The following is a 72,089-nucleotide window of genomic DNA, read 5'->3' as shown; positions in this document are numbered from 1 at the left end:
AGAACAAACATAGGGTTTTAAACATATACAACAATAGTAAATATGTAAATATTATTTATAAAATTACGCATGCATTAAGAAGTTACACGATATGCACACAAGAAATAAATACTGCTTTGGTCTGAATGTTGATGTGCCCCCAAAATTCATATGTTGAAACTTAATATCCTATGTAATAGCATTAAGAGGTGGGGTCTTGAAGAAGTAATTAAGTCACGAGAGCTCTGCCCTCAGGAATGGGATTAGTACTCTTACAAACGGGTCTGCAGACAGCAAGTCCTTTGCCTCTTCTACCATGTGAGGATACATAGAAGCCACCATCTGTAAGGATCTGGTCCTCACCAGACACCAAATGTGCTGGAGCCTTGATTTTGAACTTCCCAGTCTCTAGAACTATAAGAAATAATTTTCTGTTGTTTATAAAATTACCCAATTTAAGGTATTTTCTAATAGCAGCTGCTGGAACAGAATAAGAGAAAATCCAACTCAAGGAGATGGTTCTATCTAGGGAGGGACAGATATGAATGAAATTTGACTTGGGATAATTCAGGGTTCTTATTAAATTTATAATATTTTATTTTTTTAAACAAAGATTGGAAGCAAACAAAAAACTTAAGATTTGGCAATGCTAGGTATCTCACTTTTTTCTGAAATATTTTCTTATAAAGAAAAATCTAGGTATCAATTTGGAGGCAAGGATTTGAAATGACTACACTTGAAAACATAGGGCATAAAACTGATTGAATCCCTTCAGTGTGGCAAGATGTGGTAGACAGAGCAGATGAGACACGCTCTGCACATGGAGCTGATTCCATTCCTGTCTTGGAAAGTTAAAATTGCTTGGTTCTTGTTGCAATAGACTTGCTATGCCGAGCCACCTGAGGACAAGATCCTGACCTAATGGCTATCATCTAAAAACTGCAGTGCTAATCCAGAGTAAAGGTTCTGAGACTATTCACCTAAATTTTATACCCCAATTTTCCTTCTCATAGTGCTCTATTTCTAGGCAAGTTACTTAGCTGTTTTATGTCCCAGCTCACTTAATTCTAAAATGGTCATAGTGATAAAAGCATCTTTCTTTGTTGGACAACCTCCTGGTCAACCTCCATCCACAACGTTACCCACTTTCTTCATTCTCCAATTTTGTTCAAGAATTTACCCACTTCAAAAATCACTCAGAGAAAGGTGCCCCTCATCCTCATCTCCTGGTATGAATCCTGGTTATTCTAACTCAGTTAATGTCATTAGTGTATGTCCTGTCATTCATTCATGATTGAGTATGTGACATAAACAGACCAAACAGCACCAAAGAAAAGCCTTGTATTATATGCTTGATTTTCTCCTTTTTCCTTTTAAATGGAATTTTAAAAGAGTCATTTTTGCCTTCAGTTTCCATTGGTGACAACCTTGTACCCTGACATGAGCTAGACCGAAGCAAGACGAAGGGTTAACTAGGCAGAATAAAAGGATCAAGAAATAACATGAGTTTTTGATGACAAGACGGAGCCACAGACAACTGTACCTAAAGCCTGCCTTATCTCTAAAATTCCAATTATTGTGAGATATTACATTTCTTTAATATTTAAACCAATTTAACTTAGTGTTTTTGTTACTTGCAAAAGAACACAATAACTGATATATTATCTCATATATTAAACTGTAAAAATAAATGAGAAAGAATTTGTAATGCACCTAACACAGGGCTCAGGATATGGCTATTTTTAGCTACAACACATTGGGCCTTATGCCTCCTCTGTCAACACATTCCTTCAGCATTTTAGGTAAGTAGCTTCTGCCAATTAGCTTAATCTTCATACAATTCTTGACTTATTCCTTAGTTCTAACTTTCATTATGTGTATTGTTTTATAAACATTATCTTTATAGCCCATGAGTTCATATTTTATAAGGCAGTGGCTAAAGTAGTACTGGGTATTATGGTATTATTTATGTTATGTATTGTAAAACATAGTATACATTTTTAGAAGACTGTACTTACTTTTCTGAATCCTACAATACCCGATAATGATTCTTATTTGTACATCTGGCTTATTAAGCCTCTGACAAAGAAATGTTTCATTTGTACACATTATCCTGCATAAGAAATAAAAGGTATAGAAAGTGAATCATATATTGAAAGGTACAAAAGCTTTTGTATGCTATCATCAAATCTATCATACAAACTTTGAAACCTTGTAAGATTTGTTAGATCCTTGTGTAGTCACACACTAAAACTTACCCTCCAAAGCCATAGCTTAATGGGAAGTTTTTCTCCCATTCTTAGTACTTTTTCCCTAACATAAAAATTATAAGGTAAACAAGATAATTAGAGCCTCAGAAATGTCTAATCTCCAAGGAGAACAATCCACTTAGGAAGAAGGATGTTCTGAAACAAACAAAACCAAAAACCCACTTCACTTTAAATAAGCATAAAGTAACGCTTGGGAGAGTGAATGATAAAACGTTCATTTTACCAGACTTTAATGCCAACTCCTAGAAAGAGTTACAAGACATCATTTTAGAAAGAAGAAAAAATATAGTATATGCATCTAAAATAAACCATTGAAAATACTATTTTAATGATAGCAAGCGCAAAAACACTTAGCTTGTTCACTCAAACACGAATGTTTAATCCCCCTGAATTCTTTAAATCTCTGATCTCCTTTGGGAATGAAATAACTTCAGGGCTCAATTTGTACTGGTAGCTTAATGATTAAAGATGAAAAAGTCTTTGCCTATGCATCTGATTTTTATATGCCTTGTTTTACTGAAAATCCTATTAAAATAAACTCTGCTTTTAGTTGCTGTGAGTAATTGGATCCAGTACTTCACAGTTGAAAAATGTTGGCTTCAAATTTTAATCTTTGTTACTGAGAGGGTGTCACTAGAAAACAAGAGGGTTGTAAGTACTCTATAAGATACAATTGTTGAGATAAAACATAAAAAAAATAGTGTACTAAGTTTGTAAGTTTTATGTATCTATGTGTTAGGTACAATTAAAACCATTTACAATAGCATTTTTTTTGTTACTAATAGACCAGAAATAAGGAATAGAATGCTGTATGTTTTATAACCAAACAAGCAGGCTGATTTAAGAATAAGTTTGCAAGATTTGCATGTGAATGTTTGTGTGGGAGCGGGGAAGGGGAGGAATGCGGACATATCCTAAGAGGAAGAAAACCTTTTACATGAGTTTGCTCACTGCAGGATTTGACATTTATAATGATTTTTTCCCCAGAATCTTTGTGAAGATGACAAAAAAAAAAAATTTTTAAAGATGACTGAGCCTATGAGCTGTAAGGAGACGTATCTACAAGTTAGTATGCACCAAGCAATAGTTGATATACAGTCGGTTCAGAGTTCTAGCTCCTTCTCAGTAAGAAACTCGAAACTGTCCCTGGTGTGGACAAAAATATCCTTTAGGTTCTCTCTCATTTAGTATTTGTGTGTGTGTGTATTCGTTTTTTGTCCCATTTAGCCTTCTCTTTTCTGAAGTAATCATTTCCTGCTGCCTCACTTTTATTACTTTATCTTTGTTTTTATTGTTTGCCCTTATTTTAGGTTGATTTTAATCACTGTATCTCTCATGATTTCTCTTTATTTTTAAGAATATGACATCTTTTTATTAAAATAATACATATAACTAAAGCCATATAGCGAAGTGCAAAAAAGCACACCTCAGATCCCCCCAACCAGAAATAACCATTATAAAAGTTATAAGAATGTAATTTTGGTTATGTTAATGCCTAATCGATTGATGAAGGCTAAATGAAAGATATCAACAGTTCTTAAAGTTCAGCCTGCAATGCCCTGGGTATCCATCCCTGAGATTCTCTTAAGGAATGTGCAAAGTGAAAACTATTTTCATAATACTGAGACAATATTTGCTTTTTTAACTGTATGGGAATTGCACTGATTATGCTAAAGTAAGAGTCAGTAAAATTGCTACTTCCTTAGTACAAATTAAAGCAGTATCAGCCAACAGTATTTGCAATCATTGTATTCTTCACCACAATGCACTAGCAGTTAAAAAAAAAAAAGAGCCAGCTTCACTTAAGTATGTTCTTGAGACAATATTAAAAATCATCAGTTTTGTTAAATCCTTCTTGAATATATTTCATTGTAATAGTCTCAGAGAAAAAAAAAAACAGGACATACGCATAAAGCACTTCTGAGGCATGATCTGGTTATCTTGAAAATAAGCTTTTGTGTACTTGCTTCAGTTGTTTGCTAAACTAGCCATATTTTTTGTAGAATAATATTTTTATCCAAAGAATGACTAAAAGACAAACTATGGGTGTTCACTTGAGTATCTGAGAATTTGCCACCCAAGGAAAACAATAAAACAAACTATTTACTATCATTGACAAAATTGCAGCTTTCAAGTAACAATTAGAATTGTGGAAACATTGTATCTGTCCCTGTGAAACTGACAGCATTTTAGTGCTGGACAATCCCTCTAGAAAAAAATCAAAGGAAAAATAAATCTGGTTATCTTTATATTGTGTAGTATAATGCCAAGATTTTGTAAAACCTGTATAAATCTGTGAACCCAATATTAACCAAAATGACCAGTGAATGCATGGTATTACAAAATCATGCATGGCTAAACAGCTATTCAAAGTGCAAAATAGGCCAGTAGATTTTAATGTAACAGTATGAAAAGTTCATTGATAAAATTCCACATTGCAACTAGACTTAAGAAACTCCCTCTCATTGAGTTATAGTTTAGTATGAGACATATTTATTTTCTTCTCTTTTCCAACTGCAAATGTGTAGGAGGCTGGATTTTCTTCAGCTATTTCACATGCAGATACAGATTGCAATAGATGGATGGCAGAAGCTGTTATTATTAATTCAGACATTCCAGAGAATAATAAAAATGTAAATCAATGCCACTCTTCTAACTTAATATTTATATTGGAAAATACAGTTTTTTTAAAAAAAATATGATGGGTTGATCTATAATGGGTTTTAATTTTACATAGATAAGATAGAGTCAATATAATTCTAAAACTCTGTGTTTAAATTTCTAATATGATAAAAATCTATAGTTATAAACCATGTAAACAAAAGCTCTGGAGCACTTGATAATTTTTAAAAGTAGAAAGAGTTCCTGAAACCAATGTGTTTGAGAACTATTGAAATAGATAAATAGGCATGCAAAGATGTTTAAAAATGCGGAGGAGTTCCTCCTTTGCAATTGTTTGGATTAGTTTCAGAAGGAATGGTACCTGTTCCTCTTTGTACCTCTGGTAGAATTCATCTGTGAATCCATCAGGTTCTGGGCGTTTCTTTTGGTTGGTAGGCTATTAATTGCTGCCTGAATTTCAGAACTGGTTATTGGTCTGTTCAGGGATTCGAATTCTTCCTGGTTTAGTCTTGGGAGGGTATCTGTGTCCAGGAATTTATCCATTTCTTCTAGATTTTCTAGTTTATTTGTGTAGAGGTGTTCATAGTATTCTCTAATGATAGTTTGTATTTCTGTGGGGTCAGTGGTGATATCCCCTTTATCATTTTTTATTGTGTCTATTTGATTCATCTCTGTTTTCTTCATAATTAGTCTAGCTAGTGGTCTATTTATTTTGTTATTTTTTCCAAAAAAACAGCTCCTGGATTCACTGAGTATTTTGGAGGGTTTTTGTGTGTGTGTGTCTGTATCTCTTTCATTTCTGCTCTGATCTTAGTTATTTCTTGCCTCCTGCTAGCTTTTGGATTAGTTTGCTCTTGCCTCTCTAGCTCTTTAATTGTGATGTTAGGGTGTGGATTTGAGATCTTTCTAGCTTTCTGATTTGGGCATTTAGTGCTATAAATTTCCCTGTAAACACTGCTTTAGCTGTGTCCCAGAGATTCTGATATGTTGTCTCTTTGTTCTCATTGGTTTCAAAGAAATTCTTTATTTCTGCCTTAATTTCATTATTTACCAAGGAGTCATTCAGGAACAGATTGTTCCATTTCCAAGTAATTGTGTGGTTTTGAGTTAGTTTCTTAATCATGAGTTCTAATTTGATTGAACTGTGATCTGAGAGACTGTTTGTTATGATTTCAGTTCTTTTGCATTTGCTAAGGAGTGTTTTGTTTCCAATTATGTGGTCGATTTGAGAATAAGTGCCATGGGACACTGAGAAGAATGTATATTCTGTTGATTTGGGGTGGAGAGTTCTGTAGATGTCTATTTGGTCCACTTGGTCCAGAGAATTGTTGATGCAGCCAGAGGCAGCATCAAAGTCATGAAATTGTTGGGTCTCAGAGTACCCAAGACTGCTGGGAAGGCTTTCATTGTTGCCTTGTTTCTCTATCTATACAGTAGATACTTTTTTTTGCCTCTATGATTTGCATTTTTCTGATGATTAGTGATGTTGAGCATTTTTTCATGTTTGTTGGCCCTTTGTAAATCTTTTGGGAAGTGTTTGTTCATGTTCTTTGCCCATTTCTTAATAGGGTTATTTGATTTTTACTTGTTGATTTGTTTTACTTCCTTATAGAGTCTATAATTTCTAGATAACTGAAACAAGACAAGGATGCCCATGCTCATGACTCCTACTCAACATAGTACTTGATTTTGTAGACAGGGCAGTGAGGCAAGAGAAAGAAATAAAAGGTGTCCAAAAAAAAAAAAAAAGAAAAAAGAAGAAGAAGAAATCAAACTATCTCTCTTCACTGACATTATGATTCTACAAGTAAAAAACCCTAAAGACTCCCCGAAAAGGCTCCTAGTTGTTTATCTAGAGCTGATAAACAACTTCAATAAAGTCTCAGGATACAAAATCAATGTACAAAATTTAGTAGCATTTTAATATACCAACAATGTTCAAGCTGAGGGTCAAATCAAGAACACAGTTCTACTTAGAATAGTCATTAAACAAATAAAATTCCTAGCAATACAGCTAACCAAGGAGGCAAAGATCTCCTCTGTTTAATTTTCAAGGAATACTGAAGAACACTACTGAAAAAAATTAGAAATGACACAAGTAAATGGAAAAACATTCCATGCTCATGGATAGGAAGAATTAATATTTTTTAAATGATCATACTATCCAAAACAATTAACAGATTCAATGACATTTCTATAAAATTACCAATGTCATTTTTCACACAATTAGAAAAAAAGATTTTAAAATTCATATGGAACCAAAAAAGAGTCCAAATAGCCAAAGCAATTATAAGCAAAAAGAAGAAAGCCAAAGGCATCACATTACCCAATTTGAAACTTTATTATAAGGCTATAGTAACCAAAACAGCATGGTTCTAGTACAAAAACAGACACATAGACCAATGAAACAGAATAGAAAACCTAGAAATAAAGTCACACACTTCTGACCATCTGATCTTCAATTAAGTCAAAAAAAATAAGCAATTGGGAAAGGAGTCCCTATTCAATAAATGGTGCTGGAATAACTGCCTATCCATAAGCAGAAGAATAAAACTGAACCTCTACCTTTCACCATATATAAACATTAACCCAAAATGGACTAAAGATTTAAATATAAGACCTCAAACTACAAAAATCCTAGAAGAAAACCTATAAAATAATTTTCTCAATATCAATCTTGGCAAATAATTTTTGGCTAAATCTGCAAAAGTAATTGCAGCAAAATCAAAATTTAACAAGTAGGACCTAATTAAACTAAAGAACTTAAGCACAGCAAAATAAACCATCAACAGAGTAAATGGACAACCTTAAAAATGGGAGAGAATATTCAAAAACAAAATATATTTTTAGTGCTATTGAAAGTGGACTTACTTTCCTAATTCCCTTTGCAGATAGTTTGATTTTAGTGTATAGAAATGTAATTGAGTTTTATATGTTGATTTTGCATCTTGCAACTTTGCTAAATTTGTTTATTAGTTCTAATATTTTTATGGCATATTTTGGAATTTCTATGTATAATGTCATGCCACCTACAAATAGGGGCAATTTCGCTTCTTTCTTTCCAATTTGGATGTGTTTTATTTCTTTTTCTTGCCTAATTGCTTTGGCTAACACTTTCAGTACTACATTAAATAGATGTGGTGAGAGTGGACATCCTTGCCTTCTTCCTGGTCTTAGTGAAAAGTCTTCTGTTTTTGCCATTGAGTAGAATATTAACTGTGGGATTTTTATATATGGCCTTTACTACTTTGAAATACTTTCCTTCTATACCTAATTTGTTGAGTGTTTTTAGCATAAAATAGTGATGAATTTTGTCAAATGCTTTTTTGGGGCATCTATTGAGTGATCATGTGATTTCTATCCTTTATTCTGTTAATGAGACATCTTATATTAATTAGTTTTTGTATATTAAATAATCTTTGTGCCCAAAGGATGAATCCTGGTTGATCGTGGTATATAATGCTTTTAATATGCTATTGAATTTGATTTGCTAGTGTTTCATTGAAGATTTTTGTAACTATATTCCAAGGAATATTAGAATGCAGATTTTTGTTCTTGTTGTGCCTTTGTCTGGCTTTATTATCAAGATAAGCTGGGCCTCCTAAAATGAGTTTGAAAATGTTCCCTCTTTAAGTTGGAAGAGTTTAAGAGTGGTTGCCATTAATTCTTCTTTAAATATTTGGTGGAATTTAACAGTGAAGTCATCTGGTCCAGGGCTGTACTTTTTGGGGGAGCTTTTGATTACTGATTCAATCTCCACAGTAGCTGTAGGTCCGTTCAGACTTTCTCCTTCTTTATGATTCAGTTTGGTTAAGTTGTATGTTTCTAAAAATGGTTCCATTTCTTTTAGTTTATCCAGTTTTTTGGCATATAATTATTCATAGTAGTATCTTATGATCTGTTTATTTCTATGGTATAAATTGTCAGGTCTTCTCTTTCATTTCTGATTTTATTTGTGTCTTTTTTCTTCTTTTTTAGTAGGTCTAGCTAAAGGTTTGTCAATTTTGTTTATCATTAAAAAAGGCTAGTTTTGGCCGGGCGCGGTGGCTCAAGCCTGTAATCCCAGCACTTTAGGAGGCGGAGGCGGAGGCGGATGGATCACGAGATCAGGAGATGGAGACCATCCTGGCTAACATGGTGAAACCCCATCTCTACTAAAAAAATACAAAAAAATTAGCCAGGTGTGGTGGCGGGCACCTGTAGTCCCAGCTACTCAGGAGGCTGAGGCAGGAGAATGGCGTGAACCCAGGAGGTGGAGCTTGCAGTGAGCTGAGATCGTGCCACTGCACTCCAGCCTGGGCGACAGGGCAAGACTCCATCTCAAAAAAAAAAAAAGGAAAGAAAAAAGTCTAGTTTTGTTGATTTTTTTTTACTGTTGTTTTTCTGTAGTCTATTTGTTCTGTTCTAAACTCTATTTCCTTTTTTTTTCTGCTAACTTGGGGCTTAAGCTTAATTTGTTCTTTATTTCTACTTTCTTGAGATTTGATATTCGGTTGTTTATTTTAGGTCTTTCTTCTTTTTTAATGTAGTCATTTATCACTATACACTGCCCTGTTAGTACTGCTTTTGCTGTACCCCATAAATTTTGTTGTGGTGAGTTTTCTATTTGTCTCAAGATATTTTTTAACTTGCCTTTGTTTTCTTTGCATTGATTGTTCAAGACTGTGTCGTTTAATTTTCACATATTTGTGAATTTTCCCTTCTTCCTTCTGCTACTGAGTTTTCATTTTGTTTTATTTTGGTCAGAAAACACACTTGATGTGATTTCAATCTTTTTAAAATTTGCTTTGCCTTATTTTGTAACTTAAGATGTGACCTATCCTGGAGAATTTTATCTGTGTGCTTGAAAAAAAAAATGTAGGTTGTTATGCTTTGGGTGGAATGTTCTCTGTATATCTATCAGGTTCAATTTGTTTACACTATTTTTCAACTACTCTGTTTACTTATTGATCTTCTGTCTGGACATCCTATTCTTTATCAAAAGTGGGGCATTATAGTTCCCTATTATTATTGTATGGTTGTCTATTTTTTCAGCTCAGTTCTGTCAATGCTTGGTTTATATAATTTGTGCTTTGTTGTTGGTACACATATAATTTGAATTATTATATCTTCCTAATGAATTGGCCCTCTTATCATTATATGATGTCTTTGTCTTTTCTGATAGATTTTGATTTAAAGTCTATTATGTCTGATATAAGTATAGACATTCTTGCTCACTTTCCATTTTCATGAAGTATCTTTTTCTGTCTCTTCACATTCATCCTGTGTGTATACTTAAATCTAAACTGAGTTCTTGAGGAAAGTATATAGGCGTATCTTTTATTTTTACCCATTCATGCATTTCATGTCTTTAGATTGGGGAGTTTCATCCTCTTATATTTAAAGTAATTATTGATACAGACAGATTTACCATTGTTATTTTGTTCTTTGTTTTCTGTTACTCTGTCCATCATTTTTTCTTGCTATCTTCCATGGTATTTTATTGATTTTTTATATTGCTATGCTTTGATTCATTTCTCCTTTTTGTGTGTAACTTCTATAGGTATTCTCTTCATGGGTACCATGAGGCTTATACAAAATAGCTTATATTTATAACAGTCAATTTTAAGCTTACAACAACTTAAATTTAATCAAATAAAGAAACTCCACACTTTTGTTTCTCCCCCTCCACACTTTATATTATTACTCTCTCAATTTACATTTATTTATATTGTGTATCTATTAACATAATTTTAAGTTAAAATTTTAAAATATTTTGGTCTTTTAAATTTTACACTAGAATTAAAAGTGATTTATTCAGTGACATTATATCATTCTGTATTTGGCTATATATTTACCTTTACCATCTTCTTTTATCATTTTGCTTGCTATCCTGTTCCTGTTTAGTGTTCTTCATTTCAGATTGAAGAATCCCTGTAATAAACTTTGTAAAGCAGTCTAGTGATGATGACCTTCTTCAGTTTTTGTTTGTCTGGATAATACAATGTCTCTTTTATTTTTGAAAGATAATTTTGTTGGGTTTAGTATTTCTATTTGACAGGTGTGGTTTATTTTTCTAAGTAGTTTGAACTGGATAATTTTAAGTCTCTCTCTCTCTCTCTTTTTAAGTAAGATCTTTGCTCCTTGTCTTTCTCTTTTTCTTAGACTCTCATAGTGCATGTATTGGTCAACTGTATGGTGTCACATAGATTAATGTCTTTCTCTTCTGACTGAATTATTTTCAATGACTCATCTCCAATCTTGCTAATTCATTATTTTGCTTGATCTAGTCTGCTGAATCTGTTTTAAAAATTTTTTAATTCAGTTATTGTATTCTTAAGCTCCATGATTTCTCTTTGTTTTTTATAATTATTTTCCATCTCTGTTGAAATTTTCACATTGTCCATGCATTATTCTCTTGACCTCAGTGAGTATCTTTATGAAAGTTATTTCTAACACTTTCTCAGGTAAATCATTTATCTCTATTTCATTAGGGTCAGTTTCTGGAATTTTATTTTTTTCCTTTGTTTGGAGCACATTCTCTTGTTTCTTCATGTTTCTTGAATTTCTATACTTGTGTCTGTGCATGAGACAAACAAGCTTCCTTTCCCACTCTTTTAAGACTGGCCTCATATAGAAGAAGACTACAATCAATCAGCTTACCCAGAGATTCTAGGATCTTTTCAAACCTTTGTACTGCTCCAAGCTTCTTTCTTGTTCTTTGTAACCCCCAGATGTCGTCTAGTTTTCCAGGTCATATCAGTGCACTGAAGTAAGACAAGTAAGACTGAAGCAAGTTCCTCAGGTGCCCTCCCCCGAAATATCGGATCATGTGATGTTTCATTTAATTCTTTCTTTCCCAAGGAGAACCTAGAAATTGGGTTTATTTTTAATCATGCACTCTGTGTGAATCTGGAGAGAGGCTATGGTGACTACCAGCCCAAACCTTAATCTGTGTTTCAGTAGCTCCCAGATGGGTAGATTGTGTCTGATTTTGTCAGTGCCCCAAGACAAGCAAGACAAAAACTAGTTTTGGGGGCAGCCCTCCAAAATGTGGCATTTGATTCATTGATCAACTATTTCCCTCTGAAGGAGAATCTGGGAGCTGGGAACATTTTCTCTACTTGCTCTGTGCTGAGCTAAGGAGAAGAGCTATGATGACTTCTAGGCCAACTTTCTGTCTTTGTCTATCCCCCAAGTGGCTAGATTGTTCTAATCCTATCAGGGCTGCAAGCTTGGCAGTACAGAAATCAGTTCTCTGGAAAACCCACAAAGAAAAGTTGGATGTTAAACACATAGACAAACTTTTTCCTAGCCCTGAGATAAGCATTGACCTGGGAGTTTCTTCTTGATTGTGTGGCCTGTGCTGAGGGTAAGGAGTCCAGTGTGAATATGTGACAGATCTGTCCACTGGCTTTGATGAATGTGGTTTCACATTCACAATTGTAAGTATTCTCTTATGGAAATAAGATACAAGTCACACCAATAGAATGAATCATATCAGATATTTAACAAAATATCAGAAAAGAAAGAAGAACCCCAGGATTCTAAGAAGGGCTACAAAAAGGGCTTAGGTACAAATTGAGACTTTCAATTTGTACAATTTGTTTCTGGATTTTTCACAAAGGGAATTTGTCTGCAAATAATTATTGAATCAGTGTATTTGTAGTGAAATGGAAGGTTCCAGTGCTTCCTATTTTGTCATCTTGGCAATGTCACTTTTCTTACTGTATTTTCTTTCCATTCTTTTCTTCTGTCTTTCTCTCTTTTCCTCCTCTTCATCTTCCTTTTTAAATCTTCATTTTATTTTGCTAATTTTGCTTTATCTTTTTCTTTGCATTTTCCTATAGTTGTATTCTTGCATATTAAACTGATAAGATATATTTAACAGACTCTATGTTGTTGTTTTACATCTTTCTGAGACCAATTTCTCTACCTAAGCTACTTTTTTTTTTTAACAGACTTCATCAGAGCCTGTTTTGTAGGCCTGGGATTCTTCTTCTTTTGATATTATGTTAAACATCTGATATGATTCATTACACTTGTATGGCTAGTATCTTATTTCCATAAGCAGATATTTAAAATTATGAATTATTGTTTTTAATCACTTTATTGTTATATTCTCTATCTTATGCATTCGATAGTGAATGTAAAACTAGGTTGGCCACATCGCCTGTTTCATGAGTCCCTTCTCCTATCTGGTCCTTCCCTCCTCCCTCAAGATTACAGAAGAAAATAAAGATGAGAAACTCTAATTATGCACTTCTTTCTAAATTAGGGGCATTAATGAAATCTCTCAGGATGTCAACTCTCTACTCCCTGTTCTAGAGAATGGGGATTAGGCTGAAAGCTGAGCCTCGCCTTTAAAAACAAGAATCTTCTATTTCTTTTGCTGTTTCCTTTGATGCTTCATCGTGTGGAATTGCAGCATTCCTTAATTGAAGGATGCTGGTGTTTTTTTTCTCTCTCTTTACTAATATTTTTAATTTATTTTGTTAGATATTGGAGCAAGAAATAATTATGACTCAATTTATTCTTCTAGCTTTTCCAGAAAGTTTCCTCTCAAACTACAAATTAATAATTAATCTTTTGAATCCTTGGCTTCAATTTGATTTAACATACAAATTCTGGCCAATTAAAAAAAAGAAACTCTAGAAATTACTTTGTAGACATTTTTTAACTGTAATGTTCCTTTACTCTAGGTTATTATGGCATCATAGGTTGGTGTTTTATGTATAGTTTAGTATTATGAGAAATTGGAAGAAGACTGTTTTCCAAACTTCTTTGGAAAAAGGCTACTCCTCTCTCCAGCTTGGAATATAAATAAAAGGAAGATTTTTAAATTGTCCCAGCACCATGAGACATATTTTATACTATTAAGCTTTTTCCACACATTAATAACACAAGATGTAAGCAATTTACACAAAATTGTGTGAGAGTTTCACATATGCACATATGTGTACACACAATGACATGTTCAATTAGATAATTCTCTCTATATATAATACTTGCTGTGGGCCTGTTATGCTTAAGTTTACTTGCCAATAATAATAAAGTTCATGGCTGATTGTATATATTTACAGTTGATTCTTTTGGGTGTTGGCATAGTTTCAAGGTCTAAGAAAACGTTTGGATGGAAAAGCATATGTGTTACTCTTCTAAAGTTGAATGTTAAAATCCTGTTCAATATTTAAAATGTAAACTGGCTTTTGAAATGAAGAAATTACTCTGAACAGATATAATATGGTTCTTTTAATGCAATAAGTGCATTATATATTTTGTGAAATAAATGTAGAATAAGTTTAAAAATAAATATATGCAGCCCATTTACAATAGTGAAATACATGAGTGTTTCACTACGTTTCACTGACAAAAAATAATCACATAAATCTTCCACACACAGCTGCAATTTAGTGAAATATGCAGTTTTCTATTACTGTATACAGTATAAATTCTTCTGCTGGGAGACAGATTGTGACAAATTTGCAAACAGCATCTGTATTCATACATTTGAAACATTAATTTATCCAGCAATAAAATCTTTGATTTCCCAAAAGGAGAGTCATGTCTGAGAACTAATGCCTATTTTTGAGACTTAACTGAGTTTTCAGTGTTACTCATTTTCTCATGAATTACGTGCTCCCATGGAAAAATATACAACTTAACAGCAAGTACAGAGAGTTAAAAGGGTCACACAAAACATAAATCTGTATGCCTATTTTATGTATGTGTGTAATTCATATAAATAAATTCTTGGCTACCTACACTTTCCATTGTGGAAAATGCTTTTGTTAGCAACAATATCAAAGGAATAACAAGGAAAGCTCTATAATATATATGCTGAATTCAATGCTTATGTACTACAAGTTTTGAAATGATAAATTTTGCTCTGGGCATAAGAGTAAAACTTCTGGAAATAGAAAAATAAAGCTTATGTTTATTAACCAGTATATGGTTTATTTCTAGAAATAGTATAGAAGTCTAAAATAAACTGTGTAAAATTAAAACAAAGTAGAATTATATAAGTGAAATCTAAGTACTTATGAAGTTTCTTATTTTAAAAAATTCTCTAGAAGTTTATTTATCATTGAACAAGAGCCAATTTCTAACTCCCCTTTTTAAAAATAAATAATGCCATAGTATATAATATCTGCAACAAAGAAAGCATTTCAATTAGTCAATTTTGCTTACCTTATTTTGCTTTTAGCTTTTGTTTCCTTTTCCTAATATCAGTTATATATTTAGCTAATACTTAACATCTGCTTGAAACTATTTGATTTATTATCATTTATTTTTTTACTCAATAATTGCTATCCAAAGAAACAAGACATTTGAACAGGTTATTTTAAAACAATTCTGAAATTACTTAATTATCATCATAATTTTCTCAGGAAATTATTAGATTCAGCAAAACCTAAGGAGATAAAACCTCTAAAACTCCTCACAGTATCACACAAAGATTAACCTTATCCTGGGTTTCCATTGTTCTACTGTGATCTTACAAACTTTGATAAAATCATATTTAAATACATGCAAAAAATATTTTTTTAAATGATATACTATGAGTTTTTAAAATTCAAATAGCTTTCTCAGCTATTTGAATAGTGACGATCTGAAATCTGCATCCATGCTGCTTTTTTAATTAAAATTTTACCCAAAGGAAAACAGTATTTAACAGTTTGTGAGCTTACTCTCTTTAGAAATTGTGTAGTGAATTGTTTGCTCATAACATAAGGTGCTCTAGTGTCTTGGGCTTTTGCCTAACTGTCTGATCTTTTTCTTTTCCACTGCTGTTACACTTTTGACCTAATTTAATTGACATAGGCAATGGCGTTCACATTGTTTTCTGACTGATTACCTGAACAGGTAGTGAAGAAAATTCAAGCCACAAACCTGTCTGGGACATTCATTTCAGTCACACTCAGTTGGCAGAGAGGGAGTATCACTCAGAAAGAGAACCCACAGAAACTTTATTTTGCAGGAAGCCAGTGACCCTGGAGAATTCTTCAACCTCCACGTTTATGAATTTCTCATTTTTAATTAATTTCTTCTTTCAAGTCAATACATTTTCATATATCATTGTCTCCGAACTGCTGTAGGGACAGAAAAATCTGAATTGCTTCACTGTTGACATATGTGTTAGGTGTGCCTGGCTCTCACCTTCTATACCTGAGGAGAATGTAATATTAGCATCTTGTTTTAAGAACTTATCACTCATCTGTCTTCCATTGATTTCAGCTTACTCTAAAAATCAAGGAATCCTGAAAGTTTGTTTGCATTAGTTTGGTTTAGGTTTATATATGTAAATATTTTCAGCCATAAAGAGAATTAGAAAATAAACCAAGTTTTATTGGGTCTTCTTAAAATTTTAATATCACCAACAGCCACCTCAATTAGGTGCATAATTTAACTTTCTCAAACTTCCTTCAGTGTGGTGAAAACTCTTTCATAATTTTGTTTCATTATTATTTCAAGAAATATAAAATAAATAAAATGTATCAATTGCAGGATGAATGTTTTTTGTTATTGATTGAATGTGAAAATCCTTATGAATGCATTGATTAGATTAGGACAGGTCCATGCATGGATTGAATTAAGGGATTTTAGGGGCTCTGAGAAATGTGGAATTATTTCTAAAAATATCTCCCACAGTTGGGTGATTTCTTACACAGCCCTGAGAGCTGAGGAAGAGGTGACACTCTCTGGGGTCCATTCATTCAAAGAACCTGCTCTGGCCTTTCTCAAGCTATGCCACTCCTAATAGGAGGAGGAGTTTACAAGAGCCAAAGGGTTGCATCCACTCGGTTGCAGCACAATCCCGTCTGTACCACTCCAAGCACTCAAGCATGGAGAACTCCAGAATTCCTATCAAATGCCTCCAAGCCTATGTTCAGGGAAAGTACAGGCTGTTCCCACATGTCTTTACAGCCAAGGGCTGATTATGCTAGGAACCCTAAACCATGAGAAGGGCCAAAGGGTCATTACTTGTAAGAAAGGGAATGATGGAGATCGGATTGAAGTCAGGGAGTCCCTGTGCATCTATAGGAGGCTACTTATGGCGGGGGAGTAGCCACAAGAAGGGAAAGATGGGGAAGATGTGAAAGATGAATATAGGATTGTCAAAAACCTTCTTGATTTATAACATTAAAATTTTTAGTCACTTAGTCTATTGGCCTCCATTTATACTCTAGTTTGAGGAAATTTTAGGGAGGGCTGCCTGAAAGTTTATCATCTTATTTGTTTGAAATCAATTGCTTTGACTAAATCAGGATAATGTAAGAAGAAAGAAATAAGTTGTCTTAACATAAAATGGAGTCTCGTACAAATGTTCTCCTTACATCTTATAAGTTCTCTATTATTGTTAAAAATAGCTAGCTTCTCTGGTCTTTCTGCATTTATCAGCTGGGGGTTTTGTGAACAATAATGTGTGTATGCTTTTTGATGCATATTTGGGATGTTTTCAGTGCTGAAAACAATGGCTATTCTTATTAGTAGTATTAGTATTAAATTAAAACAGGAGGAAGGTTATTTTCAAAACTATGCTTCACTACAAATGAAGAGTCTGAGGGCACGATTGTACAGAGATAAATGAAGAAATGGCATTGTCTCTGTGTATAAATGAAAGAAGAGGAGCATGACCAATCAGAAAAAGAAAAAAGAATGACATGTAATAATGCTGCCCCATAGACTAAAAAGAGTACCAGTTTACAATATGCGCAAATGCTGAATCTTGGTGCAGGCCTATTAAGTCGTTTAAACACAATGTACTTCCAGCAATGCTGATGAAAAGGAATATATAAATCATGGCCAACAAAATTTACAGATGTGGAGCTATGTATTTTCATGTGAATATTCTTAAAATAATGACTTATCTGAGCCTATTGCAAGGGAGATAAAAATGTGTTATGATATTTTTTAAATGAAATCGGTGCTCTTGTTTTGATCACACTGTCTAAAACTCACCCAACATTTAATATAACCCTAGTTATTAAATTTTTCTGATAGTTTTCAGGAAATAGTTTCCAGCTTAATCAAGCCAAGTTATTCCAAAACCCTGTCTAAAAAATTACTTATAACTGAAAATTTAATTTTAAAGAGCTTTGATAAATAAAAACAAGCCCTATATGTTCTCCAAATATTCATCATCAAGTAAATAGAAGTTCATAGCCATTCTCTTTCATAAAGATTAAAAGACTGTTTTTTCAAATGACAATTTGGAATGTCACAATGATATGAACGGGCAGAAGAAAAATCCTTTCCATCTTTGGCACATTTTGCTGTATTGACACTTCAATGCCAAGTGTGCTATTTCAGAATTGCTGACTGAAACCTGAAAATATGAAAGGCTTTTTCTTTACGGTGACTGCTGCTTCAGTTAACTTTAGTACATTTGACCTTTTCTGTCTTTGGCATCTTTATTATTTTACCTCATCTTATTAAAGTCCCTTCTTTTTTACCTTCTTCCCTGCAGTTTTGTACCTTAGAATGTTGTCTTTGTTACAAGCATTTCTTTCTACTGAGTTGTATAAGATTCAGGGATCTGGCAATCAAAGCACAATATGGTCAGCTGGCAAAAAAGGCCAGGCAACAACACTATTTGGAACAGGGTGTGGCTGACTTGACCACTGTATTCAAAATCTCAGGTAACCTGCTTTTCATGTGTCAGCCATGTTGGGCGTCTGTTCCATTTGCCAGGAAAGTATAAAAATGCATCATCGGTCAGAATCCTATTCTGTTTCTCTCTGCCCCTCAATGTCACTAGCATTATTTTTTCCTCGGTACAAAGTATTGTGAAAGAACTATTATCATTACTTGCAGAGTATCATTACTTACAGAGTAAGTATGGAAGGAAGGAAGGAAGGAAGGAAGGAAGGAAGGAAGGAAGGAAGGAAGGAAGGAAGGAAGGAAGGGAAAGGAAAGGAAGGAAAATAAAATAAAGGTGGTTCTTAACTGACCACTCAGTGATATTGTCGGATCTGTGGTGACATCATATAACTAGCTCCTGGATGAGCCACTGTTTGACTTTGAAGATGGACAATGAGCTTTCTGAAACCCAAGCTCAATCTAGGAAAATCTGTACTTGTGCTTCTTTTCAATGAATACTCTAGGGGTGTCCATTACTCCACAGAGCTCAGCCTAGGGACAAAGTTCTGGGAGAATTGTCAGTATTGGATAGACCCTGTATGTGTCCAGATCCGTGTCTGTGGACACTTAGTCCTTTTGCTATAAGAAGAATTAATTTTATAAGATCAGGGCTTTCTTTTGTCCTTGCAGTTGATCATTGGTAAGAAACACTGTGGTTCAAAACAGTCATAGAATAACAAAATCACAAGGCACTGATGTCTCTGATTCATGTGCCCTCCAGGTAGCTGCTTTGCAAACCAAGGATTTCAAAGATTAGTAGTCTTAAACACAGAAGGCTTGATGACTCCCTAATTCTAAAGCAATGGCTGTTATTAATCCTATATTTATTTAAGAAATTTATATAAATAATTGTTCCAGATACTTAAATTCATTTTCCTTAGATTGCAAACAAACAAATCTTTGCTTTGATCAGTCTATTTCTTTCCATGTCACTGATTGTCATATTTACCCTGCTTTTACGGAGGAGAAAACTGAGAATTGAGAAAATTAAGTAATTTACTCAACATCATCCAATTAGCATTGAATATAGGACTACCTCACTCCAAAATATTAAATCTTTATACTACTAGGTACATAAAATACCTTGAAAGTCAAGAGATATTAACATGCATTTTGAATACTTTGATATATGGAGTAGGCTGTCAATATTAGTCTAACTGAAGTTTGAATCCTCCTTTTATGATTCTCCAATAAGAAGAGTTTACTTTTTTAATGAGCTTAAAAATTCCATTGAATAAGACCGTAATTCATGTTTATTGAAAAGAGATGGAAAGGTTTTGGCTTCCCTGCTGACAAATTGCTTTCTGAAAAATAGCTCTCTCTTCTGTGCTTGCAAGACAAACTACATGTGAAGAAAAAAAGATACTTTGTAGCTAGCATTTTATTTCCTCTTGGAAGCTCTTGGAATTCTGTCATGAGGCTGTCATCATATGGCATTTATTTTATCTTGATATCAAGATACATATTTAGATAAAGAAAACTGGAAAAATATTTGCCAAATAACACTTTCTTTGAACTTAAGGGTAAAATGAAATTTTTTTAAACTACTAAATACATAGTAATAAGACAATAAAATTGCATCGAATAAATAGATGAACAAAAGAATTAAAGATTGGAATATGGTTCTAACCATCTTAAGTGCCGCCAATAAGAAACACCATTCCTACCTTAATATATGGTTAAGGAGATAAAAGAAGGAAGGAGGATGAAGGGTTGCTCTTCTAGTTTTTATTCTAGCTGCATACCCATTCTGAGCACTGGCACACGTGGTCAGGGAGGGGGTACAGGTTGGTGTAATGCATTGTACGACAGAAATTTGACATCTTAGTGGCCACCATACTGTGCTGCTCTGACTCCTTCTTCAGGACTGAGTTATTCATTCCCCAGCTGCCAGGAGTGTTGGCTGCTAAGACCTGACAGCGGATCCACTTTCCAGGAATTTCCCTTGGGTAAAGGAACTGATTCACCCCAAACTATACTCCCTTCCTGGGGGCAGCCTGCCTTCTTCCACTGTTGTTACAATATTCCACAGTCATTTCCCTGATCTATTATATACCTTTCTCTTTCACTCCAGATGATTAATAGATAGATGGTAGATAGATAGATAGATAGATAGATAGATAGATAGATAGATAGATATAATAAACTACTGACAAATGCAAATTTCTTAAAAAATAAATTATATTGTGTATATTTGAGGTTCATAACATGAGGTTATGGGATACATATAGACAGCAAAATGGTCACCATAGTAAAGCAGATTAACATATCATCTCACATAGTTACTTTTTCTGTGACAAAGCAGCTAAAATCTAATTTAATAGAAACCTCTAATACAATACAACTTCAATAACTTTAGTCCTCATGTAAATTAGATCTCTAAACTTGTTCATTTTACGTGTCTGCTGTTTTGTATCCTGTGACTTACATCTCCTTATTTCCTTTTCTCCCACCTCCACCCATGATAACCACTGTTTCATTCTGTAGCTCTGTGTATTTGAATTCATATATATATATATATTCCACATACAACTGAGATCATGCAATATTTTTCTTTCTGTGTGTGACTTATTTTACTTAGCTTACAGGTACACTCATGTCGTGGCAAATGGGAGGGTCTCCTTTTTTAGAGGAGGAATAATATTTCACTGTGGAGATATACCACACTGGATTTATCCATTTGTCTACCAATAGGCATTTAGTTTTCTTCTATATCTTGATGGTTGTGAATAGTGATGAAATAAACATGGAAGTGTAGGTATTTTTGCAAGGTGGTGATTTCATCTCCTTTGGGTATATACCCAGAAAAAGGATTTCTGAGTCATATGGAATTTTTATTTTAAATTTTCTTCACAAAACTCAATATATTTTTTCACAATGACTGTATCAATCACATTCCCACCGAAAATATCCAAGGGTCCCTTGTCTCCATAGCTTCCCCAATATTTGTTATATATTTTTGTTAATTTTTAAAGCCATGCTTACTGGTCTTCGGTGATTTAGTGGTTTCAATTTGCATTTCCCTGATAATTAGTGATGTTAAACACCTTTTTCTATACCTGTTACTCATTTTTATGTCTACTTTATAGAAATGTCTGTTTAGGTTCTTTGCCCATTTTTAATCAGGCTAACTGTTTTTCTGCTATTGAATTTTAAGAGTTCTTTGTACATTTTGGATATTAACCACTTATCAGGTATCTGGTTTGTAAATATTTTTATATTATTTCCTAGTCCATAGGTTACCTTTTCATTTTGTTGATTGTATCTTTTTTCCCTGCAGAAAGCTTTTATTTTGATGTAGTTATATTTGTTTATTTTAGCAAACTGAAAATTTGGGTGAAGAGATATTTAAATATATTCTAATTTATAAATGTATTTTGATTTACTCTTAAATCAACATTGTTTCCTATTCACTAACTGTACCTGATATGCCTATCTTTTCCATTTTTCATTTTTCTTTTTCTCTCAGCTTTAGAAGATTGAGTTAATCATAGCCTGCAGCTATCAAAAGCAAATGTCATCAAGTATTACATGAGTTAGCACATGGTCAGGCAAAGAGAAACCAATCTAGATATTTCATACAAGAGATATGATACAGAGATTTGATTCCAAAGGTGTTGGAAGGACATCAAAAGCTTAAAGAAGAAGGGAACTAATAGAAGCAACAGAAGCTGCGAATAACCCTGTAGTAAGCCCAGAAGCCTCTGCTGCTCTCGTTCTGTTGGAAATGAATGTTGGTTTTGATCATCATGTCCATTCTTCTCTCCCAAAAAAACAACCACTACAATGTGGCTGATCTACATTCTTGAGTATATGCATGCCCTTTTAAAATATGCAGGGTTGAGTTGTTTATTTGCATATACTAAAATTGCATTTTAGGTATGTTCTCTCTTCATATTTTTCAGCATTCATTTTTATAACTTCACTATTTGTTTGATGTACATCTAATTCATTTCTAACTAATTCATAGGTTTCCATGTCGTATAACTGTATATTTTATTTATCTACCTCTTTAGTCATGTATAACTAGGCCACTTCCAATTTCCTGCTAGCTCAAAAAATACTATGATAAATATTTTCATATATACTTCCTCTGGGATGAATATCAAGCCAAGGGATACCTGAACATAATTTACTCGGTGAAGAACTGCCAGAGTACATTCCAAAGTGCCTATACCAGTTTATGTCCCTTAATAGTACATGAAGAGGGTTACTACTATCAGCATATCATCAAACTGTGGTATTATCCAACTTTTGAATTTTTCTAATCTCTTACATAGAATTTTCATAATAACTTTAATTCGTATTGTTCTAGTGAACTTGTATATCTCTTCTTATATTTGTTAATCTTTCAAATTTACTCTTAAAAGATATATTCACATGCATGCCCACGTTTCTACAGAGTTTTATGTCTTTCTGTTTTGTTGATTTTCAGAAATATCTTATATTTTTTAGTTCATGCACTGATTCATTTTTTAAATAAATTTTTATTGAGCATTTACCATGTTGTAGGCATTGTTTTATGTACTGAGAATATGTTGGGAAACAAGAGACAAATTATGTTAATATGAAACTTACATTCTATTTTGTGGGTCAGGAGGTTGGGTGGATAAATGGTGGGGCTAGGAAACAATAAACATGTGAGTTATAAAGGTGATAATGAAATAGTGTGTTAGAAGGTGATAAGTAAACAGGTGCTAAGAAAAAGAGGAAAAGTAGAACAAGATAAGGAAATTAGGAGAAGATGGGTTACATGAATAAATGGGGTGATTAGGATGAGACTCTGTGAGGAGATGACTTTTAAATAAGACTCGGAGATGCCAGGGATATTACCCATGAAGATATCTGGAGGAAGATATTCCAGGAAGAAGTAAGCCAAACTTCAGGTGGGAACACAATGTAGATGTTTAAGGAAGAGGAAGACTAGAGGAAAGGTAATGGTAGTAGGAGATCTAGTCAAAGAAGAAATATGTCTTTTACTCTGAGTGATATTGGACACAAGTGACAATTGTCATGCAGAGGAATGACATGCCCTGGCTTATAATTTTAAGAATATATTCCAGCTACTGTGTTGAAACCAGACAGTAGATGGACAAATGTGGATGCAGGGAGGCTGGTCAAGAAACTATGGCAGGAGCATCAGGTGAGATGATAATGGCTTGAAGTTGGTTTTGGCAGTGGAGCTGGTGAGAAGTGGTGGGGTTCTGAGCCTATTTTGAAGGTAGAGCCAAAGGATGTTAATTCCTTGTGGGTTGTATATAACATCTATCAATCTGTTTCCTGACTCCTATGCTTATTCACAGTGTCCTTTTTTCAATAAATTTATTTAACTTCGATCTAATCAAATCCATTTCATTTTCACGTTATAGATGGTGCTGTTCATGTCAAGTTTAGAAGTTCCTTCTGGCACTGGTGTATAGTCTGTTCTCACGCTACTAATAAAGACATACCCAAGACTGGGTAATTTATAAAGGAAAGAGGTTTAATTGACTCACATTTCCACATGGCTGGGGAGGCCTCACAATCATGGCAGAAGGCAAAGGGAGAGCAAAGTCACATTGTACATGACGGCAGGCAAGAGAGTGTGTGCAGGGGAACTCTCCTTTATTAAACCATCAGATCTCATGAGACATACTCACTGTTATGAGAACAGTGTGGAAAAGACCTGCTCCCATAATTCAATTACCTCCCACCAGGCTTTTCCCACGAAACATGGGAATTATTGGAGCTACAGTTCAAGATGAGATTTGGGTGGGGACACAGCCAAACCATATCAACTAGTCTCTTATATTTCTTGGTATTAGGTTTAGAGTTTGACATTTTATATTTTGGTCTTTAGTCTTTTTAACCATTTATCTTTGTAAAAAGTAAGGTAGAGGATGCAAGGGCATAAGAATGACATAATGGACTTTGGAGCCTTGGGGGAAAGGTTGGGAGTGGGGTGAGGGATAAAAGGCAACATATTGTGTACAGTGTACACTGCTTGGGTGACAGGTGCACTAAAATTTCAGAAAACACCACTAAAGAACTTATCCATGTAACCAAAAACCACCTGTACCCCCAAACTATTGAAATAAAAATAAAAATTAAAAAACAATTTAAGGTAGAAATCCAGTGTTTCATTTTTCTCTTCAGATAGTAAATGTGTTTTCCCAACAACTTCTATAAAGTAGCTCTCATTTTCTCCATTGATTTGTGGTTTCACATATATCATGTATTATGCCCCCATATTGGATCATAGTAATCTATGACTAGCCTTTGTTTTACATAATACCTTATAATTGTAAATAGTTGTTACATACTAACTACAAATGTACAGTTTTTACACAAAAACGTTTAAAGACTATACAATTGATTTAAATTTCTGGCACCATTAGGACAAAAATATCCCCGTATATGTTTTCTATAGAGCTCAAAATGTTTGAGTTATCCATGTCTTTTAAATGCTCTGATAACTAAAGTGAGCCAGAAGTCTGCACCTTGGAACACGTAGTTAAAAGAATGTACTCCATTCAATTCTTACAAGTTAGGTTAATAATTTTTTTTCTTAAGAAAGATAACTTATGAGATACATGATTTTTAAAAATAATAGTTTCACTAATTTTAGATTCTTAGTCACCAGATAAACCCGACTTTAATTTTGGCTTCACCTCTTACTACCTGGGTAAATTTCTGAAATCTTATGACCCTCAGTTTCCTTCACTGTAAAAAGGAAACAAAATAGCTATTGCTTCATGTTGTAAGGAAAATGAAAACAATAATGAGTGGAAATAGTAACTGATTAATTAGTCAAAATAAGAAACAGTGATTCAGTGGTAACTCAGCCCTAGGAAAAAGTGGTCTTTTTTCTCTTTCCTCTATTAGTTATTATTCACTTCAGAGTTCCACTGTGAAACAATTCTCAGTAGTAAACTGTCTGTAAATGACAAAGGCAGATGTCTTGATAGCAGCACTTTCTCTTTAGGAACAGCACAAATTTCCTGCCAAGCTTTGGGGAAGAAGATATTATTTGACTGACTTCATAACTGTTTTTGGCAGTGTTACAGGATTAAATTTTCCTATGGAAAAGATTGCCTAAGTCTTTTGTCTGAGGTGCTCAGTAAAATATGGTGTTCAGCACCACTAATTTACAAAAATGTGTTCACATATATTCCTATTACAGCGTTTTATTTTTGTTTTTGTTTAAAGGAAACTCCTTAGGTACGGCAGAAAGGTGGGTAAAATCATTCACTATCTTTGGTTCTTGTTTCTAGAACCCTGTATTTTTTTGTTCAGTAGATGATCAATAAATGTTCATTTACAAAATTTCTATGTACCCTAAGCTGTGATGATTAGAACACTCCTCCAAATACAATTTTAAATACTTTTATTGTCAATATTGTTTAATGTAATAGTAAATACATTCTAATTTTTTCATACACAGCTTTATGGTATTTCTACTATATATTTCTGGGGGTCCGTTTAATGCTAACCTTGAACAGATATTTGCAGTATAGTTTGACGACTTAACAGCTCCTGACATAGCATGACCTTCATAAAATTAAAGCATGGATTGTCTAATATGGTATAAGTGGCCTTTTATTTAAATCTGAGTTGGAGGTACAGAGTCAATAATCACTGAGTATGAACCAAGTGTAATAACCCAAAGATGATGAGACAGTGTTTGCCCTTTATCAGAATAAGGTTAAAACGGCTGTCAAGGTGACAGACGCTAGTCAGTGAAACCTGAACAATTATACCCAATAATCATTAAATGAAGACAGGGAACTAGACTCCTGGGAAAGCACAAGCATTTGGCAAAACACGATGTGCTTTTATTAAAAGAATCAGAGAGTTTGAAGTTGAAGGTGGTATCAAACTCAAAATGCAGTCAAATTTCTCACTACTGCCCCTTAGAATAATAAAAGGGCTCACATAAATATGATACGTCCACAAAACCTGCTACAGTAAAAAAAAGTATGTACGTTAGGAAAGTTAATAATTTCATAGTCCTCTGGAGAGGCATGAATGCTTATTATCTTCTAAAATCCTTTATAAGAGACATAATTTTATAGTATATAATTTTTCATATGTTGATCTTCATAACATAGGCTCTATCTAGAGAAAATTTATAATTGTTCTTTATCTATTTGAGGTACAGTATAAGATGAAAAGTAAAGTACCATATCAGGATAAATTTTACTCTAAGTGACTCTTATAACTGTCTAATAGGCTTTCAAAAATTCTTCCACATAGTCTCATTAACAAAGACGTCCAGAAATCATAGCATCTGACTACAATATTTTTAAATAACTGAATAATATGCAACATTTTTTAATATGAAATATTTTTCTTTGTACCAAGTTAGGTTGAAAACAAAATTATTTTTCAAGTAATTAGGCTAAATTACCTTCTGAAATCTATGATACTTGAAGTAGAAGGTGATTTTCCTTCAACTCCCATTGGCAAATTTTACTTTTTAATATGTCTGGCATTATATTATTTTACATCACAGATAAACTGAACGTTGAACTTTTGGAACAAAATGTTGAGGAAGTAAGGGTAATAACTGCTATTATACACTGCATCTTTTCCTCTTCCTCACATGATCAGAAAAACATTAGTATTTCAATTTGTGTCCATTGTTGTAGTCATGCTAGAAATTAAAACAGAAGGAGGAGTATATAAATATTTAATATAAATATAATTAACTGAAGTTTTAGACAGAAATCAAAGCCTTCAACATAAGTTGGTATGATCATTTTTCTAGAGAAGTATACTAGTGAAATCTGTAGCAAAGTAGAATTAATCTTTTATAACTTTTCTGCCTCATGCATTATTTCCCATTATATAAAGAAAATTCTTACATATAACAACTCAGCATTAAGTACTTCTGCTTGATCAAACAAAAATGTATATTTAGTAAATGATTATGCCTTTGGAAACTTGAGATATTTTATAATTTTATAGTTGTGGTGGTACATCTGATTGCATTCTACAGCGTATCGTATTGTCTTTCATTCTCTATTACCATCATAGCCGCCTGAGATGAAATCACCATCATCTTTCTGTTTCCTAACTGGCCTCCTAAAATTTGTATTTTCTCCATAAGAGTAATTGCTCTGGCCGGGCGCAGTGGCTCACGTCTGTAATCTCAGCACTTTGGGAGGCCGAGGCAGGGGGATCACGAGGTCAGGAGATCAAGACCATCCTGGCTAACACGGTGAAACCCCGTCTGTACTAAAAATACAAAAAAATTAGCCAGGCGTGATGGCGGACGCCTGTAATCCCAGCTACTCGGGAGGCTGAGGTAGGAGAATGGCATGAACCCAGGAGGCGGAGCTTGCAGTGAGCTGAGATTGAGCCACTGCACTCCAGCCTAGGCGACAGAGCGAGACTCTGTCTCAAAAAAAAAAAAAAAGTAATTGCTCTAAAATATCAACTGTGATTCTTCAATATTCTTCTTTAAATTTTTTAAACATCTTTTCTTTGCATTTAGTTAATAATCTCAACACTCATTGGTACATAAGAGTATCAACATGTAAAAGTCTTTTTTTTTTTTAAATGAAATCTCACTCCGTTTTCCAGTCTGGAGTGAAGTGGCACAATTTTGACTCACCGCAACCTCTGCCTCTCAAGTTGAAGTGATTCTCTTGCCTCAGCCCCCCAAGTAGCTGGGATTACAAATACCTGCCACCATTCCTGGCCAATTTTTGTATTTTTGGTACAGATGGGGTTTCACCATGTTGGCCAGGCTGGTCTCCAACTCCTGGTCTCAGATGATCCTCCTGCCTTGGCCTCTCAAAGTGCTTGGATTACAGGCATGAGCCACTGTGCCTGATCACATATAAAAGTCTTTGTCTCGCTAGTTTCAAGCCCCAAGTTCTTTCTATATGCTTTTCCTGTCTATAAAGAGATTTTTCTATTTTTCCTCTCATATACCATTATCACCCTCCTACCCAGGTTTTTCATATGATGAAATATCATTTCTTGAGCGAAGTCATTACCCCCAAGCTTAGACTGGGTACCTTTATTTTACACCCTCCCTGAACATTACACAGTTCCTTCATTGAACGTAGCACAACTTAAATTAAATAATGATTTGTATAATTATTGTTGGATATTTTATTAGCAGACCTTAAGGTTAACAAGCACAGCTCTTTGTTCTGTCCATTACTGCGCACCTCCTGTCTAGCATATAGAAGTTTCCCAAAGATTATTACATGAATTTGCAATCCCTTTCCTCTCAGACATGCTAAAAGTAATCTGTTGCTGCCTAACAAGTTGCCCTGAAAACATAGTGGTTTAAGACAACAAATATTTCAAATATTTATTATCTCATGATTTCTGTGGGTCAGGAATTGAGACACAACACTGACCTCTGGCACAGAGTCCCTCACAAGGCTATGATCACAGTATTTAACAGGATTGCAGTCATCTTCCATCTTAACTGTAAGAAGGTCTATTCCATGAGTTAATTCACATGATTATTAGTATACAGGTTGTCATGGGCTGAAGTCCCCAGCCCCTTGCTGGCTGTTGGCTGGAAGCTGACGTTCCATTTTTGGCCCATGGGCTCCTTCCTCTGTAAGACACCTCGCACTGCTGCTATTTGCTTTAGTAGTACAAGCAAGAGAGAAGAGCGTAACAGTGCCTACAGCAGTCAACAAGTCAGTCTTTTATGACCCTGTCTAGACGTTACATCCCACCACTTTTACATTCTTTTTTTGGTTAGAAGCAAGTACCTAGGCCGAACTCACACTCAAGAGGAGAAAATTATACAATGACGTGAATTCTAGGAGGGAAACATGTTTTTACCCTGGGTCATTTTGGCTTATGAGAATTATCTCCTGAACACGCTTCACTCTCCAGTCAGCATTTCTTTTAAAATCTTTTAAAATTCTTTCTTTTCTTTCTTTCTTTTTTTTTTTTTTTTGGAGATGGAATGTATCTCTGTCACCCAGGCTGCTTTGCAGTGGAGTGATCTGGGCTTACTGCAATCTGCAATTTCCGCCTCCCAGGTTCAAGCGATTCTCCTACCTCAACCTCCTGAGTAGTTGGGATTACAGGCACCCACCACCATGCACCCCCAGCTATTTTGTATTTTTAGTAGAGCCAGGGTTTCACCATGTTGGTCAAGCTGGTCTCTACCTCCTGACCTCAGGTGATCTGCCCCCCTCAGACTCCCAAAGTGCTGGGATTACAGGCATAAGCCACCGCGCCCAGCCTCTTTCAAAGTTCTTATTGCTCACTTCATACCAAAATTACTACATACATATAATCTGTCATACTAATATCTAAACTTCCTCAAAGTAGTACTTGATTGTCACAGAAACTAGCCCAGTTCCCTAAACATAGAAGGAACTCAGCAATTATTTCTCCAATGAATGAATGAATAAATGAGATTATAAAAATAATTTTTCATCTTTTAAAAAAACATGAACATAGAAATTATTTTCTGCTCTATTTTAAAGTTTCAAAGACATTTATTTCTAAACATAAAGATTATGATGTTGTCATGACCTCTTGCATCCAATTACATATATTCACTGTATATACGCCAGTCACTTTTTTACATATTCCAAAGATTTTGCAGGGAGGGAAATATGTTTCATCCTAGGATAAGATTCAGATTCCAGTGCTTTTGTAAAAACATACATAGTTTGTTTTTCAAACCACTTATCCAAATGCCTCATGGAATAATATTTCTTGGACTGAAGATTTGTTTATAATGCTGAAAATCATGTCAGTAAACTACACTCTCAAGTTGAGCAACAGGGAGCCACATCTTTGAGGCCATGAAGTTTACTTGATAACTATTTTTTAAAAATTTAATCAGTCTTACAAGTTCTCTGATCCATTCCTCGAAGGGGAAAAATGCTCCAATTTTGCAAAACAGTTGCCAATTTTTAAAAGACTAGATGAGCCTTAATGAAGGAAACAGTAGGGAAGGAAGTACAACTGCCACCTGGAGGAGACAGATGTGGAGACATCCTCAGTCGTTTCTGCTTATGTCTTTTGAGAACAAATACATTAGCTGGTGATGAAGATGTGCCTTAGCCTATGGAACGCAAATACTGGCAGATCATTTTTTTAAACACATTGGAAGATGTGCTAAAGAAAGAATCAAAGTATAATAGTTGGCATGCTATTTGTTGACTTAAAGCAAAATACACACATATTAAATTGTATTGCATTCGGTGATAGTTTCTATATTAGAAAATAAATAATGCCATAGAAATAAGATTCTAAAAAAATTTTATACCTTGCATAGCTGCTACTTGCTTGTTTGGTGAACAAGAAAAGGATAATTATGAACACAATACCTCACAATTATATATATATAAATAATGTTGTTTTAAGAAGATTTTATAAATTCTAATGGTGCTCAAATATCAGAAATATATAAAACTCTTACTGGATTATATTCAAAAATAATTTATTTAAGTACATTTTAAATGAGTAGCTATTACGTCATAGGTTATGGTACCCATGAGTCTGTGTACTGGCAACTAGTCTCACTGCTGGTAGTCATCTTTCCCTTTAATATACCCTCTAATATAGCAACAAATATTTTTAATGCTTTGTACCTCAAATGTAGAATATATTAATATGTAATTAATTAATTCTCAGTCTATCACCTCATGGTATTATGCATCCCTCCCTTTTTTCCTTTTCTATCTTCTCTCTTTTTTCCTTATTTTTTCCTTGTATCAGTATTTCATTCTCATTTCACTCCACTTTTGAAGAAACATGATGTATTGTATGTGTGTTCATTGGTATATATTGTATTTATAAAACATACAGTTGTATTTTGTGGTCATATTTTAAAATTTAGATAGATATTATTGTGTTAAAATTCATTGGTTTCTTTTATTTTTATAATCCACAATATTTCTGGTCATCAATTTCCATTATTGATTATGTTTGTTTCAATGTTTCTAATAGCTCTATAGCACTCCTTAGCGTGCATCCATCCCATTTTACATGTCTGTCCCTAATGATAACTTACCTGAAACTTTCTGCTACTTGAAAGTTGCAAATAATATGTTCATATATGTTTTCTTACATTATCCTGTGTTAAATTTACATTAATGTATTTTACGTTGAGGATGTTAATGTGTCTGTAATCAGGTGTGATATAAAGTAGGGATATTTTCAGTCTTCTTCCTCTGCCATCCTCTTTCCTCCCTGCTGGCCATCCTTGGTACTAAATGTAGTTATGCCAGAGGTGTGTAGTCTAAGGCTTCTATAATGGTTCATTATGTCCCCAGCAGCCCTGGTTTCAGCCTTTTCCATTATCAGACTCATGGTTTCTATCTTCCAGATCATCTCATGTTCCACAAGCAGCACTGAAGCTCCAGCTATCCCATCCAAGGTGCTTCCCAAAAAAGAAAAAAGAAAAAGTCAAAGAAAGTTCAACCCTTCTAGCTGACTCAGTTGTGTATATACGTAGGTGTGTGTGTTTCTTCTTTTAAGTCTATAGTTACACATCAGTGTAAGAAAAACTGGAAATTATATACTTTCTATTCTGGCGTTTAATAGGCCAAACTAAAAATGGGGGTTACTCTTACTAAAGGAGACAGAGACAATATGTCTTATTTTAGGCTACTTGCCACCTCTGCCAATATTATGCTTTCAAACTTCTGTCATCCACAAAACTGAAAATTTTACTTCATTTTGATCTTTCATTAAGTATACAATGAAGATATAAACATCATAAATACAAGGTGGGGTCCATAAAGTCTGGAAACATAGGCAAAATATATAAAATATTGCCAAGGACATCTTTGAATTTTTTTAAAAATGGAATATAATAACTTTCTAGATTTTTCTAACCACTGGTCCAAATGTTTATCTAGCTGACATCTAAAACAATGCTGTTTAACAGAATTTTCTGCTATTGTCCAATATGGTAGTCATAGTTACATACGGCTATTGAATACTTGAGTTATAGCTAGTGGTCATAGTTACATATGGCTATTGAATACTTGAGATATAGCTAGTGTGCCCAAGGAACTAAATTGTTTGTTTATTTAATTTCAATTTTATTAGCCACATATGGGAAATTTACAAGTTTATTGAATAATCAGATGTAAATAATTTTCTAATTATAAAGTTTTCATCACTCCTGCTGCCATTAATATAATTCCATACAACTTAGTACTGTGGTAGCTTCTCCCCATAGCTTCTCCTTTTTGTGCTACAGCAAACCACTCTCCACTAAGCACACAAATAAGTCATTCGGAAGTTCAAAGATGCTTCACATTCATATAGTTGTGTATATTATTACATATTATATTATATACTTATATAATATACTATATGTTTAAAAGTAATAATATTTGTATTATTACTTAGCAGAAAATGAATTTTCTAATTTCTCCCATATTAGCTTTCATTTTCATATACCTCATGTTAAATTTGCTTTAAGTTCTTTGAGAAATCTAATTCTATTACTAGGTATATACCCAAAGAAAAATAAATAGTTCTACCAGAAAGACAAATTGACTTGTATGTACATTGCAGTATTATTCACAATAATAAAGACATGGAATCAACCTAGGTGCCCATCAACAGTGAATTGGATAAAGAAAATAACTGTGGAATACTACACAGCCATAAAAAAGAATAAAATTATGTTCTTTGCAGGAACATGCATGCAGCTGGAAGCCATTATCCTAAGCTAATTAATGCAGGAACAGAAAACCAAATACTATGTGTTCTCATGTATGACAGGAAGCTAAACATTGGGTACTCATGGACATAAAGATGGCAACAATAGATACTGGGGTCTTCTAGATCAGGGAGAGGGGTTAGTGGGGAAGGAATGAAAAACTATTGGGTAATATGCTCAGTACCTGGGTGATGCGATCACCTGTACCCAAACCTCAGCATTATGCAATATATCTAGGTAATAAAACTGCACATGTACCCCCTGAATCTAAAATAAAATTTGTAAAAAAATGTCTCATGAGAATTCTTTCATGCAAACAACTAGTGTTAGAATTTATTATTTTTCTTAATGACTGTCTCTCATTTCACTATGTGATGGGCCACCATACAGTCAAGCATCAAAACACTGATGAACATTCATCTTGCTTTCAGTTTTCTGCTCATACAAACGATTCTGAAATACAAATCTGATATGGTTTGGCTATGTGTCCCCACCCAAATTGCATCTTGAATTGTACTCCCATAATTCTCACGTGTTGTGGGAGGGACCCAGTGGGAGATTATTTGAATCATGGAGTGGATTCAATAAGAAGTGCCATTTGCCTCCTGCCATGATTCTGAGGCCTCCCTAGCCATGTGGAACTGTAAGACCAATTAAACCTCTCTTTCTTCTGAGTCTTGGGTATGTCTTATCAGCAACGTGAAAACAAACTAATACAGCAAATTGGCGCCGAGAGTGGGGTGATGATGAAAAGATGCCTGAAAATGTGGAAGTTACTTTGGAACTGGGTAACAGGCAGAGATTGAAGCAGTTTGGAGGGCTCAGAAGAAGACAGGAAAATGTGGGAAAGTTTGGAACCTCCTAGAGACTTGTTGAATGGCTTTGACAGAAATGCTGACAGTGATATGAACAATAAAGTCCAGGCTGAGGTGGTCTCAGATGGAGATGAGAAACTTGTTGGGAACTGGAACAAAGGTGACTCTTTTTATGTTTTAGCAAAGAGACTGACTGCATTTTGCCCCTGCTGTAGAGATTTGTGTAACTTTGAACCTGAGAGAGATGATTTAGGGTATCTGGTGAAAGAAATTTCTAAGCAGCAAAGCATTCAAAATGTGACTTGGGTGCTGTTAAAAGCATTTCATTTTAAAAGGGAAATACAGCATAAAAGTTCAGAAAATTTGTAGCCAGACAATCAGTAGAAAAGAAAAACCCATTTTTTGAGGAGAAATTCAAGATGGCTGCAAAAATTTACATAAGTAACAAGGAGCTGACAGTTAATCCCCCAGATCATGGGGAAAATGTCTCCAGGCCATGTCAGAGAAGTTCCCAGCAGCCCCTCTCGTCACAGACCCAAAAGCCTAGGAGGAAATAAATGGTTTCATGGGCCGGGCCCAGGGTCTTCATGCTGTGTGCAGCCTAAGGACTTGGTGCCCTGCCTCCCAGCTGCTCCAGCCATTGCTAAAAGGGGCCAAAGTACAGCTCAGCCCATAGTTTCAGAGGGTGCAAGCCCCAAACCTTGGCAGCTTCCACGTGGTGTTGAGCCTGTGGGTGCCAAGAAGTCAACAATTGAGGTTTGGGAACCTCCACCTAGATTTCAGAAGATATATGGAAATACCTGGATGCCCAGGGCAAAAGTTTGCTGCAGGGGCAGGGATCTCATGGAGAACCTCTGCTAGGGCAGTGTGGAAGGAAAATGTGGGGTCGGAACCCCCATACAGAGTCTCTACTGGGGCACCACCTAGTGGAGCTGTGAGAAGAGGGCCACTGTCCTCCAAACCCCAGAATGGTAGATCCACCGACAGCTTGCACAGTGTGCCTGGAAAAGTCGCAGACACTCAACACCAGCCTGTGAAAGCAGCAAGAAGGGGGGCTATACCCTGCAAAGCCACAGGGGCTGAGCTGCCCAAGACTATGGAAACCTACCTCTTGCATCAGTGTGACCTGGATGTGAGACATGGACTCAAAGGAGATCATTTTGGAATTTTAGAATTTGACTGCCCTGCTGGATTTCCAACTTGCATGAGCCCTGTAACCCCTTTGTTTTGGTCAATTTCTTCAATTCAGAATTGCTGTATTTACACAATACTTGTATCCTGATTGTATCTAGGTAGTAACTAGCTTGCTTTTGATTTTACAGGCTCGTGGCTCGTAGGCGGAAGGGACTTGCCTTGTCTCACATGAGACTTTAAACTGTGGAGTTTGGGGTTAATGCTGAAATGAGTTAAGATGTTGGGGGACTGTTGGGAAGGCATGATTTGTTTTGAAATGTGAGGACATGAGGTTTGGAGGGGCTAGGGGTGAAACGATACAGTTTGGCTCTGTGTTCCCAGCCAAATCTCATCTTGAATTGTACTCCCATAAATCCCACATGTTGTGGGAGGGACCCAATCAGAGATAGTTTGAATATTGGGAGCGGTTTCCCCCATACTGTTTTCGTGATAATGAATAAGTCTCATGAGATGGTTTTATCAGAGGTTTCCGCTTTTGCATCTCGCTCATTTTTTCTCTTGCTACTGCCATGTAAAAAGTGCCTTTCGCCTTCCGCTATGATCCTGAGGCCTCCCCGGCCATATGGAACTGTAAGTCCAATTAAACCTCATTTTTTTCCCAGTCTCAGGTATGTCTTTATTAGCAGTGTGAAAACGGACTAATACAACATCCTTATCCAAATGTCTTTGCATATAAGATTAGTTCTGTGTGCAATATTCCTAGTTGTGAATTTTTGGAGTTGCAGGGTAACTGTTCTTTTATTTTTAATAGATTTCATCAGATTGCTTTTCAGAAAGGCTACACATATACATTTCTACTGCCAAAGTATGAAAGTATACTACTTTTCTATGTATTTGCAAGGAGTGAGTGTTGTTGCTAGCTTTTGTTGTTGTTGCTGGTCTGAAGCTAAAAATAAGTAACTTACTTGTATTTTAATGTTAATTTCTCTGACAAATAGTGAGTTTTAACATTTTCTGTAAAATAATTATTTGTATTTTGTTTTGCTCTTCTGTGGATTTATGAATTTCCTTTCACCCTTTTTGTTTTTTATTTATTTTTCACTTATAATATTTTACTGTTTATTGTAAGTAACAATACTTTATCACTTTCACTGCAATGAATTTATTTTCCAATTTATGATGCATCTATTCATTTTGTTTATAATGTCCTTCATCATGTTTTAATTACATAAGAATAAATATGTTTAGTTTTTTATACTTTTATACCATCTTGGTTATGTTCTTGTCCACTGTGCTTATTAGTATATTTGACTATAGTTTCTTCTATAATTTTAAGTTTTCAACCTTCAAAAATTTATAATGTAATATAATTGCATTTTATTTTGGTTTAAAATGTAAGATACAGTGCAAGGTTTATTTGCTTCTAGAATTATAAATAATTATGACAGCACCAACTTTACTAAACCACTTCTTTACTAAATTGAAATACATTTTTGTTATATGTTAAATTCTCATATTAATTTGATCCTATTACTGCCTTCTCTGCATTTTATCTCATATATAAATCTACTTATTTGTTTCTACACATCTCACTTTTCCCTTTCCATAAAATCTTAGTTATTTCATTTGAGTTTAAGTTTATAATATTTAATTTTCACCACCACCATCCCAAAATGCCAATCCTGTCAGAATATTAGTTGAAATAAACTTAAATATATAGTTGGAGTTTAGAGATTTTCTGTTTTATGGCACTAAGATTTTATTCATAAATATGTTCTACATCACTAGTTGGTCTTACCTTGATGTATGGCTTTCAGTTACTACAATTTTATGTGTGTATGACCTATGTTGCTATGTTAATTATTTACAAAGTAGTTTACATTTTTCGTTGCTATTATGTTTAGAATAATGTTTACATTTCAATCTTAAGTGTTTAGTGCTTATGAGAACAGCTTAATGTTTTAGTATTACCTCATATTCAGTCACTGTAGTGAATTCTAGAAGATTCCTTAATCCCCCAGAGTATTTTAGGCTTCTTCAAACTACAATATGTTCTCACCAGGAAAGGAATGCCTTTTTTTCCTCTAACATTTTATTTAATAATACAACTTATTTATGACAATTATATACTTAAATCTCATATGTCTATATTTTTACTTTATCATGCAAATATTTTATTTTGTTTTTCATTGTATTTGCTACAAAAATAATGATGACAATAGCAAACAAATTCTGATCAAGTTCCTGGTATTCATTAAGATGAATTTAGTATTTTATACTTTTAAATGATGTTTACAGACCTATTAATTTATTTTCCATTGTTATTTTATTTTGGAATAACATACATGTATATTAAAGAAATAAGGTAACTTCACGGCTATTTCCCTATTTGAAATACTATATTCTTTAAATTTCACATAGAACTCAGTGGTGAAATATTGTTATTCTAGTATATTTCTCACTGTTAGATTTCAAGTGAAATTTTCAATTTTTTCTATTTTATTTTTATTATTTATGTATAAATGGTATTTTTAGTTTATTAGTAAATTATTCAGTTACTTTAAATTTAAATTTTTTTAATATAGTGTTGCATTTTTATTCTAATTTTTATCTGTGCTCATATCCGTTTTAATTTCCCTTAACAATTTATTTTCATTCTCTTTCTTGCTTCTTCAGTCTCACAAAGCCTTTAAATGACATTTTCATACTTAGAAAAAGACTAGTTATATTTATCTTTGCTCTTTTCCTATTTATTCAATTTTAGCTCTTATCTTTGTGAATTTCCATTTTCTACTTGTAAAATAACACGAAGTATTTTTTAGCTACTTCACTATTTTCTTTAACTTGATAAAAAAGATAATGTCTTCACATTTTTCTGTATCATTTAGCTAATCATAGATTCTTTGTATAAAATATAGGTTAATTGTTTTCTAAATAATTTGTAACATCACTTTGCATGTTTCTTGCTTCAATCTAGAAATGTAATTGGGAAATTCTTTATTATTTGTTTTAAATTTTATTGGGTTAAGATCACACATTTGGCCTTTAAAATACTTATGGTTCAAAAAATTTAGCATGTCTTATAGATAGATAATTATATGTAGAAATATATGTAAAAATGGAGATATATATGTATATGCATATATATGGATATTCTGGAATTTTTTAATTATGTTGTTAATTTTTTGTTTATAATAATCCTCCTGAATTCACTGGTCATAGTAAATGTTCCATTATAATAATCTCTTCTATTCATTAAAAAAAGTAAATTTTAATAACAAGTATTACAAGCCCTGTTTTAGGTATTCTGGAACATCAATAAATGCATAAAATATTGAAACAGATCTCTCCTTGCCTTTCTAATAGTTTTTGCTTCATTGACTGTGTTATTTGTTCCAGACAGAATTAGGACTGTCACATATTCATAAATTGTGCCTTGTATTATTACATAATGTGTCCCTTTAATGACTTAGGTTCTTTAAATATTAAATGCTATGTGGTCTCATAATTAAGTCTTACTTATGTTTAGTTTGCATTTTCTTTATATATCTGTGTCTTTATTTGTACCTTTATCATGTTGTTTCATATGTTTATTTTAATAAAAACATATCTATATTTTGTCTGACTTTTACATGTTTTCAGTGAAGAATGTTATATATAAAGTAGTATATGCAATGCATGCATACAGTTTCAACAATATAACAGGCACACAACTTGAGAGGTAGAATATCACTTAGCAAATCTATGTTCCCCATTGACCTGCCCCCGATGGTCTTTATCTCCCTCCCTTCCCCCAAAGAGAATCTTTTTCACTGATTTCATCATCCTTCAGTTTCATTAACTTTTGAAAGCAGTTCATATGTGTATCACCAATAATAAATTGTTTATATATTATTGATTTATTTATACAAATGTCGTTACAATTTTTATATTCTTTTATGCCTTTAAATTATTGTGATGCTTCATGTTTTTAAGGTTTACCCTTGTGGATATGCCTGCTATGTAAGACAAGTCATTCATATTTCCTGCCGTTGTTGGAATCCTTTTTGGAGTATCAGGCCATTACAAACAGTTTAGTGCAAGTCTCCTGGCAAAGAAATTAAAGAGATTCTACTTGGAATGGAATTGTTGAGTAATAAGTTACAAATATTTAATATTACTCTATAACAAAATAACATTCAAAATTGTTAAACAAATCTAAACTTCTACCAGGAGTATAAGAATATTTTACTGCAAGGTATTTAAAACATTAATTTTTGTGAGTAGGAAACATCATTTTTTTATGGTTCTCATTACTTTGGAATTTGCTATGATTTGATTTATTGTCTAATAGATTTAAAAACTCTTGTTTATATTCCATGTATGCTTGGAAAGAGTGTGTATTCTTTCCTTCCTCCTGAGTGTGTAATCTCTCTTTCATCCGTAGTGGGAACCCCGTATTTTAGTGGAACTCACTGCAAGCCAGAATAATAGGCACACTTTCTTGTGTTCCTTGAGCTCATGCATAACTATAGATTTAAAGAAAATGAAAACAGACAAAAATAACCAAGTGCTACTGGTGGCACAATGGAGTCACTATGGAATTCTTGGACTATGAACCTCTTAATGTTTTCCACATGAAAAAGAAATAAACTTTTATTTGGTTTAAACTGCAATCATCATTTTTTCCTGTCGTATGCAGCTACTAATAGAATTATAGATATTAGATATGAAATTAAAATGTTTAAATAAAATTCATTTTGCTTTTAATTTGAATGAAAGGATAAAACAGACAGCTCATAGTTAATATAAGCAAACTTAAATGTACTCCAGTAGGTATAGAAAGCCAAAAGCAAACTGCATAATTACAGGAAAGGGATATATCTGTTAAGCAATTTAGAGTTATAGACAACAGTTCAGTAGTCTACGGTTTATTTCAACATCTGTTTGGGTTGCATTAATGAAAGTTTCACGTCAAGAGTGTTGTCAAATGAAGTAATAATTTGCCTTTACTCTGGTAATCAGTCACCACCTAGTGCATAATATGTAGCTTCAAGCTCCACATTTCAATAGGAATATGAACACATTATAGAATGTTCAGAGGATATCTGCCAGAAATGCACAGGGATTCGAATGATATCTCTCTTGGGATATTAGAAGATTATTAATGGTAAGGGAGCATTAATGAGTGATTTAGGCTCACTGTATTAGGCACTAATGATTTAGAATTAAAACCAGTTGTTAATAGTTTAAAATATATTAGTTTGAATTTAACATAAAGAGGGACTATGCAATAGTTAGGACTAAACAGAGATAAAATTAATTTCCACAGGACATAATGTGTTTCCTGTTCACTGGTGGTGACTTAGGCCAGATAACCACATGGTGGAGATGTTGTAGAGGGAATGCAAACATTAGATGCTTTGTTGGAATATAGGACATTTAAGGTTACTTCCAAATTCTAGAATCTATGAATTTATGGGACAAATATATAAGAGAAAAAAGTCTCAAATTTATAATCGATGTAGTGTTCATACTACTGTATCTAAAAAATTGTATCCCTCAGCTTAATTACATTAATCATTTCCTATACTAAATAAACTTGATGGAGAAACTTTTTATTATGCCGAACACTGGATTAACTTTTTAAATTATGTGTACCTCTGCATTATATGTACCTGGCATATAAAAACTCTACAATCAGCATAAAGAGAGTGCTTTCATTTTACAAATGTATAAAAATACATAAGGCTAAAATGGTATTGAAGATAAATATTACAGAGAGAACACAATAACCCAAAAATGGGTCAGCACAAACTATCCAATTGATTAGATGCTTGCAGAAAACCACAGCAAATGGCAAAATCAATTTACCAATCAGCTTTGCAGTGTTTTCTTCTAAACTCAGCCAGCTGGGCAATTAGGCATATATTTGGTGTTTTTATGTCTTTCATTGAAGAAAACATCATTTTCCTTTGGAAGCAGATGGTTTGGAACTATAGATTGGTCAAAGTTCAGTAAGGTTACTCTACTACAAACAGAGTAAATTGATGTGGCAGAATATGCTAGTTTGAATCTTTAGAAGAATTCAAAACTGAAAGAGAAGACTTTCTGGGTTGATATTTGGTTATAGATTTTTGTAAGCTAAGAAATTACTTAATTATATTTTAATGCAGTGATTCTTCATTGTTATTTACACAATGTTCCATTCAATTTACTTTTTTGTAGGTTAATGTCTTATGGCTTATCTCAAGGAGTAGAATTTCAAATGATTATTGTTTTAGGTTTTGTCAAAGTAAAAGAAATAAAGAAATGAGAGTTCATACAATGTTTTGGAAAACCAGCCTTCAAAACAATTTTATTCTGAGGTTAAATTCAGTTGTTGGAAATCAATTATCCAGTAATCAGTGTTTCCGGATGAATGTTTAAAAAAGATAAGGATCACAGCATTTTAAAAGGGAGAGTGAAATTAGGTATCATTTATTCGAATTCATGTCTACAAATGAAGGATCTCCTGCCTGAGATTTCAAAACTTGCAGCAGCATCACATCTAGAACCCAAAATCTCACCAGGTTCTCAGGTGATGCTGTAATCTTGTAATCTTGTACAATGTCATATCCCACATAAGGCAGTCATAGCATTAAAGCATTAATTTCATGATGATGAAGAGAAAGAATAGTTCATCAGAACCGTAGTTGATTGAAGAAAAAGTACACCAAGTAATTGACCTTCCATTATGCCATTAAGAAGGATTTCCCATGATCTTGCCATCAATTATTCTTGGTTACTAGTCTGAGTAAATATCATTTTAATGATTGATAACTTTCTAGTTAATCCTCAAAGATGAATCAAAGCCTTCTCTTTATTAGATATTTTTAGATGTTAGATATTTTTGGTGAATTTATCTGGCATGCTACTGTCAACATTTAATTTTGAGAGTCATTATAAGTTATAATTTATAGGAATACAGAAACCAAAGAGTAGAAACTACTGATTCGCTTGTTTTTCACATATTTGAGTTCTGAGTCTCATCTATATTTGTATGACTACAGCCCATATATATAACAAGAATTCAACTCATGGTTGTGGATAAATGAAGGATTCAACGAATGAAAAGATATTCAGTGAATAGTACAGAAAAATTATTATTTAAAAACAGCAACTTTTCAGTAATAAGAATAATTCAATCACAGCTATTATTTGTTTGTAAAAGTTTGTGCTTCATCGTATAAAAAGTTGACAAGAAGGATGCTAACTACCGTGTCAGTAAAGGTATAGTACATAAAACAACTTCTTAAGATGTCAGTGAAATTAAGAAGAATTCTGAAGACTCAACAAAAAAAGTAAGTCCTAATACTCACTTAATAAAATAGCCTGCTTGACACTGGCTGAAAATAATAAATTCCAAATGGACTAAATGTTTTAGAATAAATTGAAATCATAGGAGTATTAGATTCATCAATGGGAAAATTATTTTATTAGCTCAGATTGAGATAGGTTTTTCAAAGCATGACCCAAAATTCAGAGTCATAAACTGAGAGATTTATATAGTTGACTATATTTAAATGCACAAAGGAAGAAAAAACAAAAATCTTTTCAGTAATAGAAAAATAATCATAAGATAAATGAAAATTGATAGTGGGGGAAATCGAAAACATATCACACAGGGCTAATTTCCTTCATGTATAAATAGTTCTTTGAAAAAAATATGACCAGTTCAGTAGAAAAATGGGCAAATTATTTGAAGAGACAATGAGAAGGAAAAGAAATACAATTACTCTTTTTTTTTTTTTTTTTTATACTTTGGGGTTTTAGGGTACATGTGCACAATGTGCAGGTTTGTTACATATGTATCCATGTGCCATGTTGATTTCCTGCACCCATTAATTCGTCATTTAGCATTAGGTGTATCTCCTAATGCTGTCCCTCCCCCCTCCCCCCACCCCACAACAGTCCCCGGAGCGTGATGTTCCCCTTCCTGTGTCCATGAGTTCTCATTGTTCAATTCCCACCTATGAGTGAGAACATGCGGTGTTTGGTTTTTTGTCCTTGCGATAGTTTACTGAGAATGATGTTTTCCAGTTTCATCCATGTCCCTACAAAGGACATGAACTCATCATTTTTTATGGCTGCATAGTATTCCATGGTGTATATGTGCCACATTTTCTTAATCCAGTCTATCGTTGTTGGACATTTGGGTTGGTTCCAACTCTTTGCTATTGTGAATAGTGCCGCAATAAACATACGTGTGCATGTGTCTTTATAGCAGCGTGATTTATAGTCCTTTGGGTATATACCCAGTAATGGGATGGCTGGGTCAAATGGTATTTCTAGTTCGAGATCCCTGAGGAATACAATTACTCTTGAAGATGTGTGTAAAAGCATACTTAACCTTATTCAATGATGGGAAAATTTCTAAATATAAACACATTGAGATTCCATTTGTCATCTCTAAGACAGAAAACATACAAGTTGTATTTAATAAAACACTCTTCTGGGCATCTGTGGGAAAACAAGTTGTCCCACATATTAATTATGGTAAGTGACTTGACGATATTAGTCAATATTATATTTAAAAATTCTCTTTGATCTAGCAAAAACTTTATAGCAAAGATTCTCTTTTAAATGTGAAAAACATTATAAAGATTTATTACATTATTTTTTGTACCAGAGAAAGATTGAAAAAATATAAATATTCTTCAATGAGAGATGAGTTAATTAAATTATGCTATAACCATACAAATTTCATAGAACTGTGATAACCAGTGAGGAAACTTATCTTTAAGTATGAACACTTTATTGAATTTATAGAAATCTAAGGAACTTGGAGCTTTATTAAAAATAGTTCCAACAGCAAGAAATAGTCAATAATTCGGTAAAAATGTGATACTGTAGTTTTAAAATATGGAGATTTTATCTACGTACATGTATATATTTATATGATCTAGACTTCTTCAGTTTATATCCTGCTTCTACCACTTAGCTCTCTGACTTTCTGTCTCATAATTGTCTCATTAATAAAAAGCAGATAATAATAACACCAATATAATGAGGATTAAGTTCCAAACACTGCTCTTGGTACAGGAGCTATATGTATTAGTTTCAGTGTCATAATAATTACTATTTCTTATAATTTTATATTTTATATATTATATAATATACAATATTTTATTATGTATTATGTAGTAAATATACACTTATCATTGTTATGAATGTATATAAAACTATAGAAGAATAAATCAAGAAACAACTAATGAATTTTTACTGAATTTTGTAGTATGGGAACTGAGATTGATGGCACTTAAAAAATAATGTATAATATTTAATCCGTGGACTTACGTTGTTTGTATATTTGCATTGTGTTATTGATCAATTTATTAATATTTAGAATTGCACATTTTTATTGAAATTATAGTTAAAGAAAAATTACACTGACTCATATGCAGTATTTCCTATGATCCTCAAGCATCTTTAAATGCTGGAGAATTAGATGGCAATTTCACAGGGTTTTTGTAAATTTACTTGGATTGTTAACGGATTGGGAAATAGAACAATTTAGGAGCTGAAGTTGTGGAAACATAATTGTATTACTCACTATAGAAGGATATTAAGATAGAGTTTATTTCATAGTAAACACGTAGTAAGGAATCTCAGACTGTAAGTCTAAGACTATATAAGCCCTAAATAGGGAATTCCAGAAAATATTTATTACTGTTAGTAAGGACATTTTCCCCTCCTCATCTTGATCTTTACCTAATTTTCCAAATCAAAGACCCACAATGAAATTATATCTTGATACCAAACTTCTGTCTACTTTTAAGCTATATCTATAAAATATATAAAACATAATTTCATGTAATTAACTATAAGATCACAAAAATGTTTTCTTACATAATGTTAATAACTGATTGTAAAATTATTTTTAATCAATAGGCATCTGATTATGTATACTGAAAAACTAACAGGAAAATAGAGTTCACTCCCTGGTAGTCTTTTAAAAATTTCAGGGAAATAGTGATGAATGAAGTCTTTGGTTAACAACTTATTTTCACCTGTGATATACATTGCTCCATTTTTTTCTCAATTCTTTATTTTTCTATTACAGATAGAGTATAATTTTTTTGCTCAATTGATGTTGCCCTGAGGTACATGGCAGGCTTGTCTTGAGGAATATTATCAGGCATGTGTAAACAGAGGCTGGGGACTGGCTTGTACAGTTGAACTGGCCCTCTTGCTTTTCTATCACTGCCATGATGAGAAGAACATCCCTCAGGTAGTAGATTAGGCTAAGAAGTATGAGAGACAAACATACAAGACCTGGATTACAACTTCATCTTGGAGTTAAGCCCAGCCAACCCCAGCTAAATCAGTTGAGTCCAAGCTGACCCACAGGTGCATGAATAAATTTACTCAATTCGGCTGGGCGCGGTGGCTCACGCCCGTAATCCCAGCCCTTTGGGAGGCCGAGGTGGGCAGATCATGAGGTCAGGAGATCTAGACCATCCTGGCTAACAAGGTGAAATCCCGTCTCTACTAAAAATACAGAAATTAGCCGGGGGTGGTGGCGGGCGCCTATAGTCCCAGCTAATGGGGAGGCTGAGGCAGGAGAATGGCGGGTGAATCCAGGAGGCAGAGCTTGCAGGGAGCCAAGATAGCGCCACTGCACTCCAGCCTGGGAGACAGAGAGATACTCCATCTCCAGTGGCTCACGCTTGTAATCCCAGCACTTTGGGAGGCCGAGGCGGGCGGATCACGAGGTCAGGAGATCGAGACCACGGTGATAACCCCGTCTCTACTAAAAATACAAAAAATTTAGCTGGGCGTGGTGGCGGGCGCCTGTAGTCCCAGCTACTTGGAGAGGCTGAGGCAGGAGAATGGCGTGAACCCGGGAGGCGGAGCTTGCAGTGAGCCGAGATTGCGCCACTGCACTCCAGCCTGGGCGACAGAGCGAGACTCCGTCTCAAAAAAAAAAAAAAAAAAAAAAAAAAAAATTGACTCAATTCATGCAAGAATAAATTACACTTGCTTTAAGTCACTGAGTTTTGTGGTGGTTTGTTAAGTAACTGTATTGTGGCACCAGCCAACTGCTACATTGCATTTTATTGTGGCAATATCTAATCAATACGTTGAATTTTAGAAGTTTGTGTGGATTTATATAAAAAGCAACTCATTAAGTATCATGCAATTTGGCAATTATCCTCCATGCATTTAATGCTTTATCAAGGGTTTCTCAGTGATAGATCCTACATTCAGAATAACAGTTTCTAGGAACAAACAAAGGAGTGGTTATGAATTTCTATGCCCTGAGTATAAAACCACAATCATTTGTTTAAATCTGTATGTCTATTATCTAAATAAGTATTCAAAATGTTGTGGACAATCAGTGTATGTGTATTGACTAAGTGAACAAAACAAATAAATAAATGAAGGAGTAGCACATCAAATGGACCAAATTTACTGGTGGCTGCAAATTCCTTGCTTCTCTCCCCATCAAGATATGCAGTTAATTTTCCCTCCCTTTGTGTATGTGGTAAATCTATGATTGATTTGATCAATAGAATATGGCAGAAAGGATAATGTGTACATTCTGAGGCTGAGACATGGGAAATTGCAACTTTCATTTTTGCATACATAGAATGCTTTCTCTTGGAAACAAGCCACCATGTTCCAAGAAGCTGAAGACATAAAGAGAGGTCATATGAAGGAACTGAAGTATCTGCTGAACAGCCCAAGCTGAAGTACCAACTAATAGCCAGCACCAGCTACCTACCAGCTGTGTGGGTAAGCCATCTGGGATATTTCAGTCCAAAGGAGCTTCTGTATGACTGCAGCTGCTGCTGACACCACGTGGAGCAGAACTGTCCACATGAGCTCAACCAATTCGCAGATTTTTAAGTGATAACACATAGTTATCGTTTTAAGCCACTTGATTGTGGGGCTGTTTATTTTGAAGCAAGACGTAACTGAAGCCCTAATGAGCAAGTTAGTTCTAGGCTTTGCATTATTATTTATATATTTCCGTATACTCCTGTATGTTCCTGTGAAATACTGAAAGCTGAGATTTAGCTCTTTTCTGTGGCTATAGCCTCAGGAACATACTTTCATATTTCCAGTGGACTCTATAAAGAATTTTGAAGAGCTCTTTCTCTGAAGTTCCCAGATTGGTATTTATTGAGCCAATATGATCCGCAATCACCTCAAAATTCACGCCATGACTTTAAGTCTCCACAGTGTTCCTAAATATGTTAGCTAATAGGCAGCATTTAGAAATCAGGAAAATTCATATTAAATTTATATTTTTAGCTTATCTTAATAAGTATAAATTTTTACAACACTAGATTTGTATTTTTGTGCAGCACTTCTGGTTATGCACTAGATTTACATTTATGCATGAAGCTAATTAGAAGCAACCTTATTTATATGAGGCATCATTTTGCAATTCAGCAAAGTCTTCACTATTTCTGGTTTCCATATGCATCAGAACTCTTGATTATAAAAGTGAGAAATTCCCGTATAAATTTTAAATAAAAGGGGATTTTTTGTTTGTTTTGGGCAAGTAAAAAGTTCTATGGTCGTATATTTAGGTCTAACTCAATTCTGAGACCAGCAACATCCATTTCTCTCAATACCTTGGCTCCTCTTTTCTCTGGCCAGATTTAATTCTCAGGTTCTAGTGTGGCCTCTGAAACGTCCAGGTTCACCTTTTTAAATTAAAACAGCAATCCTCTTTCTATAGTCCTAGTAAAAGACTCACCATTTCACTCCTGCTGTGATTGAGTCATGAACTCATAGCTGAACTATAGCCAGAAATTGCATGTTTGTGTTGACCAGGCCTCAGGAAAAAGAGTAGAAGTCTTATCAGAACAAGGGAAATAGATGCTAGGCAATGCCAACAGAAATCTACCTCACAAAGCTGGTATACTTCTGTTCAGTGCGATCAATTTATGGTCTACTTAACTCTATCAAGCAGGTGAGGGAGTATGTTTATCTAGTATCTTAAAACTGTCATTCCACAAAGGCACTGGCTATGGATACATCCAACCAACCCATTCAAAGACATTTAATCTTAACAAAACACTTTTAGGGTATTTTTAATTTTTTTAAAAAATAAAGTGTCTTAACAGATAGGCAATTAATCTTTTTAACTAGAGGATTTCTGTCTTAACCACTACACCTTTCTTTTGGATGGATTTGTTCTCCTTTCCTGCGGTCTCTGAAAAAGTTGTTCACTAATCCTAAGTTTCACTAAGCCTTTAACTTTGGTTCAAGATGAACCATTCTAGTTCGATGGAAGCAGTAGTTTTTGTTAAGTCCCTAGTTCCCACTCTCTGTTAAAACTAAAACCATGGATAACCTGATCTGATTCTCTAAACTGTTGTTTAATCCTTGATCTCCAGATTTCTCTCTACTGTTTGTGCTTTTTTTTTTCTCATGGTTAGCTGAAGGCATTTTTAGTTGTCCCTTTTTATAATTTCTTCCCATGTTTCGCAATTATCTCCTGATTTAGTGTGATAACTTAATCCCACTTTTGACTCATTATTTAGGCTAGGAACTAACAGCCTATGGAAACATAGCTTTTTAGTGCACATTGCATCAAAGACTGATTTATCACACCAGACACGGCACATGCTAATCACACACCATGATGTATGGGATGGTCCAGCCATGCTGAATTAGAATTCTAGTTTTGTATTAGGTACATCATCCTGTACCATGCAGAAGATGCCAGAATAGTATTTTTCAATTTTTTGTACTTTTCTTTCTGTTTGAATTGTTTCCTAATTAGTTTTGTTAAATCAGAGGGGAGAAAACTATCTGAAAATTTTAAGTTTACAGTTCCCAGAGGTCCTTAAATGTAGGTTGGTTTAAATGGTTCATGAAGAAATTTAGTGACATCTTGCCCACATATTGCAACTGTAAAAGAGCAAGTAGCTAAGTTCACAGTCAACTGAACAAAAATGAGGATTTCAAAGGATCTGAGGACTTTCCAGATGGGAATGCTGTCATGGGATAAATGAATCGATATTGGAGATGAATCTCATTTTAGCTACTGCAAACCTGCTGGACCATTTCCTGAGATATTGTATAAAGCAATTGAAGATGGCATGGTGTAATGTGGAACAGTAATACTAAACCACTCTCTATTACAAAGAATTTTCAAAAAAGTAGCAGATCAAAATTTTATCCTGATTATATATGGCAAGATTTTTCTGATTGCTCTTCTCCTAATAACTCAACTGGTGCTTACTTATTTTCTTTAAAAATGGTTCTATTTAAGTGGAATATGTTTTCTATCTAAAAAACAAAATGCTTATTAAAAATGAAAGCTTTTAAAAGTTTCTTCATTTATAAATGAATTCTGAAATACTGAATGTATTCTATAATGTGGGTTTAAATTAAGGGCTATAATATGAAAACACTTATTTGTATATTTTAAAATACTAAAATAGTTTTAAGAGGATCTTCTTTTTTAAAAAATTCAAATTTTAATTTGGTTTTTAAACTATTACTTTATGTTTCTTGGAATAAAATTTTAGCAATGTGTGACTCTAGCTACAAAATGTTACACTTTTCTGATGTATTGATTTTAAATGGAGTGGACCACATTGATGATTTACTTTTTAATGTATTCTGATATCTTACAGAGTTGTATTTTGGTAGAGTGGATCAAACAGTCCCTTCTATTGCTCAATTTGCCATGGACAAGTGCAGTATTAAAATTGTAGAATGGGTTTTCTTGGGTCACTGATTCAACTAAAAGGGGTATTAATTCTTGCACATTTAAATTTTTCACATGTAAATCTGAAGAGTGGGGTGGCTGGGTAGGGGACGGGGCACTCAATCGTTTTGTCTTAGTAAACATTTAAGCAACCAACTTATAGAACAGGTATTATTATCAATAAAGCTTTTGAAAAACAAACAAACAAACCTGGGACAAAGGAAGGACAAGCTGTTTACATAATTGAAGTCAAAATATCCTGGAGCAGTTGGTCAAGAGTTCAAAGAAAAAAGAACCCCAGGCGGGGGCTACTGACCACAGTTCAACAGGGATCAGAGTTAAGCTGGAGGAGAGCTATGGCTTTTGTTTGGCCCCGTTATTGTTTTGGGTATGACTGGGAGTTTAATGATGTTGGCACAAGGCCTGAAATGCAATTTGCTATTTTTATTACTCTGTCAATATGGCACATTAAGGTCCTCAATACTCTTCAACAAATGTAAAAGGAAAAACCTTTTTTCTATCAACCACTGAAGAAATTAAAACGAAAAATGTCTAAAGCATGTTTCTCAATACCACAGTGTAGATTAAAGCTTTTGAGTTAGTCTAACTTATTAACTTAAAACTGTGATTAAAAACCTAAATTATATAGAAATATATGGTTTTTAGGATTGCCTCTGGAGAATTTTTTAAGCAGTGGCCTTTTGTTCTTTGTGTCTGTATTCTAAAGGTAAAAAACTAAAAAAGACCAGGACTTTTTCTTATAAAACCTTTTCCACTTGGTTTCTGGTTGGGGATAAACAAAGTCTACTTAATTGATAATCAGAGGTCAACTAAAAATGAAACAATTATATAAGAATGGAAATGGTGAAATTAATTCACAGTTTTGATATCACTACCGTCTTTTACTTCTTACCCTTAATGGTGCTATATTAAAAATACTGGTATGCATTAAATATCAAAATTTAACTCAGCCACTACAGTACAAAAGCCCTCAATTTTAAAGAATGCCTTTTTTCCCAGAAATGTTTTCTCTTTTAATCTCATATATTACCAAATTATATCATGCAAAGTAATTTTGAAAATTGCTTGTAATTGAGGCAAATGTGTGGTTTTTGCCCAAATTTCCCACATAATTACTCTAATTTTTTACTTGGCTCTTCCTTAAAATCCTAGCATAACAGCATTTTAGGTCACGTTTCTTTGAAAAAATGCCTTAAGACTTTGAAACTTAATTTAAGTAGTGTCCTAGGTTTTGCTAAACTGGTGGAGTTTACCAGTAATTTAAATGCATGATAGTTGTGAATTAGAGTCACTGAAGTGATTAGCCGTATTATAATTAGGTTAGATTATTTGCTGTTGCAAAGAATCTGAATTCTTCTTGTCAACACCCAACTAGAGTTAATCCCTTCATATGTGCTAACCTTATCAATTTACTCTTGTTCATAGAAATCTCAGATGATTGCATTGTGTTTTGTTTTGTTGTGTGTCTGTTGGTTAATTTCCATACCTCCAGTTTCCATGTCATTAGAGCAGTAGGAAAATTTTTCCGAAAAGGGCCAGGCAGTAAATATTTCATGCTTTGAAAGCCATATAATCTTTGTTGCTACTATTCAACTTTGCTGTATGGCAAAAGCAGCCACAGATGATACATTACAAAAAAAATGAGTGTGAATGTGGTCTAATAAAACTTTATTTACAAAAGCATCAGGCTGGATGGATTTGGCCTACAAGTCCTAGTTTGCTGATAACTGCTTTAGCCTTCATAAACTTCTTCAGAGCAGGGACAATAATTAATAATTTATACAACTTATTTTTTAAAAATAAATAGTATTTATAGGGTCCCTGAACCATTATACATTATTGGTAGATAAAGATGTCAATCATCTGTGGCAAATTCTGGCGAATAAAGTGTGTATACTGTCAGTATAATAATAATTCCTGACATTTATTGTGATTTTAAGCTAATTATAAGTACTATCTCTTTAGTTATTCACCCCAGTATAGACACACAAAAACAAAAATCGCATATGAAATTCTTGGCTAATGCCTAACATAATACCTGAAAATTCCATTTATCAATTATTTGGATTATGTTTAAATAATAATTTTGATAATAATAATAACATGGAGATCTGTAGTGGTTGCTGAATATGCTAAACTCTTTTATGAGTCTTTTATGTATACTAATTATACACTTACGAAAACCTTGTAAGGTACATTTGATTATTAAATAGATTTTGCTGAAAAAATAGCTGAGAAACAAGTCCCTAAGTTCACATGACTGACAAGTTGCAGGGTCAGGTTTGAACAGAGCCTGGTATCATTAAAATACATTTGCTATATTGATTCAAACTTTCGGAGTGGTAACCACTGGAATTTATAACACAACCCTTTATTATGTTTTTACTATTTAACTTTAAATGTAAAAAATTAACCTGTATGGACAATTTAAAAAAAGTTAAATGTTTAATATTCCTTGCCCTGGAATATTTTTATACAATATTTGGAAATAAATGTTCAGCATTAGAAAATTAGCTAAATATAGTACACTTTATCATTAAGATGGAATAATATGAAACCACTAGACATAATTTAGTGGCAGAATATTTATTGACATAGGAAAACTATTCACCGTACATTTAAAATTGGAATAAATAGCTTAACAAGTGGTATATTATTTCACATACATAAAATATCTACACAGGTGGTATGTTGGTAAATGTTTAACCAATGGCTTACCCGGAGAGAAAAAAAATTGCATTTGTAAATATTCTTATCATGGACAATTTCAAGCTACTAATGTAAAGTCTGGGAAGCTACCAGATGTGGAAAGAGACACACACAATTTGCTCTTGCGAGCCATTGTGAGCTGGCCCCAGCACCCACAGATAAATACTAAATGAAAGTGCGAGTCCTCTCTGAATGGTGGCATAATAGCTAACTTAGTTTGAATTATCTAAAAAGTAATTGTTAAGATTAGTTTAAACGTGCAAGAAGTTCATGGGGGGAAGTCTGTGAAGGATGAAAGGGGAGATAGCTGGAGAAGTCAAGAAGAGTCTTCAAGACCATGAGGCAGTCTACACCCGTGAAAGAAGAGAAGGAAGAAAGAATCAGGTAAGAGAAGCCTCAGACCTCAGATTTCAACACAGTTCTGAGAAAATTTTTGCTAGGCCAATGGGAAACTCCAAAGTGAAAGTTGCTTTTTAGAGGAGACCCATGTCATGCAAGAATGCCAGTGCTAATATTCAGGTTGTGCTCAGGCATTGCCTCAGCAGCTGGGTAAAGCATGGCTTGGCTTGAATGAATGTGGAGGTGCAGTCGAAGAGGGCATACTTCCATGGCCTACATAAAAAGGAATGATTTTTCTTCTATTATCTTTCCAGTATTTCCGTTTGTGTTCTATAACCTATAGATTTTTCAATCAAATATTGTAATTGTGAAAAATTCAAGTTTCAAATGATATTTACCATTCGTGTAGTACTAACTGTAGATCATATATTACACTATTTTTTCTGCTTATAATAACTAACCATTACCTGAGTCTTCACATTTTATTTTTCATTTTCTTTTTTATTTTTTTGAGACAAGGTCTCACTCTGTTGCCTAGGTTGGAGCACAGTGTGATCATGGCTCACTGCAGCCTCGACCTCCCTCCAGGACTCAAGCTATCCTCCCACCTCAGCTTTCCAAGTAATTGGGACTACCGGTGCACACTACCACACCCAGATAATTTCTGTAATTTTTTTAGAGACAAGGTCTCCCCATGTTGCCCAGGCTGGTCTCCAACTCCTGGGCTCAAGGGATCCCCTTGCCTTAGCCTCCCAAAGTACTGGAATTACAGGTGTGAGCTTACAATACACCAATGAGCCGTGTAACCTTGGCAAGACATGTTCCCTGTTTATAAAGAACTTCCATACACATTTTAATATCTTCCTAAACAATTTTTTGAAATGAGTAATATAGTTCCTCCCCATATGTATATGAATAATTTGAAAAACAAAAACTCTTATTCTTTTTTTTATTTATTTTATTTTATTATTATTATTTTACTTTAAGTTTTAGGGTACATGTGCACAATGTGCAGGTTTGTTACATATGTATACATGTGCCATGTTGGTGTGCTGCACCCATTAACTCGTCATTTAGCATTAGGTATATCTCCTAATGCTATCCCTGCCCCGTCCCCCTACCCCACAACAGTCCCTGGAGTGTGATGTTCCCCTTCCTGTGTCCATGTGTTCTCATTGTTCAATTCCCACCTATGAGTGAAAACATGCGGTGTTTGGTTTTTTGTCCTTGTGATAGTTTACTGAGAATGATGATTTCCAGTTTCATCCATGTCCCTACAAGGGACATGAACTCATCATTTTTTATGGCTTCATAGTGTTCCATGGTGTATATGTGCCACATTTTCTTAATCCAGTCTAGCGTTGTTGGACGTTTGGGTTCGTTCTAAGTCTTTGCTATTGTGAATAGTGCCGCAATAAACACGTGTGCATGTGTCTTTATAGCAGCATGATTTATAGTCCTTTGGGTATATACCCAGTAATGGGATGACTGGGTCAAATGGTATTTCTAGTTCTAGATCCCTGAGGAATCGCCACACTGACTTCCACAATGGTTGAACTAGTTTACAGTCCCACCAACAGTGTAAAAGTGTTTTTATTTCTCCACATCCTCTCCAGCACCTGTTGTTTCCTGACTTTTTAATGATGGCCATTCTAACTGGTGTGAGATGGTATCTCATTGTGGTTTTGATTTGCATTTCTCTGATGGCCAGTGATGATGAGCATTTTTTCATGTGTTTTTTGGCTGTATAAATGTCTTCTTTTGAGAAGTGTCTGTTCATGTCCTTTGCCCACTTTTTGATGGGGTTGCAACCTACAAAATGGGAGAAAATTTTCGCAACCTACTCATCTGACAAAGGGCTAATATGCAGAATCTACAATGAACTCAAACAAATTTACAAGAAAAAAACAAAAACTCTTACTCTTCTAGTGTGGCTGAGCAAATAAGTATTCAATTACAGGAAGCTGGGTTCTGGATATCTTGATGTTTTTCATGTTTTTAAAATAATGGAAATGCCCATCTTGTCTTCAATTTGTTTTATCCACATTATTGTGATTTTGGTATGAGTATTGAGAGGCAGCCCAGGGTAATAATTAGGAACATGGCCTCTGGAGCCAGGCTGCCTGGGTTTGAAACTTAGCTCTGTTATTTACCAACCGTGTGACCTTAGGCTAAGTCACAAAATCTGTCTAGGCTTCAGTAATCACAACCTTTAATGCTGATGATGACAGTACCAACTTCATAGGATTAGTGTAAGCATTAAATACTTGTAAATTCTTGCAAAACACTTACACTCGTAAATACCTGTAGAACACTTTGGAAAGTGCCCAGCACAGAGAAACAGCTATACAATTGTAATATTATTACATAATTCATAAAAACACTACATTTAAGAAATATTAAGAAATTCTTCCAAAGTAAAGGAAATAAACATATTCATTAAGATTTTAAAAAATGAAAGAATCAGCAGAGGCAGCTTAGTGAAGTACAATATGCCAATGAGCCATGTAACCTTGGCCAGGCATGTTCCCCCTCTGGACCTTAATTTCCTCATCTGTGCAATGGTGTGTTTGTACTAGACAGTTCCCAAGGTGTTTCCTGGGTCTATGGTTTTATGGCTTCTAAGAATTTAATTTGGTATCATTAAAGCCTGAGAGGAAAAAAAAAGATTTCCTTTTGACCTTTTGTTTCAGGGGGAAAAAAAATCTACAAAATACTTAATACAAAATTTCAAAAGATCACAAGTACCAAGCATGTATGATTATTACATTACTGAAAACCACAAATAGCATAAAAGAAAGTCATTTCAAGTTAGTGTTCAATATTCAATATCGTGTAAGACAGTTTGATTGTTTTAAATTAAAATAAATTACATGCGCTGTTTTTAGTTGCAAGTAATTTCAGGAATTTCTTTAGAAATTTTGCAATTCGGAGTTTTTGAGATGTGTTGAAAATGGCCACTCTCGATAGGAAAACTCTTGGAAAAACTGTGTGAAACTTTTCTTTTGTTATATGTTTTTTGAGTCAGGTCCAAAAGCAGTGGTTAACCTAGCAACACTGACAAGAGTCATAGTGGTAAATACATTATCATTTGATCTTTAAAACTTTGTTATTCATGCCACATTGAATTATTTCTTGCCTAATTAGCTTAATTATTAGGACATACTGTAGGTAGGAACAAAGTTTTGAATTCATAGCATATTATAATAAAGTGATATTATTGATAAATAGCATGGATTAATTCCACTAAGCCTTAATTAACTGTAAGCTAGACATTGTATGTATGTCATCATTGAAATCTCGCAGAGGCTCCTGTACAATGTCCTGCTGTTATCTCCATTTCCCAGAAGAGGATACCGAGTCATCTCAGAAATAATACTATTTAATAATAGCTAATAGCTGTGACTTATTTATTATTTTTATATATTCTGTTAAGCATTGCATGTTACAATGTATAGCAGGATATCTCTCTGGATAGAGAATCATTGAAAACATACAGACCGAACTTCCATCTATATGTCTTTGCCTCAGGACTTTTCTCTGGCTCCAGAGCCCACTCGGCTGGGATGGAATTACCTGAAAATTAGTGTGCATGCACAAGCACACACACCTGTATACACACTCACACTCACACAAAGTCCAACATCCCTCAACTAATTGTCTGGCTCCTTGCTCTTCAGTTAGTTCACTCTGAAGACCTTGTTCAAAACAGCAGAGTTAAGCTCTAGCAGCGTTCGGTGATGTTTGCTAGATTGTGCAAAGTTTGTTAGCCACCTTCCTCTCTCAGTCTTACTTCACCTGTCTCCACCAGACTTTCCTGGAATTACCACCATGACAAATTTCTTGTGTTAGGATACTTGGCCCTGACTGTGCTGCTGGTGGAATCCAAAACAACACACCATCCTATTTAATCCTTTTAAGAACTCAGATGAGTAGATGTTATTTCTTCAGTTTTTCAGAAGGTGAAATGAGGCTTAAAGAGATTAAGTTATTGTACCCAAATCACAAAGCTGTTAAGAAGTAGCCTATGGTCATATTCCTGCTATATAGTTTCTAGAATCTAAGATCTTGAACTCTATCTTACTCCACATTTTGAGTAAATGTATGGAAATTCTATATCTGAAAAAGGACAACTAAATCACCATTATTGTATAACAAATATTTCAAAACATGACCTACTTACATTGCCCTAACTCCAAAAATAAAGAGAAGCATATTTAGTAGTCCATGAAGCCAATATATTTTGCTGAATCTGATTGCAACTACTATTTCACTAATGATCAGTATTCTTCATAGCATAATGCATACCTTTTATTCTCATTTGCTGAAAAAATCTGAGACAGAAGTCTATTTTTCTTTAATATTATGGAAGTCTGATATATTTTTCTTATCAAACAATATAATGCCACTGATAAAATTGAGAAATATGACCTGTTCTCCTTAAAATAAAATTTATTTGAAGCCAAAGAAGTATGAGTACCAAAAAAACAAATTAAATCAGAAGGAAAGTATAAAAAGTGAGATCACTTTTCAACATTTTCACTAAGAACATGCAACGAATTCTATAACTCCTCCTTTCTTTCCTTGTTAATTTCACTAAATGGTGTCTCAAAATTAAAGATATGTATTTACTCCTGAATTTGTGATGCGTGTTCAGTTTCTACCAAAGTTAACTTCAGGAAACATTGAAAACAAGATGTATAAATGGTTGAGCAGACCCCAAATTTAAAGTTTCAGTCTCTAAATTCACAAACCATTCCCTTGAACTAGCTGTGTTATTTAGAATATAAATATAGATCTCTTAATGGTTCATATTTCAAAGTGTGTAGGATGACTTATGACATTTCTACCTTTTTTCTTTGCCAATTTCAACAAATGAATAATATTAAAAATTCAAACAGCATAGCTAGAAAGACATTAAAGAAGAGTTGAGAACAAATTGATTCTGTGTTTAGATTGACTTGGATGACTGCTGATGGTAGAGATTATCTGAAAGTTTCTTTGAAGGGTGCATGCTAGAATTCTACTTTGCTTCTTTTGATATACTTTTTCTTTGTTCAACTATTTTCTTTAACTTCATTTCTTAGTTCCCTTTTATAAATATAGTTTGGAAATAGTAAAATAAAAAAACACTTATATAGTACTTACTATATTCAAAAGATAACCCATTATATTGTTATCAGTTTATTTATTCATCAAAAATTCCTTTTACTATAGTGTAATCACTATCCACATTTACAAATGAGAAAACCAATATGAAAAGGTGAGAAAGATAAGAACAGGCCATGACAGCTGGAAAATGGCATGGCACTATATATGAGATTTTGGCATTGCTAGAAGCTGGCCTCACAGTCAGACAAAGACTTTAGTTGAACATTTTTTAAAAATTCACAAAATACAAATATCAGACAAGGTTACTCTCTTTCTGTTGTACACCAGAACAAAAATAAGAACATTTCATAATCATGCTTGCCTGGGGGCAAAAATAAGAATATTATCTGTATTATAAAAGTGGCCAGACATTCCCCTAGGAGTGCTGCTTCTTTACCAATTACAGCTTTAGCTTTGTCCTGGTCTCTTCACTTTGTGGATAAGAATTAACAAAATCCCCAAGAAATATCCCAATTTCCTGACAATATTCAATCAAAGCAAAGCCTTATTTCCTTGGATTCTGTCCTAACACCTAATGCAGGTTCAGGTCCCATATTAAGTCCCTTTGGATACCCTCTTACCGAGATGCACACGGTTTCTCATGTGTGTTCTCCTTTGTTGCAGCATGTTTATCAGCACAACTTCATTGAACATAGAAATTAACCCAAGTGTAGTATGTATCGTTAGGTGTGCTACTGGTAGCCTTTAGCTAAAGGACGTTGATAAAGATTAGGTAATTTTCCCATAGTCACACCACATGTAAGTGGCAAAGATTAGATTTCAACCTAGGATAACTTAACTGCTTTCATGATTAAACAAAAAAAAAGTGTTTTGGAAGCCAATTTAGTATCGAAATTAATATCTTTACTTTGTCAAAAAGTGGAAGGATTTGCCTAATGTCATATAAGTAGGAACATAGTGCAAGGAAAAAACCATCACATCAGAACAGATTTTGATTTCCACATACTTTGTACTGCACATAGGATTTTTTGTTGTTCTTCTTCATTTATTGGTAAAAGTGTTTAAAATATTCTCTTAACAGTGGCTATCATAAACACTATGCTGCTGATTGGTGCTAAAATTGAGATAATAATTTATATTAAGACTTTCAGTGAAAATTGGAGATAGTAATTTATAGTAAGCTTGCTTCTGGAAAATAAATTCCTCAGGTCAAAGATTGGAAAATTACTTCTAGAGAAGATACCCAAGAAAAAAGTCATGCAATATTTTCACTGCTATATGGTACTAAATAAAAATAAAAATTAAACAATGATGATAAAACAAAGCCCTTCAAAATTCATGAATGTCGGTAAGTATTCTGATTATTGTGAATAATATTTAGCAAGTTTCTTTTTTAAAGTAAAATTGATTAAGAGCAGTGGTATATTACTGAGAATGACTTGCTATTTTAATATATATAATAAAAGTATAGCCAGGTATGGTGGCTTGCACCTATAATCCCAGCACTTTGTGTGGCTGAGGCAGGAGGATTCCTTGAAGCCAGGAGTTCAAGACCAGACTGAGCGACATAGCAAAACTCCATCTCTACAAAACAAACAAACAAACAAACAAACAGGCATGGTGGTGTGTACTTGTAGCTAGGAGGCTGTGGCAGGATGATCACTTGAGCCCAGGAGTTTGAGATTACAGCTATGATTGTACCACTGTACTCCAGTCTGAGTGACAGAATGAGACCTTGTCTCTAAAATATATATATATACACACACTTATATATATATTTATACATATATATATGCTTATACACACACACACACACACACACACACACACACATATATATATATAGAGAGAGAGAGAGAGAAACAAGTAGCAATTCTGGAACCAAATATAATTTTAAAATTCTTTAGAGGTTTTGTTTATTTTTATATATTCAGAATAATCCAAGTAGTCTTAAAAGGTTATATTTTTAAAAAGTTATACTAATATTTATATAAAATAATATTTATAATATATTTTATTATACAATATATAATGTCTTATTGTATTAAAAATTATATTAGATGTATATGTAATAAATATGGACTTTTAAAATGAATATTTCTATTATTTTTACAAGTGATAATGGGGATACAATAAATTATACGTATTTGTAGTGATCAATTTGATACATTTTTATATATGTATATACCCACAAAACATATATGTGTGCATGCATTTGTATGCACATATATATATATACACCCATGAAACCAACACTACAATCAAGATTATGAAAATCTCAATCATACCAAAAATTTATTATAGCCCTTTGGAATCTCTCACTTGTAACAATCCCCAAATCTTCCTCAATATCCAGACAACCATTGAACTGCGTTTCGTTTTCTGGAATTGTACACAAATGAAATTATATAGTATAATTACTATTTTTAAATTTGGCTTCTTTTACTCAGTATAATTATTTAGAAATTAATCCATGTGTAGTGTGTATCATTAGTACAGTTATTTTCATTGCTGAGTACCAGTCCATTGTATGTACATACTACAATTTGTTTATTCTTGCACCTCTTGATGCACATGAGTGTTGATAGACTTGTTGATGCACATATGAGTGTGGATGGACGTATGAGTGTTGATGGACATATGAATGCTGATGGACCTCTTGATGCACATATGAGTGTTGATGGACATATGCACGTTGATGGACCTGTTGATACACATATAAGTGTTGATGGACATATGCGTGTTGATGGACATATTAGTGTTGATGAACCTGTTAATACACATATGTGTGTTGATGGACATATGATTTGTTTTGGCCAATAAAAATTGAGTTGCTGTGATAGCTGTGTACAAGTATTTATTTTAGTTTCCTATTTTCTCCTTTGCTCCCTTTTTTGGCCTTAATTCAGTAGTTTCAAAAATGCCACTTTATCTACTTCGTTGGCTTTTTAGCTATAATTTTTTTTTGTTTATTTGTAGTCATTATGTTAAGATTTATAGCATACACTTTTAACTTATCACAATAATATTATACCACTTCACATGCAATAAAACAGCTTTACAATACATTTTACTTCACATCTGTTATAAATCCCAGTCTACATTGTTATTATTATGGCTTTAAACAGTAATTTTAAAATTCCGTAATTTTTAGTAAAATTTTAGTAAAAATTTCAGTAATTAAAAAACAATAGGCTGAGCACTGTGACTCATGCCTGGAATCCCAGAATTTTGGGAGGCTTAAGTGGGTGGATTGCTTCAGCCCAGGAGTTCAACATGGCAAAACCCTGTTTCTATAAAAAATACAAAAATTAGCCAAGCATGATGGCATGTGTCTGTAGTCACAGCTACCTTGGGAGGATGAGGTGGGAGGATTGCTTTGTCCCAGGGAGGCTGCAATCGGCAGTGATTGTGGCACTGCACCTGAGCCGAAGTGACAGAGCAAGACCCTGCCTCAAAAAATAAAACAAAACAATAATCAAAAAAAAAAAAAGAATAACGAAGAGTATTTTATTTGATCATCTGATATGATTTTCTTCTGCAAGAAATACATTATTTAATACTTACTATAATTCTGATCTACTAGGGATAAATTATTTCACTTTTTACATGTGTGAAAAAATCTTTAGTTTACATTTATCTTTTAAAATTTATTTGCCTTGGATATAGAATTTTAGATTTCATGGCGTTTTTAATTATTGTTTTTGTGGTTGTTTTGTCTTTCAACACTTTAAAGATATTGTTCCACTCTCTTCTAGCTTGCATTTTTTAGTGTAAGAAGTTGGCCGTCACTGTTCTCTTCTTTCATACGTATGTAATTTCTTCTCTGATGCTTGTGCTTGCAATTTATTGAGCTTCTTTCATGTATGGGTTTATCGTTTTCACCAAATATGGAAAAATTTTGGTCATCATCTTAAAATATTTTTTCCGCCACCTTATCCTTCCTAGGGCCAGTTACTTGTGTATTCCACTCCTTGAAGTTGTCCCAGTTTACTGATGCTCTCTTCACTTTTTATTTTCATTATTTTCCCTCCGTATTTAATTTTGGAATGTTTCTGTTGCTTTTTTTTTCATGTTCAGTAATCTTTACTTTTGCAGTATATAATCTGTGAATGTCAATCGTGTAGTTTTCATCTAATATACTGCACAAATTAAATTTAGATTTGTTGTAAAATATCATTTCTGTCTCTACTTAATATGCTCAATATTTCCTCTGCCTTCTTGAACATATGAAATATATATATAACAACATTTTATTTCCAATGTATTACCGCTATAATCTGTTTTATTTTTGTGCCTGTTTCAAATAATTTATTTTCATTCTCATTTCGAGTTGCATTTTCGTGTCCCTTTGCATGCCTGATGATGTTTAAATTGATCTCAGACATATTGAATTTTACTTTGATATTAAATTTACTTTGATGCTGAGTATTTTTGCATTGCTATCAATATTTCTGGGTGTTGTTATTGGATGCAATTAAGTTTTTTGAAAAGAGTCTGATGTTTGAGCATTGGTTCCCAACTGGAGATGTTTTGGATGCCCCCTCAGGGACATTTGTCATTTTCTGGAGACATTTTTGGTTGTCATAAATAGTGAGGCTGCTTGCAGGCGGCATTTAGTGAGTAGAGACCAGAGATGCTGCTAAATACAGCACATAAAACAGCCCCACACAAATAATTATCTGGTCCAAAATGTTAATAGGGTAACTGTTGAGAAACCATGCTTGAGAGGCTTTCTTTTAAGTTTTCTTTCATGACACCAGACCAACCATTAATATTTCCACTAACGAGTATTCCCTTGTGAGTATTCTACCTGATATTTCAAAATAATCAGATTTTTCTAATATGGCCTTTGGGGCACAGACAATTCCTAGCTCTCTACGAGCTCCAGTGAGTTTCCTCACTTCCTTTCATGTGGTTCTTCTTCCCATCCTCACATTGTTTTCTCATACTAATCCTCGAAAAGTGTTTAGCTGGACTCAAGAGGGCCCCTCTTTGGATTTCCAGAGCTCTGTATCTCAGAAGTTCTTCTCTTGGATATTCTGTCCTGTGAACTACAGCCTCCTTGGACTCCAGGGTCTCCCAGCTCCAACTTCTCTGCTCAGGAAGATCACCATGCTCCACCTGCATTCCCCATTTCCAAACCCTCCACTGTGGTTTGGAAATTCTACCAGGTAGTACGATGGGGCAGGTTAGGCTCACATGGTTTGTTTCCCTTTTTTCAGGGAGCTCTGTTTTCCACTGCCAGTTTTCCTATGTCTGAAAAATAGTTGCATATCTTTCGTCTGATATTTTTAATTGTGTATGCAGAAGAGTAAATTTGGTCAATATTATCCAAATTTGATCAGGAATTTCTTTTTATTTGTTTTTTAGGTGAGTAGTATTGAAAATTGAAATATAAACATACACTTTCTTAGGGAAATGGATTTGTTTCATAAATTTAACAATTTTTTTCTGAAGAGCACATGACATATTTTAGAAGGAATGTTTCTTATATATAAATAAATATGTTAGATTGTTGAGATTAAGTGTTACATGTTTTCCCTATAATTATTTTGAAAGTTAATGTGTGTCTGGCTCGAAGAATTTTAACAATTTTTTTCCTCACTGATATTTGAGTTTTATATACATAGTAAATGATCAGCCTACAAACTTATACACAGGATAGGCAAATATGGCTGCTGTATTAAATACAAACAATTTCTTCCTCTAGGTCAAATCTCTTATACATTTACCAATTATTATAAGAAAAAATGTTAACAAAACATGTCTTCCTTTTAAGCTGCAATATTATAGATCTGTAAAACATATCACTGCTTATGAGGTGGTAAAAACAGACAAATATGGAGGCAACAGTTTTGAATAAAAACTCCATTCAGTCTTCCTGAGTTTCAAAACCTTGGACTACTGGTACATGAGCTAAAGTTAGAGGATGTTTGGGCACTGGGGAGAGCGACATTGTCCTCTAGAAATGTTGTGATGATTAAATGAAATGATTAATATGACAGAGGAGTACAAAACTACAAAGTAAATATATGAATATAAAATAGTCCCCCAAAGACTCTAGGTCTCATTTCTCTTATTTGAAAATGCAGTTAAGGATACCACTAATAGATAATATTTAGTAAGCACTTTGAGAGCGTCCCTTTCTACCTTGTGAACAGCCCATTGCATGCATTGTTTGATTCTTACAGGAGTTCTGCTTAGTTACTATCATTCTGTTTCACAGGTGTGGAAACAGAGGCACAAAGAAATAACCTTCATTTCAGGAGAACAACTAATGGACTGTTTTTAGTGCCAGGGTCAAGATGACATCTTCTGATTCCACCTGATACTTATTCCATATACAAATATCAAGAACAATGTCTTAATACTTTTGACTCTCTTAACCAGCAAAGGGTCCTTAGTAGACGTGAGCAAAAACATGTCTATTTCAATAAACAAACAAATAAATAAAATCTACCATGTTATAAAACAATAAAAGAGCTTGGTGGATATAGAATGGGGAAAAGAGAATTAGTTTTGAGTCAAAATATCTGGATATGAGTCTTTGTTATGCAGTTAAATCATTCACCAAATATCATTGAGAACTCGATTCTGTCAGGCTCTCTGACACATAAAAAAAAAAAAAAAATAGAGAACTATGGGCCAGGCACCGTGGCTCACGCCTGTAATCCTAGCACTTTAGGAGGCTGAGGCAGGTGGATTACCTGAGGTCAGAAGTTCAAGACCAGCCTGGCCAACATAGTGAAACCCCATCTCTACTAAAAATACAAAAAATCAGCCAGGTGCAGTGGTGCACGCCTGTAATCCCAGCTACTCAGGAGGCTGAGGCAGGAGAATCGCTTGAACCTGGGAGGTGGAGGTTGCCATGAGCCGAGATCAGGCCACTGCACTCCAGCCTGGGCAAATGAAGGAGGCTTTGTCTCAAAAATAAATAAATAAATAAATAAATAAATAAATAAATAAATAAATAAAAATAGAGAACTATGAATATTTGGGGTTTTAATTGTCATTGCTGTTGTTTTATAAAAGTCACTTTCTTTGATGCCATGTTTGTTCAGAGGGCTTATCAATCTCCTTTCTTAATTCATTTTAAGTGATAAAAAATCCTGACCATTATGAATTAGCATATTCTATTGTCTTCTTCTGATAACTAATAGTTATTCAACGTAATGAAAAGAACTGCTTTTGTTTCATAATATCAATTGTGTGAAACTTAGTAAAAAATACTCGTCTCCTATTTTTCATGAAAGATAGCTCCAGTAATTGTTTCTAGATTTTCAATTGGTTTGGAAGAGATAAGTAAAATTAACCTTTCAAAACTTTGTAGAAAGTAGGACTCCAGTTTAGATTTCTACTAATTATAAAACAACTGCAACTCTGCTACTCCACAAACACATCAATAACAAGTTTTTAATACCAACTCACTGTATCTCTGTTTTGGGAAATTATATTTAAAAATAAAGAAAACCTATTTAAAGTGATATTATTTCAGTAATTTTTCGCACAGGTGCAATTTGATACACGTTATAGTGTCGTGATTCTTTTCTAAAGCCACTTTGTATTGGGACATATGAATATTGTCACATACTGGGTCACTGCAAGCTGAATATATTTTCTAAATCTGTTAGCTATCATGTCAGCAGTTCTTGGAAAACAGATCCAAAACAGCAGATGGCTGAGAATTTAGGCTCCCTGTACTTAAACTGGTAGTAAAGATGTCATTACTAATCCACAGACCTAACTGAACCTTTGAATTCCTCAACAGAATGTTTCCATATATTGCTTAATCATTTTCCAGACTTGCAGGCTCAAGGTAATCTGACTCTTAAATACTGCAAATTAGTCTGTCATTACATATAGCTTATGGGAGTTTTTCATGGATTGACTTACAAAGAAACAGTTTTGTTGATACATAGTTAAATCATTTTTCATGTGCCTGATTCTCTGGAAAAGAGAAAAACACATATAACTTTACTTAAATCAGTAAAGAACTACCATTTTAGATATAATTTATCTGTACAACTACCATATTTGGCATATGAATCAGAAACTGAATCATAGAATCAGATTTGACCTCCAACGGAGAAGTGAAAGGGTACATTATAAATCTATATCTGCCAATACTCACCTCAATAATTTATGATTTTAAAATCAATATTAAATATGATAAGTTAATTGTACTTAATTTTGTTTTAAATTGAGTTATCAATAAATTCTGAAATTAGATTTTGGGGAAAAGAACTTTAATTTTATTTGCAATGTGCATTTATGAAATACTTATCAATATACTCTGATACATTTGATTTTGGATGTTGAAAGAAAAACTGCATTCATAAACTTTTCTATTAGAATGGCGTTAACAAGGTTTGATTAATATACATTACATATACATTGTTTATTCTTAGGATAAGTTAAAGAAGCAGCAGTTAGATTACTAATTTTTTGTTTATTAAGGAGGAAAGATGTTAACTAGTTAGGAGTACATTGAAAAAGTGTTAATATATTTCTGAATATATACAAGGCCAAATATTCAAGTTCTTGAAAATTAGAACATCTGAAGAATATCTCCTGGTCATTGCTCTCAACAAACATTTATAGAAGACTTTCAGAAGACAGCACACTAGAGTTGTTATGGGATTTCAAAATATACTTTAAATTTGTTAATTCCACTTGAGATAAATGAGAAAAAACACATAATCTCCACACCTGGTCTCAATTATAGAAGTTCTTACTCATTATTGATGCAGTTTCCATCAAAGTGATCAAAATTCAGTAATCAGGAATTCTGGAAAATTTTACAGAATTGAATATTATAGTCTGACAAATTTTGGAAACTCATGATTTTCATGGTATTTGGCAAACTGATGTAAGAATAATAAACAGAATCTCCAAATTTTCTGAAGAATATATATATATTCTTAATATATTATATAAATATATAATATGATATATGAATATGATATATTCATATATTATATGAATATATATACATATATTTATAGATATATGGTTTTGCTTTCAAAACTCCCCATGCAATAAATGGATGTGACCTATATAAGAACACTAACTGTTTGAGATCACTGAAAATATATCATGAAAACATTCACAAAGAAATATTTCTTTGAGTTGAATCATATTCATAATTTGGAAATTAAGAAAAAGAGATGCAGTGAAGTAATTAACTTTCCCTACCCATATAGTTAGTAAGTGACAGAATCAGGGATTTCATTTTGTTCCTTTCATTTCAAAGTTCAGATTATTTCCAGTAATAGCTTATATTGCCAGAAATAAGTATCTATTGGCAGGATGGAAACATAATTCTATAGAAAACAATATTTGAAAAAAAAACAGTATGTTGGGGCAGAAAATAAACAACTATATATATATATATATAATCTAGATAAAATTTAAAATATTGTGTCAAACAGGCAGCATGATTTTACAATGTAAAAAACATACATACAATTATTTCAATTTGGGAAAGATTATATTGTGGGCAAGCACTTTGTTTTATAGTGCTTTTTATAAATATCTGCATATATTTATATTAGAGAAATAGAAGAGGTATAGATGCCAGTGCTAAGTCAATATAAAGAAGAAATCATTAACAGTAAGAGATACATAAATAATTGAACTGACTGACTCAAAATTTAGCTACTTAACATTAAAATTGTTCAAAAACAGTCTAGATAACAATAATAGACTGTATCACGTATATGGTTTTGTCTAGTTCATTAACTAGTTAATATAGTTGCTATCAATTCTAACAACATGAAAATAATTTCAGGGTGCTTCATTACTTAAAATTTTAAAAAATAAGTCTTAATTACGAATTGGATGTATAATAAACACTAAAAAGTGTTATTATGATGTACGAAAACAAATTTATTTAAAAATAATAGGTTGTCATTTATCTAGTCCTGTACATGTTGTAATACATTTGTATAAGAACTACTCAGTCTAATAGTTTAGTAATAATTAAAACAAATTGTTGGCCGGGCGCGGTGGCTCAAGCCTGTAATCCCAGCACTTTGGGAGGCCGAGGCGGGTGAATCACGAGGTCAGGAGATCGAGACCAGCCTGGCTAACACGGTGAAACCCCGTCTCTACTAAAAAATACAAAAAAATTAGCCGGGCGTGCTGGCGGGCGCCTGTGGTCCCAGCTACTCGGGAGGCTGAGGCAGGAGAATGGCGTGAACCCAGGAGGTGGAGGTTGCGCTGAGCCGAGATCGCGCCACCGCACTCCAGCCTGGGGGACAGAGAAAGACTCCGTCTCAAAAAAAAAAAAAAAAAACAAAGAAAAAACAAATTGTTAAAAAATTGTTTATATTATGATGAGTATATTTTATTTTTTAAAAAACATCAGTAAATATATAAAGAATAAAAAATATATTAATTTTAAATATAAATTTAGGTTCTTAACTAAAATTTAATTTACAGGTAACTACTTTGTAGTAATTCATATATTGCTCAACTTAAGGAATAAAGAAATTATCATACTTTCATCAGCAGGAAAAGGATTTTGCACAGAAATCACTATGATGCATGGTTGTAGATATTCATTTACAGAACGCCCCTTGTATTTTGCCCATTCCGAAAGAAATCAGCTCAAGAAGTACATTAATAAAATTATTTAGGAGTCATATACTACTTCTGCGGGCGCGCGCGCGCACACACACACACACACAAACTCACTTTTTTTCATTAACTTAAATCAAAGATGTCTTTTGACTAAATTTACTTTAAGACTGAGTCGAGAACAAAAGATACATCATCCTTCGAGCTACCGAAGATCAGGGAGGCTGCCTCTCTCTCAAGAGTCGAAATCTCTCAGATCCCTATCAGTGAGTCTTGGTTCTGGAAATATTTGTCCTTTCTGAATATCAGCCAGAGGTTGATAGAAAAGCAGGAGGCAAATAAAGATATTTCTTAACTTTGCAAGCTCTTTCTTCTCTGGAGCTTTTTCCAAAGAATAATTTTTATGTGAAACAAACTGATAGCTTCAGGTTATAGCCCATTGAAAGTGGTCTGATTACTTTTATTATCTGCACCCATACGGTAATGTGGCACCTTATCTAGAGAGTGAGGCCAGTGGACCAACCATAGTGATAAATTTGACATTTCAAGAAAATTTGTTTTTGATGCTAAATCAGCTCACTTATTTCCTTCAATGCCCTCCTACTTTGAATTTTGCACACACAAAAATATGATTGAAAAGTAAATTGAACAGGAGAATTATTCACAATTTTTCCCCTAAGTAACCTACAGACTTTATTTGGATTTCATCAGTTTTTTGACTAATGACCACTTTCTATTCCAGAATCCAATAGAGAAAACCACATTGCATTTAGTCATTATTATCGTAGTCTAGTCTGGGACAATTTCTCTGTGCCTTCCTTGTTTTCATAATGTTGACACCTTTTGAATATACTGGTCAAGTGTTTTGTAGACTGTCTTTTGATTTGGGTTGATCTGATAGTTTCTCATGATTAGACTAGCTTTATGAAATTTCTGGGAAGAATATCCCACAGATGGGAGACCCTTTTGTTATAGCGTCATATCAGGCTGGACCTGTCATCAACATGACTTATCCTGATTATCTAAATGATGACAGTTTATTTAAAGTGTTGGCTGCCAAGTTTCTCCACTGAAAAGATAGTGCTTTTCCTTTTTTGGAAGCGAGTCATTAAGTCTAATCCATATTCAAGGGAGAGGAACTAACATCCAACTCCTGAATGGGAAAGTATGTCTATATGTTATTTGAACTACCTCTACATAGATTTGCTCTTCCTTCCATATTTTTACTCAATCATTTTTATAGCAGTATAAACTCAAGTGTATTTATTTTATACTTTGGGTTATAATCTTGTACTAACCTATTTATTTTGGTGTTCACATGTTCTAGCGTTGTCCACTGGAACTCTTTCATTCCTGTGTCTCACTCACATGACTTTATGCTTCTTCTATTTCCCTCTGTTTTGTTTTATCTCTACTGAAGTGACATTTTAGCACTGAAAGATGCTCCAGGCTCATATGACATGTTCCCTGTTCTAATTCTAAAATGAAATATTTCTTTAAGAAACTCTGATTTCTTTTATTGGAGAAAGATATTTAGAAAACAAGATCTGACTGTTGGGTATTCCCAGTTTAGTTTAAAAATATCATAGGATCCTGACTTTTTAATGATGGCCATTCTAACTGGTGTGAGATGGTATCTCATTGTGGTTTTGATTTGCATTTCTCCGATGGCCAGTGATGATGAGTATTTTTTCATGTGTTTTCTGGCTGCATAAATGTCTTCTTTTGAGAAGTGTCTGTTCATGTCCTTCGCCCACTTTTTGATGGGGTTGTTTGTATTTTTAGGAACACTTTTATACTGTTAATGGGACTGTAAACTAGTTCAACCATTGTGGAAGTCAGTGTGGCGATTCCTCAGGGATCTAGAACTAGAAATACCATTTGACCCAGCCATCCCATTACTGGGTATATACCCAAAGGACTATAAATCATGCTGCTATAAAGACACATGCACACGTATGTTTATTGAGGCACTGTTCACAATAGCAAAGACTTGGAACCAACCCAAAGGTCCAACAACGCTAGACTGGATTAAGAAAATGTGGCACATATACACCATGGAATACTATGCAGCCATAAAAAATGATGAGTTCATGTCCTTTGTAGGGACATGGATGAAACTGGAAATCATCATTCTCAATAAACTATCACAAGGACAAAAAACCAAACACTGCATGTTCTCACTCATAGGTGGAAATTGAACAATGAGAACACATGGACACAGGAAGGGGAACATCACATTCTGGGGACTGTTGTGGGGTGGGGGGAGGGGGGAGGGACAGCATTAGGAGATATACCTAATGCTAAATGACGAGTTAATGGGTGCAGCAAACCAACATGGCACGTGGATACATATGTAACCATCCTGCATATTGTGCACATGTACCCTAAAACTTAAAGTATAATAATAATAAAAGAAATTAGCACATACAAAAAAATAATAACAACAGTGCAGGATGTGGGGAAATCTGCTTTGGTCATACTCACATGACTGCATAGGTGGATTTGCTTAGTGCAGTGGCTCAATACAGAAAAGCCACATTCTCTAATGATAAAAATGGTCCCCCATTGCGATATCACTTTCTTTCTCAATTGGTTCAGAAATATGTATTATCTTTTTATAACAAACATTGTAGAATAATGTAACTGAAAATTGCATAGTTTGAAGATGTGTTCTAGGATAGATTAATGTCATAGCTAGGAAAAGTGGTATGATATTTTGTTAAACTGATTTTTCAAATATATCTATATAGGTCTTAAAAAAATTTCTTTTGAAACGGAGTTTTGCTCTTGTCCCTCAGGCTGGAGTGCAGTGTCATGATCTTGGCTCATGGCAACCTCCACCTCCTGGGTTCAAGCGATTCTCCTGCCTCAGCCTCCTGAGTATCTGGGATTACAGGCATGCAGCACCATGCCCGGCTAATTTTGTATTTTTAGTAGAGACGGGGTTTCTCCATGTTGGTCAGGGTGGTCTCGAACTCCCAACCTCAGGTGATCCGCCCGCCTCAGCCTCATAAATTGCTGGGATTACAGGCATGAGCCGCTGCGCCTGGCCTTAATTTTTCTCTGAAATTTTCAATGACCAGGTCAAATGTCTAAAAGGGTAATCTATTTGCTCACACTTTTTTTACGTCTGGAGAATTTGATAATTAGAAAGAAACAATAGATAAAATGTGTTTCTTCATTTCGATTGTATTTTGGGCTCCCTTGGAAACCCCACAGAATAGCCATCTAGAGTGATTTAAGTGTAATTGATCTTTTAGATTGCTCATATAACCCTTTGACTTTGGTTACTATATAAAGCTGCAGACTTTCCCCCCCAAAAAAACATACATCATAGGATCATCATATGCTCACAAAATCTGTTTTTTTTTTCTAACAAAAGATACTTTTAGTAGAATGTAATCTCAAAATTATGAATCATGATATTGGAGGGGAGTTGAGACAGCATCACAAACAAATGTATAAACAATTACACAATTATCAGATTTGAGTTTGAAAAGTGTTTAACTGTTAACATAAATGTA

The sequence above is a fragment of the Symphalangus syndactylus genome, chromosome 15, assembly GCF_028878055.3.
Source record: "Symphalangus syndactylus isolate Jambi chromosome 15, NHGRI_mSymSyn1-v2.1_pri, whole genome shotgun sequence".
Lineage (NCBI taxonomy): Eukaryota > Metazoa > Chordata > Mammalia > Primates > Hylobatidae > Symphalangus > Symphalangus syndactylus.
Note: the sequence above shows the minus strand (reverse complement) of the source record.